Here is a 72089-nt window from a genome sequence, read left to right as displayed (position 1 = left end):
AATCTCAAGGATTGAGTAATATCAGGCTTAAAAGCTGATTTTTGATCTTTAAGGAGATTATCCTTTCTGGGGGTCTGATTCATTAGTCTTATCAAGCTAATTTGCACGGCGCCCTCCCCATTTTACGAGATAGATCCTCTCATGGTTAGGATAAGTCTGACCACTTGGTGACCCTGTTTGATGCTGAGGTCCGTGAATTTCCTGCTGATTTTAGAGATGATTTTTCTAGATTTTTCGTCAACCTACAGCTGGTCTGGACGACAACTTCCTGACCTAAATCAAGAAGCGCGTGTCTTTTTCGGAAGATTTTACTTCCTTTTAATGATGGAATTGATTCATCGTGTAGATCCATCTTTCTTTCAAATATATATTACAGTAAATTAGGTAAAACTGATTAAAATCATCCAAAACAAAAGTACCTGCAATAATCTATACCAAATATATGTGATATGTGTTTTAAAGAACTTGGTAAATTCTTCCCACACTTAGCTTTTATTTATTTATTTTTCTTTGCCTTTTTATTCTCCTCTATTCCATTTTAAATGAATTCTAACATTTTGGATTGTTTCTCCATTTATGTTCTCTCCGAGGTAACAATAATTTAGGTATTATCACCTAGTTTTATCGTTCATAAATATGTATAAACATGATTTTAAATTCATTTAGTTGAAAAATTTTCAACTTTTCACAAAATTTGGCAATTATACTAAGTGTAAACCCGAGAGAATTTATAACCCTTCCCCATATTTGAGATCATGCAATGCCCTCATTTTCATGAAATCATACTATAATTATAAATTCATGAGGGTGATTAGTGTAGAAAAGTGATTAAAAATACCCAGTTTGAAATTTCTAAGCTCGTCGAATGATAGATGGCACGCCTCATCGTTCATTCCTTTTGTTGTAATTTCACATATGTTTTGCGTCTTATCATCAAAATTAGTAGCTTTTGCTGAACTTAATGTCAGTCTTTGAAAGTGCACCGTTTTACCCTGTTTTGTATATAAGATAAACTACAAACATATATATAATATATATATAAATATATATATATATATTTTTTTATAAAACCTTTATTTATTAAAACAATTTAAATGAATAATTTTTAAAATTTTGTTTCCTTTTACTTTAGGTAGTTTCGGTATGTTTACCTAGTCCGTCCCTCGACAAAATTTAAAATTTGTCGTTTTAAAGCGATTGTTTTAAAAGCAAAGATTTTTGGGATTTTTTAATTTTTTTGGTATACTTTAGATCAATAATATTAAAAATAATGATAACAAAATTTGTCGCCCCGCCCTCGGGTAAAGCAATTTCGGTTCCATGACCTAGTTTTCAACTTACGATGAATTTTAGAAATCATTTTTTAAACTTAATGAAATAAAGTAATTTTTGTTTTTAAATTCACACAAAACTTAAATTTAAAAATGCATATTAATTTCATACAAAACCTACAAAACAAAAATTCAGAATGGGGGGAGAAAACTAGTTCTTTAGTGTCTGCTAGCGGAAAAGACCAATCAGATTCCATTCTCGGAACTATACGAGAACAGAACAACTAACTCTAGACAGCGTTTTCTTTTTAGAACATTTGAATCTCTCCACACTTAGGTAGATGTGGTGTCGAAATTGTGATTAACTTCATCGTCAATTTCTTTTGGACCATAATCAACTTGCATATCTGTGACCTTTGCTTTAAGCCATTGGTCGGATTCCTGTGTAATATCCACAAATTCAACTAGTTTCACCTTTTCTTTAGGCGATAGATTAGATACTAACCGGTTACATAACTTAAAGTTCCCCTTAATTCTAGCATCGCGAATCCGTTTAATAAGTTTCTTCATTGAACTATTAATAACGGGGTCATTTAATTTCGTATCAATAACGGGGTTCTTTGTTATCAGGTCATCATTAGGTGTTACTTCATTTTCCCCACACTTAGGCGTTTTATTATTGTTAAGCACTACCGTTGGAGTTGGTAAAACAACATGGTTCTTACCAATTGGTTCAACGGTTTTGGTTGGTGGAGATTTAGACTTTCGACTCACAAAGGTGATCGATTTTTCATCATCACTAAGTGTCATTCTACCCTCTCTTACATTAAATAACAGCTCGGTGGACGCTAAGAATGGTCGACCTAAAATTAGAGGAATGTTTGAGTCCTCTTCTATGTCAATGACAATAAATTCGACTAGAAAGGTTAAATTACCTACTTGAACGGCTAGATTGTCAGCAATTCTAACTGGGTGCCTAATGGTTTGATCAAAGAATCGGACACTCATCTCTGTTGGACTTAACTCACCTACTCCTAATCTCTTATATAATGAAAGAGGCATAACACTCACACTCGCACCTAAATTTGCTAGTACATCATACATGACACAATCACTAAGTAGACAAGGAACAATGAATTCACCCGGATCACCCACCCTGGGTGGAGGTTTTGGTGGAACTGTCTTCACCAGGTTTACTTTTACGATTTTTGTTTCTTGCACTTTCTTATTCTTCTTCTTCTTTCCAGAGGTATCACAAACTTTATTTGTAACATCCCGCATTTTTCCGTTAAATTATTTTTTAACGCCGTCTTTTTCTTTTTAGATAATATTCCTCGTATCTAGATTCGTAACCTCCGTTAGCTAACATTCTAAATATTCTCGTTATCGGATTTTAATACGCGTTTTAAAATATTCCATTTAGGTATTTTCCGCACCCGCTTCTAAACTCGAGGGACTAAAATTGACACGGGGCAAACTAGTTGACTAGGTCAACTAGTCCACCCCAATCACCACCATTCAATCACCTCCATCTCTCTCTCTTTCTCTCTAGCAAGAACACACACACAAACACCCAATTCAATCATTCATCATCTAAATTCGATCTAGGAGGCTTACAACAAAACAAATTACATATTTGGAATCCTCTCTTCATCCTCTACAATTTGATACCAACTTCATCTCGTTTGGGTAACATTTCTAAAACTCTAGATTTCTCTAAATTCGTGTTTTTGATTTGAAATGGTGCTAGTTAGTGTCTATGGCTCGTGTCTAGCATGAATATATGATTTACTTGCTCGATTTGTTGTTTTGAGTAACTAGTTTGAACATTTGAAATGGGTTTGCTTAATCTTGCATTTTGGAAGATTAAATGTTGTTTGATTGTTAAAGTTCATGTTTTAATTGTGTTACTAGTATCACTAGCTTCGTTTTGATGCGTAGGTTGATTAAGAAAACTTCAAAAACCCGATTATTGATTTTTGTGAATTTTGGTTAGGGTTTGTTAGACTTTGAAATGAACTTTTGATGCGTTGAATGCTTGTTAATGTTGTTAGTAAGTGTTTAGATGCAATGTATGCTTAATTACCTTCGAAACGGCATATCGTATGTGTAAATTGGATTCCCGAATCATAAAATACGTTTTACGAACTTGAAACTTTGAAAATAAACCTTTCTTGATCAATTGACGAGATTTCGGCTATTGTAAATGATGTTATTGTTGGACCATAAGTGCTTAGTTGTATTCCTCGTCAAAATACCTTTCCAACGATATATGATAGGCATTATAAGTGTTTGCGGGTCAAGAGTTGGGTTGGAAAAGGTTTTGGTTCGTGCATACTTTGAAAAACTGACCAGAATTCTCTGCCCAGATGGTGGCGCGGCGCGCCCCATCCCCGCGCGGCGCGCGGATTGGCCTGGTCAGATTCTGACCACTTTGTCCCATTTCACGTGAAATGTTTGACTAGCTACCGACCTCCGATTCACATGAAACTTGTTCTAATATACTTGTATATGAATAATTAGCATAGAAAAATAGTCCGGGACCCGACCCGAACATGTTGACTTTTTCGTTGACTTTGACCCGACCAAGTTTGACTTTTTGTCAAACTTAACCAATTAATTATGCAATCTTCCTAACATGCTTTTATACTTGTATCTTGCATGAAACTTGACAATTTGCTTCACATGCTATATTAATCGAGTCGTATTGAGCCATAGGACTAATTGAACATCTTTGACCGTTTTGTGTTTACCGTTATTGATATAACCTATATGTTTAGGTCAAGACTAGCTTTGTCTTTGCACGCGTTTACTTGTCGAAGTACTTTATTAACTCTTGCACTCAAGGTGAGATCATAGTCCCACTTTTTCAATCACTTTTATTCTTTACATCGTGGGCTGAGAAACACATACATTTCATACTTATTTACTTTTCATGCTTTTACATTGTGAACAAATACGAATACAAAGATGCATACGAGTTTGAACAAAAGTCCTCAATCTAATTATCATTAGTTCCACTTGCAGGGTGTAAGTGTAAGCGTGTAATTATGTTGTGTGGCCATACGGGTTTAACAAACCCTCATTCAGACGGTTCGCTACCGTTAGTGAATGAAATATAATTTCAACAATGTATAGTGTAAGTTCTAACACTAAATTCAAAATTCAGAGGGAAGATTCGGTTAAGCCTTGATAATTGGGTGCTCGTGATACAAATACTATTTTGGAATGTGAATGATTCTGGTTGAGCAATTCTTAAAGAACCTTGTGGTTCAATACAATTTACTTACTAAACCTATGATTTCACCAACGTTTTTCGTTGACAGATTTCTATGTTTTTCTCAGGTCTTGCACGATATGTGATACATGCTTCCGCTCATTATTTGATACTTGCTTTGGATGTCGAGTATACATGCTTTTCATGGAGCGTCTTTTGACTTTACTTTAAACCGTGTCGCCTAGATTTCAATCGTACTTATAACGTTGTAACTTAACTTTTGGTTGAACAATTCTTGTAAACTTTGAAACAATCTTTATTTTGAAATGAAGGCGACATATTTTGGTCAAACGTTATCTTAAAGACTTATAATCAGGTAATGGGACCCACGTAGCCGACGCCGTCACTTGACGATTTGTCGGGGTCGCTACAAGTGGTATCAGAGCCTTGGTTGTAGGGATTTAGAGTTCATTTGTGTCCACCCCGAGTCATAAGGTACATAGGTGAATCTAGACTACAACCGGCATATAGACTGAAGTAGGAATTACTTGACTATTTGTGCATTTATACTCGAACTCTTCTATCATATCTAACTCGTATTCGATCTTGATCTTACGTTGATAAATTTTGTTGATGCGCCACCTTGACTTTATGAAGTAATGTTAAATGCACATGAGAATCAGGGTAATATAATTTCCGGGATTATATTACGGTGATTCACATGGACGTTCCGACATTATGACATAAAGAATTTAGGGCGAGTCAAGGAAAATTTTCTCTCTATCCTTAATCCATACTCCGGTTAGTATTGTTGAAAATACTAACCAACGATATTCTCGTGTCATGAAGGAACAATGGCTCGTCGACGCGCTCCTCCCGAAACTCCCGAACAAGCCCTCCAACGTATGATAGCCACTGCCGTGGATGCGGCCATGGCCGGTCACTCCTCCAACAACAACAATAACAACAATCATCATAACAACAACAATGGAGCCAGAAATTCCAACGAAGGATGCTCCTATAAGAATTTCATAGGGTGCAAACCTCACACTTTCGATGGAACCGGGGGACCGGTTGTGCTCACCCGATGGTTTGAGCAAACGGAAGCCGTCTTTAGCATAAGCGGTTGTCGAGACCAAGACAAGGTTAGATATTCCACTCACACCTTCTCCGGTATCGCTCTCACATGGTGGAATTCGTATGTACAATCGGTGGGTATCCACGAAGCCCACGCTCTCTCTTGGGCCGACTTAAGAGGAAAGATGATCACCGAATATTTTCCTCGCGAAGAAACCCGAAGGCTCGAACAAGAACTAAGAGCTCTGAAAGCGGTCGGGAACGACCTTAAGGCCTATAATCAACGATTCTCCGAACTTGCTTTGATGTGCCCAAATCTTGTGAACCCCGAATCTTTAAGGGTTGAACTTTACATGGATGGTCTCCCCAAGAGCATCAAACAAGGAGTAATGTCATCCAAACCCGCTAACCACCAAGAGGCTTTGAATATGGCCCGCCAATTGATTGAAACAGTGGACGAGATTGAAGTGCCGGCACGTAAAGCCGAGGATAAGTCGGGTGACAACAAAAGAAAATGGGAAGCCCCCCAATCAAGCAATTACAACAACCCCGCCAAGAAGCCCTTCATCCCCAACGGCAAGAAAGGTTATACCGGACACCTACCGTATTGTAACGAGTGCTACAAACATCATTTAGGTGAATGTGGCAAACCATTTTGCTTGAAGTGTCAAAGAAGTGGCCATGTAGCCTACGATTGTAGGAATACCGCTCCCGTCGCCCAAAAGGAGCACAATGCACCCAAGACGGGTGTTTGTTTTGAATGTGGCCAACCGGGTCATTTTAGGAGTGCGTGCCCAAACAAGAAAATCAACCCCAACGCACGCCGTTGAACTTTCAACATTGACACCTAGGATGCCCGAGACGACGATGGACTAGTCACGGGTACGTTTCTTCACAACAAACAGTATATTTCATACTTATTCGATTCGATTACCGCAAGATGTTTATTAACCAAGTCTTTGACTCGTGCTCTTTACATTCCACTTTTTTTCCCCTAGATATTACTTAGACGATTTAAGTGACCAACGGAAAATATTGTGTGCCTATAAATTTTATTGGAGGATATACGTTAAGACTTTTGACTTGACACCTATAGAACTAGGGAGCTCGAAACCTATTCGTTAAAAAAAAAAAAAAAAAAAAAATGTTTCCCCATCATCTTGTATAGATTGTTGTGAACTGAGTAATTTTCGGTTGGAAACCGATACCCTCTCCCTCGTATCCATTACCTCATGATTATTTGCACGAATCCCGTAGTTTCCAAATCGACCTCCGTTCCGGTTATCATCAATTGGGGGTTAAGGGAGACGATGTCTCCTGAGTCTTTTCCGAACTCGCAACGTTAGTTGTAAATCTCTCTTAGTACCATTCGATTTATCCAAGGCTCGTCCGTATCCATAAACCTCCTAAACCACGTATGCAAACTTATCTAGACAAATCTGTTATCGTATTTATAGATGACGTCTTAACTTATTTAAGTAAAGAAGGAAAACGAACAACATCACCATCTTACGCTCGAACTTTTGAGAAAAGAGCAACTTTATACCAAATTCTCCGAGTGAGAATTTCTGTTGAACGAAGTCCAATTTTCTAGACCATGATGTTAATGGTCGAGGCATTACAATCAATCTCCAAATCAAGCCACATGTAATCAGGAAACTCTCATGACTCAGACTTACCGCAGATTCATTTTCGACTTTTTCTCGTGATGCTCGTTCTTTACCCTCGATAACTCATTAAGGTAGAAATCTAAACCTCTACGTGCCCAAATCTTGAACGTGATTATTCACACCAACCTTACTAGCTTAATTCGTATAGCACCAGGTGGGACTCAAATATGGAAATATTTCTACTTGGACGCCGAAAGGCATACTCTCTCGACTCAAAAATCAACATAACTAAAATTCGTTATTTTACACGAAGAATTCGAATACTAAATTGTGGATCCGATCAATCTTCTCGTCATCACGTACCACACTACATACCTCTGTTATTTCACCGTCACCGTCTGATATTACTGGAATTTAAGATAGCACACAATCCAACGATACTTCACTCTTCTTTGACTTAACGCCCTTGCGTTGCTGATAATCGTCCAACCATTATTCAACCCCGAACTATACAATTACGTGTACTATCTCGTTTCTCTTTCAGGCTTCATTTTTTTTTTACAACTAGAGGCACGTTATGGCAACCTCGAGATGTAAGTTCATCCTATTCAAAGTCCTCATTTCACTCCTATCCTCATCGCTCGCATTTCCGTTAAGGAAACTCCTTGTAACATTTCTCCATGGATAGAGAAACTCCTCATATTACATTAGTATTCGCCACGAGGGTGAATAGTCCTAACGAACATTTTTCGAACCCTAACTGACTTGTTCAAACATATCTTAAGAAATTCTATTCCAACACGGTGTATCTTCGTCATTTATCCTGTATTGAAATACTCGTTTCACCTCTAGCGTTGCAAGAGACCTTGGGAACCCGCTTAGACATATGTACCGCGTATCTCCCACAACCGACGAACCGAGCAAACGTACGATTCAATCTTGGAAAGACATGTTACAGACTGGTATTGTCACCTTTAGTAGTTCCCCTTACTACGACAGCTATCACTCGTATATTAACGCAGCACTTCCGAAACCCTATATGACCGCAAATGTCATACCCCTGTTCATTTAACCAAAGCATGCGGCAAGCAAATCGCCAAATCTGAACTCCATCAAGAAACAACAATTGAGATCGTTCGAGTCCGAGGCGGGCTAGAGACAACCCATGGTCGCCAGAAGAGTTATACCAAACTTAGATGAAAACCTCACAAATCCCAGTGTGTAATCGCGTAATATTGAGAACCCGCACCTTGGAAAGGTGTAATCCATTTTGGGAAATCGAGGAAGGTTATAACCGCAATATTGAACCTTTTGAAACCTTGGGGCGTATTAGAACCGCTTCCTACCGTTTAGAACTTCCGACTCAATTAAGTTTCCATTTATCCTACATTTCGTGTAACAAACTTAGAAACGTGTCATGCGGAACAGGAATGTGCAATCCTTTTAGATGCACCAACTATTGATGACAAACTCCTCTTCATGGGAAAACTGGTTGAAATCATGGATCGTGAAATCGAACCTCAATACAACGTAACACCCCGACTATCCGGATTCGTGGAATGTCCAAGAAAGTACCTTCACTCATTCGTAGAGTTACTACTCTAAGTCTCGAGGAAGAGATATCGACTACTACTTCCAACTAAATTTCGGGACGAAATTTCTTTTGAGGTGTGGATAATGTAACATCCCGCATTTTTCCGTTAAATTATTTTTTAACACCGTCTTTTTCTTTTTAGATAATATTCCTCGTATCTAGATTCGTAACCTCCGTTAGCTAACATTCTAAATATTCTCGTTATCGGATTTTAATACGCGTTTTAAAATATTCCGTTTAGGTATTTTCCGCACCCGCTTCTAAACTCGAGGGACTAAAATTGACACGGGACAAACTAGTTGACTAGGTCAACTAGTCCACCCCAATCACCACCATTCAATCACCTCCATCTCTCTCTCTTTCTCTCTAGCAAGAACACACACACAAACACCCAATTCAATCATTCATCATCTAAATTCGATCTAGGAGGCTTACAACAAAACAAATTACATATTTGGAATCCTCTCTTCATCCTCTACAATTTGATACCAACTTCATCTCGTTTGGGTAACATTTCTAAAACTCTAGATTTCTCTAAATTCGTGTTTTTGATTTGAAATGGTGCTAGTTAGTGTCTATGGCTCGTGTCTAGCATGAATATATGATTTACTTGCTCGATTTGTTGTTTTGAGTAACTAGTTTGAACATTTGAAATGGGTTTGCTTAATCTTGCATTTTGGAAGATTAAATGTTGTTTGATTGTTAAAGTTCATGTTTTAATTGTGTTACTAGTATCACTAGCTTCGTTTTGATGCGTAGGTTGATTAAGAAAACTTCAAAAACCCGATTATTGATTTTTGTGAATTTTGGTTAGGGTTTGTTAGACTTTGAAATGAACTTTTGATGCGTTGAATGCTTGTTAATGTTGTTAGTAAGTGTTTAGATGCAATGTATGCTTAATTACCTTCGAAACGGCATATCGTATGTGTAAATTGGATTCCCGAATCATAAAATACGTTTTACGAACTTGAAACTTTGAAAATAAACCTTTCTTGATCAATTGACGAGATTTCGGCTATTGTAAATGATGTTATTGTTGGACCATAAGTGCTTAGTTGTATTCCTCGTCAAAATACCTTTCCAACGATATATGATAGGCATTATAAGTGTTTGCGGGTCAAGAGTTGGGTTGGAAAAGGTTTTGGTTCGTGCATACTTTGAAAAACTGACCAGAATTCTCTGCCCAGATGGTGGCGCGGCGCGCCCCATCCCCGCGCGGCGCGCGGATTGGCCTGGTCAGATTCTGACCACTTTGTCCCATTTCACGTGAAATGTTTGACTAGCTACCGACCTCCGATTCACATGAAACTTGTTCTAATATACTTGTATATGAATAATTAGCATAGAAAAATAGTCCGGGACCCGACCCGAACATGTTGACTTTTTCGTTGACTTTGACCCGACCAAGTTTGACTTTTTGTCAAACTTAACCAATTAATTATGCAATCTTCCTAACATGCTTTTATACTTGTATCTTGCATGAAACTTGACAATTTGCTTCACATGCTATATTAATCGAGTCGTATTGAGCCATAGGACTAATTGAACATCTTTGACCGTTTTGTGTTTACCGTTATTGATATAACCTATATGTTTAGGTCAAGACTAGCTTTGTCTTTGCACGCGTTTACTTGTCGAAGTACTTTATTAACTCTTGCACTCAAGGTGAGATCATAGTCCCACTTTTTCAATCACTTTTATTCTTTACATCGTGGGCTGAGAAACACATACATTTCATACTTATTTACTTTTCATGCTTTTACATTGTGAACAAATACGAATACAAAGATGCATACGAGTTTGAACAAAAGTCCTCAATCCAATTATCATTAGTTCCACTTGCAGGGTGTAAGTGTAAGCGTGTAATTATGTTGTGTGGCCATACGGGTTTAACAAACCCTCATTCAGACGGTTCGCTACCGTTAGTGAATGAAATACAATTTCAACAATGTATAGTGTAAGTTCTAACACTAAATTCAAAATTCAGAGGGAAGATTCGGTTAAGCCTTGATAATTGGGTGCTCGTGATACAAATACTATTTTGGAATGTGAATGATTCTGGTTGAGCAATTCTTAAAGAACCTTGTGGTTCAATACAATTTACTTACTAAACCTATGATTTCACCAACGTTTTTCGTTGACAGATTTCTATGTTTTTCTCAGGTCTTGCACGATATGTGATACATGCTTCCGCTCATTATTTGATACTTGCTTTGGATGTCGAGTATACATGCTTTTCATGGAGCGTCTTTTGACTTTACTTTAAACCGTGTCGCCTAGATTTCAATCGTACTTATAACGTTGTAACTTAACTTTTGGTTGAACAATTCTTGTAAACTTTGAAACAATCTTTATTTTGAAATGAAGGCGACATATTTTGGTCAAACATTATCTTAAAGACTTATAATCAGGTAATGGGACCCACGTAGCTGACGCCGTCACTTGACGATTTGTCGGGGTCGCTACATTATTACCTATCACTTGCTCATACTCAACTCTTTTTCTTGGAAACGGGATGGGTGGTCTGTATGGTGCCACCACTGGCTTTACATACTCGGGTGGTGGTGGTGGTGTAACTTCTTCATTGTTACTCACATCGAAAACCTTCCCATCTTCTAGAGATGGTTTTTCAGAATTTGTTGAAACCATATTAACATTCTCATTCCGAGGATTTACTTCAGTATTACTAGATAGCTTTCCTTATTCCTTCTCACTCATCATGCTAGCAAGAGTACCTACGTGTTTTTATAGATTCAAAATGGAAGCTTGTTGAGTTCTTAATGACTGATCAAACCTCTCATTTATTTGGGTTTGAGATGTAATAAATCGTGTTTGAGATTCCATTAGGTTTGCCATCATTTCTTCCAAATTTGACTTTTTCTCTTCGGTTTGTTGTGGTGGTTTATATAAGCCAGGTCTTTGTTGATTGAAAGTGTTGTTTTGAGTTGGTTGGTTATTCGGACCTTGTTGGTTATACGAGTTATTGTTTGGTCCATTTGGATTGTAAAGAATGTTTTGATTTCGATTAAAGTTTGGCCTTGGCGGTTAATAATTATTTTGATAATTATTTCCCGGCCTTTGGTTCATATAGGAAACATTCTCATGTTGTTCCATCGTTTGCTCAATGTGACAATCTTTCATTAAGTGTGGTCCACCACATTGCTCACAACTGATTCGTTTTGCGTGAATATCTTTATTCATCTTTTCCATTCGTCTTTCGAAAGCATCTATTTTTGGGGAAATGGAATCAAAGTCATGGTTAGAATCGGCTTTAGCCGCTTTAGATGATCGAAAGATATCTTTTTCCTGGTGCCACTCATGTGAGTAGGATGCTGTGTTATCAATAATTTTGTAAGCTTCAGTTGTGGTTTTCTTCATAATGGAACCACCAGCTGTTATGTCGATGTCTTTTCGTGTAGCAACGTCGTATCCTTGGTAGAATATTTGTACTATTTGATAAGTGTCTAAACCATGTTGCGGACATCCTCTCAACAACTTTCAAAATCTTGTCCACGCCTCATATAATGTTTCATTTGGCTTTTGCGTGAACGTAACAATTTCTCCTTGAAGTCTCACTGCTTTAGATGCCGGAAAGAATTGTTTAAGAAAATTTTCAACTAAAACATCCCATGTATCAATCGCCCCTTTAGGTAATGATTCTAACCAATCTTTGGCTTCTCCCTTTAAAGTCCAGGGAAATAACATGAGATAGATCTGTTCATCCTCCACTTCTCGGATTTTAAATAGAGTACAGATCCTATTAAAGGTTCGAAGATGTTCGTTTGGATCTTCTTTTGGCGTACCACTATATTGGCATTGATTAGTTACCATGTGTAGGATTTGTCCCTTGATTTCATAATCTGGCACATTAATGTCTGGCTTAATAATGGCGTGACCTTGGTGTAGTGACCCGAACTTTTCCATGTTTATATATATTAATTGAGATTGATATTTACATGATTAAATGTTTCCAACATGTTAAGCAATCAAACTTGTTAAGACTTGATTAATTGAAATATGTTTCATATAGACAATTGACCACCCAAGTTGACCGGTGATTCACGAACGTTAAAACTTGTAAAAACTATATGATGACATATATATATGGATATATATAGTTAACATGATACTATGATAAGTAAACATATCATTAAGTATATTAACAATGAACTACATATGTAAAAACAAGACTACTAACTTAATGATTTTTAAACGAGACATATATGTAACGATTATCGTTGTAAAGACATTTAATGTATATATATCATATTAAGAGATATTCATACATGATAATATCATGATAATATAATAATTTAAAATCTCATTTGATGTTATAAACATTGGGTTAACAACATTTAACAAGATCGTTAACTTAAAGGTTTCAAAACAACACTTACATGTAACGACTAACGATGACTTAACGACTCAGTTAAAATGTATATACATGTAGTGTTTTAATATGTATTTATACACTTTTGAAAGACTTCAATACACTTATCAAAATACTTCTACTTAACAAAAATGCTTACAATTACATCCTCGTTCAGTTTCATCAACAATTCTACTCGTATGCACCCGTATTCGTACTCGTACAATACACAGCTTTTAGATGTATGTACTATTGGTATATACACTCCAATGATCAGCTCTTAGCAGCCTATGTGAGTCACCTAACACATGTGGGAACCATCATTTGGCAACTAGCATGAAATATCTCATAAAATTACAAAAATATGAGTAATCATTCATGACTTATTTACATGAAAACAAAATTACATATCCTTTATATCTAATCCATACACCAACGACCAAAAACACCTACAAACACTTTCATTCTTCAATTTTCTTCATCTAATTGATCCCTCTCAAGTTCTATCTTCAAGTTCTAAGTGTTCTTCATATATTCTACAAGTTCTAGTTACATAAAATCAAGAATACTTTCAAGTTTGCTAGCTCACTTCCAATCTTGTAAGGTGATCATCCAACCTCAAGAAATCTTTGTTTCTTACAGTAGGTTATCATTCTAATACAAGGTAATAATCATATTCAAACTTTGGTTCAATTTCTATAACTATAACAATCTTATTTCAAGTGATGATCTTACTTGAACTTGTTTTCGTGTCATGATTCTGCTTCAAGAACTTCGAGCCATCCAAGGATCCGTTTGTAGTGACCCGAACTTTTCCATGTTTATATATATTAATTGAGATTGATATTTACATGATTAAATGTTTCCAACATGTTAAGCAATCAAACTTGTTAAGACTTGATTAATTGAAATATGTTTCATATAGACAATTGACCACCCAAGTTGACCGGTGATTCACGAACGTTAAAACTTGTAAAAACTATATGATGACATATATATAGATATATATATAGTTAACATGATACTATGATAAGTAAACATATCATTAAGTATATTAACAATGAACTATATATGTAAAAACAAGACTACTAACTTAATGATTTTTAAACGAGACATATATGTAACGATTATCGTTGTAAAGACATTTAATGTATATATATCATATTAAGAGATATTCATACATGATAATATCATGATAATATAATAATTTAAAATCTCATTTGATTTTATAAACATTGGGTTAACAACATTTAACAAGATCGTTAACCTAAAGGTTTCAAAACAACCCTTACATGTAACGACTAACGATGACTTAACGACTCAGTTAAAATGTATATACATGTAGTGTTTTAATATGTATTTATACACTTTTGAAAGACTTCAATACACTTATCAAAATACTTCTACTTAACAAAAATGCTTACAATTACATCCTCGTTCAGTTTCATCAACAATTCTACTCGTATGCACCCGTATTCGTACTCGTACAATACACATCTTTTAGATGTATGTACTATTGGTATATACACTCCAATGATCAGCTCTTAGCAGCCCATGTGAGTCACCTAACACATGTGGGAACCATCATTTGGCAACTAGCATGAAATATCTCATAAAATTACAAAAATATGAGTAATCATTCATGACTTATTTACATGAAAACAAAATTACATATCCTTTATATCTAATCCATACACCAACGACCAAAAACACCTACAAACACTTTCATTCTTCAATTTTCTTCATCTAATTGATCTCTCTCAAGTTCTATCTTCAAGTTCTAAGTGTTCTTCATATATTCTACAAGTTCTAGTTACATAAAATCAAGAATACTTTCAAGTTTGCTAGCTCACTTCCAATCTTGTAAGGTGATCATCCAACCTCAAGAAATCTTTGTTTCTTACAGTAGGTTATCATTCTAATACAAGGTAATAATCATATTCAAACTTTGGTTCAATTTCTATAACTATAACAATCTTATTTCAAGTGATGATCTTACTTGAACTTGTTTTCGTGTCATGATTCTGCTTCAAGAACTTCGAGCCATCCAAGGATCCGTTGAAGCTAGATCCATTTTTCTATTTTCCAGTAGGTTTATCTAAGGAACTTAAGGTAGTAATGATGTTCATAACATCATTCGATTCATACATATAAAGCTATCTTATTCGAAGGTTTAAACTTGTAATCACTAGAACATAGTTTAGTTAATTCTAAACTTGTTCACAAACAAAAGTTAATCCTTCTAACTTGACTTTTAAAATCAACTAAACACATGTTCTATATCTATATGATATGCTAACTTAATGATTTAAAACCTGGAGACACGAAAAACACCGTAAAACCGGATTTACGCCGTCGTAGTAACACCGCGGGCTGTTTTGGGTTAGTTAATTAAAAACTATGATAAACTTTGATTTAAAAGTTTTTATTCTGAGAAAATGATTTTTATTATGAACATGAAACTATATCCAAAAATTATGGTTAAACTCAAAGTGGAAGTATGTTTTCTAAAATGGTCATCTAGACGTCGTTCTTTCGACTGAAATGACTACCTTTACAAAAACGACTTGTAACTTATTTTTCCAACTATAAACCTATAATTTTTCTGTTTAGATTCATAAAATAGAGTTCAATATGAAACCATAGCAATTTGATTCACTCAAAACGGATTTAAAATGAAGAAGTTATGGGTAAAACAAGATTGGATAATTTTTCTCATTTTAGCTACGTGAAAATTGGTAACAAATCTATTCCAACCATAACTTAATCAACTTGTATTTTATATTATGTAATCTTGAGATACCATAGACACGTATACAATGTTTCGACCTATCATGTCGACACATCTATATATATTTCGGAACATCCATAGACACTCTATATGTGAATGTTGGAGTTAGCTATACAGGGTTGAGGTTGATTCCAAAATATATATAGTTTGAGTTGTGATCAATACTGAGATACGTATACACTGGGTCGTGGATTGATTCAAGATAATATCTATCGATTTATTTCTGTACATCTAACTGTGGACAACTAGTTGTAGGTTACTAACGAGGACAGCTGACTTAATAAACTTAAAACATCAAAATATAGTAAAAGTGTTGTAAATATATTTTGAACATACTTTGATATATATGTATATATTGTTATAGGTTCGTGAATCAACCAGTGGCCAAGTCTTACTTCCCGACGAAGTAAAAATCTGTGAAAGTGAGTTATAGTCCCACTTTTAAAATCTAATATTTTTAGGATGAGAATACATGCAGGTTTTATAAATGATTTACAAAATAGACACAAGTACGTGAAACTACATTCTATGGTTGAATTATCAAAATCGAATATGCCCCTTTTTATTAAGTCTGGTAATCTAAGAATTAGGGATCAGACACCCTAATTGACGCGAATCCTAAAGATAGATCTATTGGGCCTAACAAACCCCATCCAAAGTACCGGATGCTTTAGTACTTCGAAATTTATATCATATCCGAAGGGTGTCCCGGAATGATGGGGATATTCTTATATATGCATCTTGTTAATGTCGGTTACCAGGTGTTCACCATATGAATGACTTTTATCTCTATGTATGGGATGTGTATTGAAATATGAAATCTTGTGGTCTATTATTATGATTTGATATATATAGGTTAAACCTATAACTCACCAACATTTTTGTTGACGTTTTAAGCATGTTTATTCTCAGGTGATTATTAAGAGCTTCCGCTGTCGCATACTTAAATAAGGACGAGATTTGGAGTCCATGCTTGTATGATATTGTGTAAAAACTGAATTCAAGAAACTTATTTTGTTGTAACATATTTGTATTGTAAACCATTATGTAATGGTCGTGTGTAAACAGGATATTTTAGATTATCATTATTTGATAATCTACGTAAAGCTTTTTAAGCCTTTATTGATGAAATAAAGGTTAAGGTTTGTTTTAAAATGAATGCAGTCTTTGAAAAACGTCTCATATAGAGGTCAAAACCTCGCAACGAAATCAATTAATATGGAACGTTTTTAATCAATAAGAACGGGACATTTCAGTTGGTATCAGAGCGTTGGTCTTAGAGAACCAGAATTATGCATTAGTGTGTCTTATCGAGTTTGTTAGGATGCATTAGTGAGTCTGGACTTCGACCGTGTTTACTTGAAAAATGATTGCTTAACAAATTTTGTTGGAAACTATATATTTTTAACATGTGAATATTATGTGATATATTAATCTCTTAACGCGTTTGATATTATGTGATAGATGTCTACCTCTAGAACAAGTCCCATTGACTCGCCTAATAATAATGAAGAGTCAAATGTAAATTGGAATGATTCGTGGACTGATTCACAAGTTTCCGAAGAGGAACCGGAAGAAGAGTCGGAACCGGAAGAAGAATCGGAACCGGAAGAAGAATCGGAACCGGATGAAGAAATAGAACCGGTGGGGGAAATAATAAAACGGTTAAGTAAAAGAAAATCCTCAACCAACCGACCAAGGTTAATTATGGTCAATGGTGTTTCCGCCAAGGAAGCAAAATATTGGGAGGATTACCAATTCTCCGATGAATCGGATTCCGACGAGAATTCCGATGATATTATAGAAATTACCCCAACTGAATTTAAAAAGGCAAAAGAAAATAATAAAGGAAAGGGCATAAAAATAGAGAAATCTAATTCCAACCCCGATGAACTTTATATGTATAGTCAACCCCCGAAGTCCTTAAGTTGTAACAATGACCCGGGAACCTCTAAACCACCAGGTTTTTCTAAACCAATGTGGATAACGACGGCTCGTATTAGGGGAACATCATATATCCCTAGAAACTTGGCAAAACGAACCAAAACCGAAGAAGAAGAAACAAGCGAGTCGGAATAAGATAGTTGTATTCGTGTGGTGTAATATAAGTAATATAGTGTGCTTATGTTTTATGATATATGTAAAAATTGCTTGTATTAATAAGTATTTTTTTTTGAATCTAACTCTTCTCTATTTTACAGTATAAAAACACAAAATGGATAGACAACCCAATATTTTAAGAGACCTACCTGGAGACATGATTGATGAAATCTTGTCTAGAGTCGGTCAGAATTCTTCGGCACAACTATTTAAGGCGAGATCAGTTTGTAAGACATTCGAAGAACGTTCCAAGAATGCCTTGGTTTATAAAAGGTTTTCGTTCGAAAGATGGGGGATATCACATTTGGAAATCCATAAGTTACGATGTGTTTACTTTGAAACATATATTGCGGGGAACCCAAATGCTATTTTACGCAATGGGTTAAGAAATTATTTTGACTCAATATATCCGAATATTGGACTTCGTGATTTAGAAAAAGCGGCTAACATGCAACATAAAGAAGCATGTTATGCTTACGGATTAGTAATGTTCGCTTCTCACCAAAGTGAGAACAAGAACATCGGGCTACAACTATCAAACAAAACGTTCCCACAAGTGACGGAGTCGGTAATTGGGGTAAGAAATGAGGTTTTTAGATTGTTACGGGACTGTTGGACATTACGTAACCCTCGTCCCTTTGACGACGTTACAACACGCTGTCTTATCAACGGCCATAAAGGTTATGTTCCACAAGACCAAGGATGGGAAGTAGTCCTAGTAAAACCAGAATGCATGACTTGTTTCTGGACGTATGAATTACGTGTCTTTATTGCCTTTGCTGAACGACTTGTGTACTAGCTAGAATTATCTTCACAACTATCTTGTATCAAAGTTATTGGGTGCTATATTTCATGCTTTATGTAAAATAAGCGGTATTGTAAGTTTGTAAAATATTGTATAAAAGTTTGAACGCGAAATATTATTATAATCAGTTTTTCATATAGAATTGTAGTAGTTGAATTGTATATTAGCTACTAAGTATGAACTTAACGGGTAGGTACTACCCGAATTTAAACTTATAAAACGCTAATATGAAGAAAAAGCTTTTATAAATGAGTTCATATTATGCTACGAAATACTATTAACTACTCTTAATATTCTGTATGATTAACTTGTTCCATTTGATAATTTTGAAGGAAATGGCACCGACTACTCGACACACCGTGAATATGAATGAAGAGGAATTCCGTACTTTTCTAGCTTCAAACATAGCCGCAGTACAGGCTGCGCTACATACCAACAATAACCTTGGATCTAGCAGTACAGGAAATCGTGTAGGATGCACCTACAAAGAATTCACTGCCTGCAAACCTTTGGAATTTGATGGAACCGAAGGACCGATCGGATTGAAACGGTGGACCGAGAAGGTCGAATCGTTGTTTGCCATAAGTAAGTGTACTGAAGAGGACAAAGTAAAGTACGCTACGCATACCTTCACAGGTTCTGCGTTAACATGGTGGAATACCTATCTAGAGCAAGTGGGACAAGACGATGCGTACGCACTACCGTGGTCAGCATTCAAGCACTTGATGAACGAGAAGTACCGTCCCAGAACCGAGGTCAATAAGCTCAAGACAGAACTTAGAGGGTTACGAACCCAAGGATTTGATATTACCACGTACGAAAGACGATTCACAGAATTGTGCCTATTGTGTCCGGGAGCATTCGAAAATGAGGAAGAGAAGATCGACGCGTTTGTGAAAGGATTACCGGAAAGAATCCAAGAAGATATAAGTTCACACGAGCCCGCCTCCATACAACAGGCATGTAGAATGGCTCACAAACTAGTGAACCAGATTGAAGAAAGAATTAAAGAACAGACTGCTGAAGAGGCCAATGTGAAGCAAGTCAAAAGAAAGTGGGAGGAAAACGGTGATAAGAATCACCAATACAACAACAACAGCAATTACAACAATAATCGCAACAATTATCCCAACAATCGCAACATCAATCGCAACTACAACAAACGGCCCAACAACAACAACAACAACAGCAACTACAACAATCATCCCAACAACAATAATAACCGCAACAACAACTACAACAATCAGAAGCAGCTATGCCAAAGGTGTGAAAAGTATCACTCGGGGTTCTGCACCAAATTTTGCAACAAGTGTAAAAGAAATGGTCATAGCGCGGCGAAGTGTGAGGTCTACGGACCAGGGGTTAATAGAACGAAAGGAACAAATGGTGTCGGAACGAGTAATGGCGGAGCAAGTAGTGTCGGAGCAAGTTATGCTAATGTAGTTTGTTATAAATGTGGAAAATCGGGCCACATTATTAGAAATTGCCCGAACCAGGAGAACACGAATGGACAAGGCCGCGGAAGAGTTTTCAATATTAATGCGGCAGAGGCACATGAAGACTCGGAGCTTGTTACGGGTACGTTTCTTATTGACAATAAATCTGCTTACGTTTTATTTGATTCGGGTGCGGATAGAAGCTATATGAGTAGAGATTTTTGTGCAAAATTAAGTTGTCCATTGACGCCTTTGGATAGTAAATTTTTACTCGAATTAGTAAATGGTAAATTAATTTCAGCAGATAATATATGTCGGAATCGAGAAATTAAACTGGTTAGCGAAACATTTAAGATTGACTTGATACCAGTAGAGTTAGGGAGTTTTGATGTGATAATCGGTATGGACTGGTTGAAAGAAGTGAAAGCAGAGATCGTTTGTTACAAAAATGCAATTCGCATTATACGAGAAAAAGGAAAACCCTTAATGGTGTACGGAGAAAAGGGCAACACGAAGCTACATCTTATTAGTAATTTGAAGGCACAAAAACTAATAAGAAAAGGTTGCTATGCTGTTCTAGCACACCTCGAGAAAGTTCAAACTGAAGAAAAGAGCAACAATGATGTTCCCGTCGCAAAAGAATTTCCCGATGTATTTCCGAAAGAATTACCGGGATTACCCCCACATCGATCCGTTGAATTTCAAATAGATCTTGTACCAGGAGCTGCACCAATAGCTCGTGCTCCTTATAGACTCGCACCCAGCGAGATGAAAGAACTGCAAAGCCAATTACAAGAACTTTTAGAGCGTGGTTTCATTCGACCAAGCACATCACAGTGGGGAGCTCCTGTTTTGTTTGTCAAGAAGAAAGATGGTACATTCAGGTTATGTATCGACTACCGAGAGTTGAACAAACTTACCATCAAGAACCGCTACCCATTACCGAGAATCGACGACTTATTTGATCAACTACAAGGCTCGTCTATTTATTCAAAGATTGACTTACGTTCCGGGTATCATCAAATGCGGGTGAAAGAAGATGATATTCCAAAGACTGCTTTCAGAACACGTTACGGTCATTACGAGTTTATGGTCATGCCATTTGGTTTAACTAATGCACCAGCTGTGTTCATGGACCTTATGAACCGAGTGTGTGGACCATACCTTGACAAGTTTGTCATTGTTTTCATTGATGACATACTTATTTACTCAAAGAATGACCAAGAACACGGTGAACATTTGAGAAAGGTGTTAGAAGTATTGAGAAAGGAAGAATTGTACGCTAAGTTTTCAAAGTGTGCATTTTGGTTGGAAGAAGTTCAATTCCTCGGTCACATAGTGAACAAAGAAGGTATTAAGGTGGATCCGGCAAAGATAGAAACTGTTGAAAAGTGGGAAACCCCGAAAACTCCGAAACACATACGCCAGTTTTTAGGACTAGCTGGTTACTACAGAAGGTTCATCCAAGACTTTTCCAGAATAGTAAAACCCTTGACTGCATTAACGCATAAAGGGAAGAAATTTGAATGGAATGATGAACAAGAGAAAGCGTTTCAGTTATTAAAGAAAAAGCTAACTACGGCACCTATATTGTCATTGCCTGAAGGGAATGATGATTTTGTGATTTATTGTGACGCATCAAAGCAAGGTCTCGGTTGTGTATTAATGCAACGAACGAAGGTGATTGCTTATGCGTCTAGACAATTGAAGATTCACGAACAAAATTATACGACGCATAATTTGGAATTAGGCGCGGTTGTTTTTGCATTAAAGACTTGGAGGCACTACTTATATGGGGTCAAAAGTATTATATATACCGACCACAAAAGTCTTCAACACATATTTAATCAGAAACAACTGAATATGAGGCAGCGTAGGTGGATTGAATTATTGAATGATTACGACTTTGAGATTCGTTACCACCCGGGGAAGGCAAATGTGGTAGCCGATGCCTTGAGCAGGAAGGACAGAGAACCCATTCGAGTAAAATCTATGAATATAATGATTCATAATAACCTTACTACTCAAATAAAGGAGGCGCAACAAGGAGTTTTAAAAGAGGGAAATTTAAAGGATGAAATACCCAAAGGATCGGAGAAGCATCTTAATATTCGAGAAGACGGAACCCGGTATAGGGCTGAAAGGATTTGGGTACCAAAATTTGGAGATATGAGAGAAATGGTACTTAGAGAAGCTCATAAAACCAGATACTCAATACATCCTGGAACGGGGAAGATGTACAAGGATCTCAAGGAACATTTTTGGTGGCCGGGTATGAAAGCCGATGTTGCTAAATACGTAGGAGAATGTTTGACGTGTACTAAGGTCAAAGCTGAGCATCAGAAACCATCAGGTCTACTTCAACAACCCGAAATCCCGGAATGGAAATGGGAAAACATTACCATGGATTTCATCACTAAATTGCCAAGGACTGCAAGTGGTTTTGATACTATTTGGGTAATAGTTGATCGTCTCACCAAATCAGCACACTTCCTACCAATAAGAGAAGATGACAAGATGGATAAGTTAGCACGACTGTATTTGAAGGAAGTCGTCTCCAGACATGGAATACCAATCTCTATTATCTCTGATAGGGATGGCAGATTTATTTCAAGATTTTGGCAGACATTACAGCAAGCATTAGGAACTCGTCTAGACATGAGTACTGCCTATCATCCACAAACTGATGGGCAGAGCAAAAGGACGATACAAACGCTTGAAGACATGCTACGAGCATGCGTTATTGATTTCGGAAACAGTTGGGATCGACATCTACCGTTAGCAGAATTTTCCTACAACAACAGCTACCATTCAAGCATTGAGATGGCACCGTTTGAAGCACTTTATGGTAGAAAGTGCAGGTCTTCGATTTGTTGGAGTGAAGTGTGGGATAGACAGATTACGGGTCAGGAGATTATACAAGAAACTACCGAGAAGATCATCCAAATTCAACAACGGTTGAAAACCGCCCAAAGTCGACAAAAGAGCTACGCTGACATTAAAAGAAAAGATATAGAATTTGAAATTGGAGAGATGGTCATGCTTAAAGTTGCACCTTGGAAAGGCGTTGTTCGATTTGGTAAACAAGGGAAATTAAATCCAAGGTATATTGGACCATTCAAGATTATTGATTGTGTCGGACCAGTAGCTTACCGACTTGAGTTACCTCAACAACTCGCGGCTGTACATAACACTTTCCACGTCTCGAATTTGAAGATATGTTTTGCTAAAGAAGATCTCACTATTCCGTTAGATGAAATCCAAATCAACAAAAAATCTTCAATTCATCGAAGAACCCGTCGAAATAATGGATCGTGAGGTTAAAAGACTTAAGCAAAACAAGATACCAATTGTTAAGGTTCGATGGAATGCTCGTAGAGGACCCGAGTTCACCTGGGAGTGTGAAGATCAGATGAAGAAGAAATACCCGCATCTATTTCCAGAAGATTCGTCAACACCTTCAACAGCTTAAAAATTTCGGGACGAAATTTATTTAACGGGTAGGTACTGTAGTGACCCGAACTTTTCCATGTTTATATATATTAATTGAGATTGATATTTACATGATTAAATGTTTCCAACATGTTAAGCAATCAAACTTGTTAAGACTTGATTAATTGAAATATGTTTCATATAGACAATTGACCACCCAAGTTGACCGGTGATTCACGAACGTTAAAACTTGTAAAAACTATATGATGACATATATATATGGATATATATAGTTAACATGATACTATGATAAGTAAACATATCATTAAGTATATTAACAATGAACTACATATGTAAAAACAAGACAACTAACTTAATGATTTTTAAACGACATATATGTAACGATTATCGTTGTAAAGACATTTAATGTATATATATCATATTAAGAGATATTCATACAAGATAATATCATGATAATATAATAATTTAAAATCTCATTTGATGTTATAAACATTGGGTTAACAACATTTAACAAGATCGTTAACTTAAAGGTTTCAAAACAACACTTACATGTAACGACTAACGATGACTTAACGACTCAGTTAAAATGTATATACATGTAGTGTTTTAATATGTATTTATACACTTTTGAAAGACTTCAATACAATTATCAAAATACTTCTACTTAACAAAAATGCTTACAATTACATCCTCGTTCAGTTTCATCAACAATTCTACTCGTATGCACCCGTATTCGTACTCGTACAATACACAGCTTTTAGATGTATGTACTATTGGTATATACACTCCAATGATCAGCTCTTAGCATCCCATGTGAGTCACCTAACACATGTGGGAACCATCATTTGGCAACTAGCATGAAATATCTCATAAAATTACAAAAATATGAGTAATCATTCATGACTTATTTACATGAAAACAAAATTACATATCCTTTATATCTAATCCATACACCAACGACCAAAAACACCTACAAACACTTTCATTCTTCAATTTTCTTCATCTAATTGATCCCTCTCAAGTTCTATCTTCAAGTTCTAAGTGTTCTTCATATATTCTACAAGTTCTAGTTACATAAAATCAAGAATACTTTCAAGTTTGCTAGCTCACTTCCAATCTTGTAAGGTGATCATCCAACCTCAATAAATCTTTGTTTCTTACAGTAGGTTATCATTCTAATACAAGGTAATAATCATATTCAAACTTTGGTTCAATTTCTATAACTATAACAATCTTATTTCAAGTGATGATCTTACTTGAACTTGTTTTCGTGTCATGATTCTGCTTCAAGAACTTCGAGCCATCCAAGGATCCGTTTGTAGTGAACCGAACTTTTCCATGTTTATATATATTAATTGAGATTGATATTTACATGATTAAATGTTTCCAACATGTTAAGCAATCAAACTTGTTAAGACTTGATTAATTGAAATATGTTTCATATAGATAATTGACCACCCAAGTTGACCGGTGATTCACGAACGTTAAAACTTGTAAAAACTATATGATGACATATATATGGATATATATATAGTTAACATGATACTATGATAAGTAAACATATCATTAAGTATATTAACAATGAACTATATATGTAAAAACAAGACTACTAACTTAATGATTTTTAAACGAGACATATATGTAACGATTATCGTTGTAAAGACATTTAATGTATATATATCATATTAAGAGATATTCATACATGATAATATCATGATAATATAATAATTTAAAATCTCATTTGATTTTATAAACATTGGGTTAACAACATTTAACAAGATCGTTAACCTAAAGGTTTCAAAACAACACTTACATGTAACGACTAACGATGACTTAACGACTCAGTTAAAATGTATATACATGTAGTGTTTTAATATGTATTTATACACTTTTGAAAGACTTCAATACACTTATCAAAATACTTCTACTTAACAAAAATGCTTACAATTACATCCTCGTTCAGTTTCATCAACAATTCTACTCGTATGCACCCGTATTCGTACTCGTACAATACACATCTTTTAGATGTATGTACTATTGGTATATACACTCCAATGATCAGCTCTTAGCAGCCCATGTGAGTCACCTAACACATGTGGGAACCATCATTTGGCAACTAGCATGAAATATCTCATAAAATTACAAAAATATGAGTAATCATTCATGACTTATTTACATGAAAACAAAATTACATATCCTTTATATCTAATCCATACACCAACGACCAAAAACACCTACAAACACTTTCATTCTTCAATTTTCTTCATCTAATTGATCTCTCTCAAGTTCTATCTTCAAGTTCTAAGTGTTCTTCATATATTCTACAAGTTCTAGTTACATAAAATCAAGAATACTTTCAAGTTTGCTAGCTCACTTCCAATCTTGTAAGGTGATCATCCAACCTCAAGAAATCTTTGTTTCTTACAGTAGGTTATCATTCTAATACAAGGTAATAATCATATTCAAACTTTGGTTCAATTTCTATAACTATAACAATCTTATTTCAAGTGATGATCTTACTTGAACTTGTTTTCGTGTCATGATTCTGCTTCAAGAACTTCGAGCCATCCAAGGATCCGTTGAAGCTAGATCCATTTTTCACTTTTCCAGTAGGTTTATCCAAGGAACTTAAGGTAGTAATGATGTTCATAACATCATTCAATTCATATATATAAAACTATCTTATTCGAAGGTTTAAACTCGTAATCACTAGAACATAGTTTAGTTAATTCTAAACTTGTTCGCAAACAAAAGTTAATCCTTCTAACTTGACTTTTAAAATTAACTACACACATGTTCTATATCTATATGATATGCTAACTTAATGATTTAAAACCTGGAAACACGAAAAACATCGTAAAACCGGATTTACGCCGTCGTAGTAACACCGCGGGCTGTTTTGGGTTAGTTAATTAAAAACTATGATAAACTTTGATTTAAAAGTTGTTATTCTGAGAAAATGATTTTTACTATGAACATGAAACTATATCCAAAAATTATGGTTAAACTCAAAGTGGAAGTATGTTTACTAAAATGGTCATCTAGACGTCGTTCTTTCGACTGAAATGACTACCTTTACAAAAATGACTTGTAACTTATTTTTCGGACTATAAACCTATACTTTTTCTGTTTAGATTCATAAAATAGAGTTCAATATGAAACCACAGCAATTTGATTCACTCAAAACGGATTTAAAATGAAGAAGTTATAGGTAAAACAAGATTGGATAATTTTTCTCATTTTAGCTACGTGAAAATTGGTAACAAATCTATTCCAACGATAACTTAATCAACTTGTATTGTATATTATGTAATCTTGAGATACCATAGACACGTATACAATGTTTCGACCTATCATGTCGACACATCTATATATATTTCGAAACAACCATAGACACTCTATATGTGAATGTTAGAGTTAGCTATACAGGGTTGAGGTTGATTCCAAAATATATATAGTTTGAGTTGTGATCAATACTGAGATACGTATACACTGGGTCGTGGATTGATTCAAGATAATATTTATCGATTTATTTCTGTACATCTAACTGTGGACAACTAGTTGTAGGTTACTAACGAGGACAGCTGACTTAATAAACTTAAAACATCAAAATATATTAAAAATATTGTAAATATATTTTGAACATATTTTGATATATATGTATATATTGTTATAGGTTCGTGAATCAACCAGTGGCCAAGTCTTACTTCCCGACGAAGTAAAAATCTGTGAAAGTGAGTTATAGTCCCACTTTTAAAATCTAATATTTTTGGGATGAGAATACATGCAGGTTTTATAAATGATTTACAAAATAGACACAAGTACGTGAAACTACATTCTATGGTTGAATTATCGAAATCGAATATGCCCCTTTTTATTAAGTCTGGTAATCTAAGAATTAGGGAACAGACACCCTAATTGACGCGAATCCTAAAGATAGATCTATTGGGCCTAACATACCCCATCCAAAGTACCGGATGCTTTAGTACTTCGAAATTTATATCATATCCGAAGGGTGTCCCGGAATGATGGGGATATTCTTATATATATGCATCTTGTTAATGTCGGTTACCAGGTGTTCACCATATGAATGATTTTTATCTCTATGTATGGGATGTGTGTTGAAATATGAAATCTTGTGGTCTATTGTTACGATTTGATATATATAGGTTAAACCTATAACTCACCAACATTTTTGTTGACGTTTTAAGCATGTTTATTCTCAGGTGATTATTAAGAGAGCTTCCGCTGTTGCATACTAAAATAAGGACAAGATTTGGAGTCCATGCTTGTATGATATTGTGTAAAAATTGCATTCAAGAAACTTATTTTGTTGTAACATATTTGTATCGTAAACCATTATGTAATGGTCGTGTGTAAACAGGATATTTTAGATTATCATTATTTGATAATCTATGTAAAGCTTTTTAAACCTTTATTGATGAAATAAAGGTTATGGTTTGTTTTAAAATGAATGCAGTCTTTGAAAAACGTCTCATATAGAGGTCAAAACCTCGCAACGAAATCAATTAATATGGAACGTTTTTAATCAATAAGAACGGGACATTTCAGTTGGTATCCGAGTGTTGGTCTTAGAGAACCAGAATTTTGCATTAGTGTGTCTTATCGAGTTTGTTAGGATGCATTAGTGAGTCTGGACTTCGACCGTGTTTACTTGAAAAAAATGATTGCTTAACAAATTTTGTTGGAAACTATATATTTTTAACATGTGAATATTATGTGATATATTAATCTCTTAACGCGTTTGATATTATGTGATAGATGTCTACCTCTAGAACAAGTCCCATTGACTCACCTAATAATAATGAAGAGTCAAATGTAAATTGGAATGATTCATGGACTGATTCACAAGTTCCCGAAGAGGAACCGGAAGAAGAGTCGGAACCAGAAGAAGAATCGGAACTGGAAGAAGAATCGGAACCGGATGAAGAAATAGAACCGGTGGGGGAAATAATAAAACGGTTAAGTAAAAGAAAATCCTCAACCAACCGACCAAGGCTAATTATGGTCAATGGTGTTTCCGCCAAGGAAGCAAAATATTGGGAGGATTATCAATTCTCCGATGAATCAGATTCCGACGAGAATTCCGATGATGTTATAGAAATTACCCCAACTAAATTTAAAAAGGCAAAAGAAAATAATAAGGGAAAGGGCATAAAAATAGAGAAATCTAATTCCAACCCCGATGAACTTTATATGTATCGTCAACCCCCGAAGTCCTTAAGTTGTAACAATGACCCGGGAACCTCTAAACCACCAGGTTTTTCTAAACCAATGTGGAAAATAACGGCTCGTATTAGGGGAACATCATATATCCCTAGAAACTTGGCAAAACGAACCAAAACCGAAGAAGAAGAAACAAGCGATTCGGAATAAGATAGTTGTATTCGTGTGGTGTAATATATGTAATATAGTGTGCTTATGCTTTATTATATATGTAAAAATTGCTTGTATTAATAAGTATTTTTTTTTTATGAATCTAACTCTTGTCTATTTTACAGTATAAAAACACAAAAAGGATAGACAACCCAATATTTTAAGAGACCTACCCGGAGACATGATTGATGAAATCTTGTCTAGAGTCGGTCAGAATTCTTCGACTCAACTATTTAAGGCGAGATCAGTTTGTAAGACATTCGAAGAACGTTCCAAGAATGCCTTGGTTTATAAAAGGCTTTCGTTCGAAAGATGGGGGATATCACATTGGGAAATCCATAAGTTACGATGTGTTTACTTTGACGCATATATTGCGGGGAACCCAAATGCTATTTTACGCAATGGGTTAAGAAATTATTTTGACTCAATATATCCGAATATTGGACTTCGTGATTTAGAAAAAGCGGCTAACATGCAACATAAAGAAGCATGTTATGCTTACGGATTAGTAATGTTCGCTTCTCACCAAAGTGAGAACAAGAACATCGGGCTACAACTATTAAACAAAACGTTCCCACAAGTGACAGAGTCGGTAATTGGGGTAAGAAATGAGGTTTTTAGATTGTTACGGGACTGTTGGACATTACGTAACCCTCGTCCCTTTGACGACGTTACAACACGCTGTCTTATCAACGGCCATAAAGGTTATGTTCCACAAGACCAAGGATGGGAAGTAGTCCTAGTAAAACCAGAATGCATGACTTGTTTCTGGACGTATGAATTACGTGTCTTTATTGCCTTTGCTGAACGACTTGTGTACTAGCTAGAATTATCTTCACAACTATCTTGTATCAAAGTTATTGGGTGCTATATTTCATGCTTTATGTAAAATAAGCGGTATTGTAAGTTTGTAAAATATTGTATAAAAGTTTGAACGCGAAATATTATTATAATCAGTTTTTCATATAGAATTGTAGTAGTTGAATTGTATATTAGCTACTAAGTATGAACTTAACGGGTAGGTACTACCCGAATTTAAACTTATAAAACGCTAATATGAAGAAAAAGCTTTTATAAATGAGTTCATATTATGCTACGAAATACTATTAACTACTCTTAATATTCTGTATGATTAACTTGTTCCATTTGATAATTTTGAAGGAAATGGCACCGACTACTCGACACACCGTGAATATGAATGAAGAGGAATTCCGTACTTTTCTAGCTTCAAACATAGCTGCAGTACAGGCTGCGCTACATACCAACAATAACCTTGGATCTAGCAGTACAGGAAATCGTGTAGGATGCACCTACAAAGAATTCACTGCCTGCAAACCTTTGGAATTTGATGGAACCGAAGGACCGATCGGATTGAAACGTTGGACCGAGAAGGTCGAATCGGTGTTTGCCATAAGTAAGTGTACTGAAGAGGACAAAGTGAAGTACGCTACGCATACCTTCACAGGTTCTGCGTTAACATGGTGGAATACCTATCTAGAGCAAGTGGGACAAGACGATGCGTACGCACTACCGTGGTCAGCATTCAAGCACTTGATGAACGAGAGGTACCGTCCCAGAACCGAGGTCAATAAGCTCAAGACAGAACTTAGAGGGTTACGAACCCAAGGATTTGATATTACCACGTACGAAAGACGATTCACAGAATTGTGCCTATTGTGTCCGGGAGCATTCGAAGATGAGGAAGAGAAGATCGACGCGTTTGTGAAAGGATTACCGGAAAGAATCCAAGAAGATATAAGTTCACACGAGCCCGCCTCCATACAACAGGCATGTAGAATGGCTCACAAACTAGTGAACCAGATTGAAGAAAGAATTAAAGAACAGACTGCTGAAGAGGCCAATGTGAAGCAAGTCAAAAGAAAGTGGGAGGAAAACGGTGATAAGAATCACCAATACAACAACAACAGCAATTACAACAATAATCGCAACAATTATCCCAACAATCGCAACATCAATCGCAACTACAACAAACGGCCCAACAACAACAACAACAACAACAACAACAACAGCAACTACAACAATCATCCCAACAACAATAATAACCGCAACAACAACAACAATCAGAAGCAGCTATGCCAAAGGTGTGAAAAGTATCACTCGGGGTTCTGCACCAAATTTTGCAACAAGTGTAAAAGAAATGGTCATAGCGCGGTGAAGTGTGAGGTCTACGGACCAGGGGTTAATAGAACGAAAGGAACAAATGGTGTCGGAACGAGTAATGGCGGAGGAAGTAGTGTCGGAGCAAGTTATGCCAATGTAGTTTGTTATAAATGTGGAAAACCGGGCCACATTATTAGAAATTGCCCGAACCAGGAGAACACGAATGGACAAGGCCGAGGAAGAGTTTTCAATATTAATGCGGCAGAGGCACAGGAAGACCCGGAGCTTGTTACGGGTACGTTTCTTATTGACAATAAATCTGCTTACGTTTTATTTGATTCGGGTGCGGATAGAAGCTATATGAGTATAGATTTTTGTGCTAAATTAAGTTGTCCATTGACGCCTTTGGATAGTAAATTTTTACTCGAATTAGCAAATGGTAAATTAATTTCAGCAGATAATATATGTCGGAATCGAGAAATTAAACTGGTTAGCGAAACATTTAAGATTGATTTGATACCAGTAGAGTTAGGGAGTTTTGATGTGATAATCGGTATGGACTGGTTGAAAGAAGTAAAAGCAGAGATCGTTTGTTACAAAAATGCAATTCGCATTATACGAGAAAAAGGAAAACCCTTAATGGTGTACGGAGAAAAGGGCAACACGAAGCTACATCTTATTAGTAATTTGAAGGCACAAAAACTAATAAGAAAAGGTTGCTATGCTGTTCTAGCACACGTCGAGAAAGTACAAACTGAAGAAAAGAGCATCAATGATGTTCCCATTGCAAAAGAATTTCCCGATGTATTTCCGAAAGAATTACCGGGATTACCCCCACATCGATCAGTTGAATTTCAAATAGATCTTGTACCAGGAGCTGCACCAATAGCTCGTGCTCCTTACAGACTCGCACCCAGCGAGATGAAAGAATTGCAAAGCCAATTACAAGAACTTTTAGAGCGTGGTTTCATTCGACCAAGCACATCACCGTGGGGAGCTCCTGTTTTGTTTGTCAAGAAGAAAGATGGTACATTCAGGTTGTGTATCGACTACCGAGAGTTGAACAAACTTACCATCAAGAATCGCTACCCACTGCCAAGAATCGACGACTTATTTGATCAACTACAAGGCTCGTCTGTTTATTCAAAGATTGACTTACGTTCCGGGTATCATCAAATGCGGGTGAAAGAAGATGATATTCCAAAGACTGCTTTCAGAACACGTTACGGTCATTACGAGTTTATGGTCATGCCGTTTGGTTTAACTAATGCACCAGCTGTGTTCATGGACCTTATGAACCGAGTGTGTGGACCATACCTTGACAAGTTTGTCATTGTTTTCATTGATGACATACTTATTTACTCAAAGAATGACCAAGAACACGGTGAACATTTGAGAAAGGTGTTAGAAGTATTAAGGAAGGAAGAATTGTACGCTAAGTTTTCAAAGTGTGCATTTTGGTTGGAAGAAGTTCAATTCCTCGGTCACATAGTGAACAAAGAAGGTATTAAGGTGGATCCGGCAAAGATAGAAACTGTTGAAAAGTGGGAAACCCCGAAAACTCCGAAACACATACGCCAGTTTTTAGGACTAGCTGGTTACTACAGAAGGTTCATCCAAGACTTTTCCAGAATAGCAAAACCCTTGACTGCATTAACGCATAAAGGGAAGAAATTTGAATGGAATGATGAACAAGAGAAAGCATTTCAGTTATTGAAGAAAAAGCTAACTACGGCACCTATATTGTCATTACCTAAAGGGAATGATGATTTTGTGATTTATTGTGACGCATCAAAGCAAGGTCTCGGTTGTGTATTAATGCAACGAACGAAGGTGATTGCTTATGCGTCTAGACAATTGAAGATTCACGAACAAAATTATACGACGCATGATTTTGAATTAGGAGCGGTTGTTTTTGCATTAAAGACTTGGAGGCACTACTTATATGGGGTCAAAAGTATTATATATACCGACCACAAAAGTCTTCAACACATATTTAATCAGAAACAACTGAATATGAGGCAGCGTAGGTGGATTGAATTATTGAATGATTACGACTTTGAGATTCGTTACCACCCGGGGAAGGCAAATGTGGTAGCCGATGCCTTGAGTAGGAAGGACAGAGAACCCATTCGAGTAAAATCTATGAATATAATGATTCATAATAACCTTACTACTCAAATAAAGGAGGCGCAACAAGGAGTTTTAAAAGAGGGAAATGTAAAGGATGAAATACCCAAGGGATCGGAGAAGCATCTTAATATTCGGGAAGACGGAACTCGGTATAGGGCTGAAAGGATTTGGGTACCAAAATTTGGAGATATGAGAGAAATGGTACTTAGAGAAGCTCATAAAACCAGATACTCAATACATCCTGGAACGGGGAAGATGTACAAGGATCTCAAGAAACCTTTTTGGTGGCCGGGTATGAAAGCCGATGTTGCTAAATACGTAGGAGAATGTTTGACGTGTTCTAAGGTCAAAGCTGAGCATCAGAAACCATCAGGTCTACTTCAACAACCCGAAATCCCAGAATGGAAATGGGAAAACATTACCATGGATTTCATCACTAAATTGCCAAGGACTGCAAGTGGTTTTGATACTATTTGGGTAATAGTTGATCGTCTCACCAAATCAGCACACTTCTTGCCAATAAGAGAAGATGACAAGATGGAGAAGTTAGCACGACTGTATTTGAAGGAAGTCGTCTCTAGACATGGAATACCAATCTCTATTATCTCTGATAGGGATGGCAGATTTATTTCAAGATTCTGGCAGACATTACAGCAAGCATTAGGAACTCGTCTAGACATGAGTACTGCCTATCATCCACAAACTGATGGGCAGAGTGAAAGGACGATACAAACGCTTGAAGACATGCTACGAGCATGTGTTATTGATTTCGGAAACAGTTGGGATCGACATCTACCGTTAGCAGAATTTTCCTACAACAACAGCTACCATTCAAGCATTGAGATGGCGCCGTTTGAAGCACTTTATGGTAGAAAGTGCAGGTCTCCGATTTGTTAGAGTGAAGTGGGGGATAGACAAATTACGGGTCCGGAGATTATACAAGAAACTACCGAGAAGATCATCCAAATTCAACAACGGTTGAAAACCGCCCAAAGTCGACAAAAGAGCTACGCTGACATTAAAAGAAAAGATATAGAATTTGAAATTGGAGAGATGGTCATACTTAAAGTTGCACCTTGGAAAGGCGTTGTTCGATTTGGTAAACGAGGGAAATTAAATCCAAGGTATATTGGACCATTCAAGATTATTGATCGTGTCAGACCAGTAGCTTACCGACTTGAGTTACCTCAACAACTCGCAGCTGTACATAACACTTTCCACGTCTCGAATTTGAAGAAATGTTTTGCTAAAGAAGATCTCACTATTCCATTAGATGAAATCCAAATCAACGAAAAACTTCAATTCATCGAAGAACCCGTCGAAATAATGGATCGTGAGGTTAAAAGACTTAAGCAAAACAAGATACCAATTGTTAAGGTTCGATGGAATGCTCGTAGAGGACCCGAGTTCACCTGGGAGCGTGAAGATCAGATGAAGAAGAAATACCCGCATCTATTTCCAGAAGATTCGTCAACACCTTCAACAGCTTAAAATTTCGGGACGAAATTTATTTAACGGGTAGGTACTGTAGTGACCCGAACTTTTCCATGTTTATATATATTAATTGAGATTGATATTTACATGATTAAATGTTTCCAACATGTTAAGCAATCAAACTTGTTAAGACTTGATTAATTGAAATATGTTTCATATAGACAATTGACCACCCAAGTTGACCGGTGATTCACGAACGTTAAAACTTGTAAAAACTATATGATGACATATATATGGATATATATATATAGTTAACATGATACTATGATAAGTAAACATATCATTAAGTATATTAACAATGAACTATATATGTAAAAACAAGACTACTAACTTAATGATTTTTAAACGAGACATATATGTAACGATTATCGTTGTAAAGACATTTAATGTATATATATCATATTAAGAGATATTCATACATGATAATATCATGATAATATAATAATTTAAAATCTCATTTGATTTTATAAACATTGGGTTAACAACATTTAACAAGATCGTTAACCTAAAGGTTTCAAAACAACACTTACATGTAACGACTAACGATGACTTAACGACTCAGTTAAAATGTATATACATGTAGTGTTTTAATATGTATTTATACACTTTTGAAAGACTTCAATACACTTATCAAAATACTTCTACTTAACAAAAATGCTTACAATTACATCCTCGTTCAGTTTCATCAACAATTCTACTCGTATGCACCCGTATTCGTACTCGTACAATACACAGCTTTTAGATGTATGTACTATTGGTATATATACTCCAATGATCAGCTCTTAGCAGCCCATGTGAGTCACCTAACACATGTGGGAACCATCATTTGGCAACTAGCATGAAATATCTCATAAAATTACAAAAATATGAGTAATCATTCATGACTTATTTACATGAAAACAAAATTACATATCCTTTATATCTAATCCATACACCAACGACCAAAAACACCTACAAACACTTTCATTCTTCAATTTTCTTCATCTAATTGATCTCTCTCAAGTTCTATCTTCAAGTTCTAAGTGTTCTTCATATATTCTACAAGTTCTAGTTACATAAAATCAAGAATACTTTCAAGTTTGCTAGCTCACTTCCAATCTTGTAAGGTGATCATCCAACCTCAAGAAATCTTTGTTTCTTATAGTAGGTTATCATTCTAATACAAGGTAATAATCATATTCAAAGTTTGGTTCAATTTCTATAACTATAACAATCTTATTTCAAGTGATGATCTTACTTGAACTTGTTTTCGTGTCATGATTCTGTTTCAAGAACTTCGAGCCATCCAAGGATCCGTTGAAGCTAGATCCATTTTTCACTTTTCCAGTAGGTTTATCCAAGGAACTTAAGGTAGTAATGATGTTCATAACATCATTCAATTCGTATATATAAAACTATCTTATTCGAAGGTTTAAACTCATAATCACTAGAACATAGTTTAGTTAATTCTAAACTTGTTCGCAAACAAAAGTTAATCCTTCTAACTTGACTTTTAAAATTAACTACACACATGTTCTATATCTATATGATATGCTAACTTAATGATTTAAAACCTGGAAACACGAAAAACACCGTAAAACCGGATTTACGCCGTCGTAGTAACACCGCGGGCTGTTTTGGGTTAGTTAATTAAAAACTATGATAAACTTTGATTTAAAAGTTGTTATTCTGAGAAAATGATTTTTATTATGAACATGAAACTATATCCAAAAATTATGGTTAAACTCAAAGTGGAAGTATGTTTACTAAAATGGTCATCTAGACGTCGTTCTTTCGACTGAAATGACTACCTTTACAAAAATGACTTGTAACTTATTTTTCGGACTATAAACCTATACTTTTTCTGTTTAGATTCATAAAATAGAGTTCAATATGAAACCACAGCAATTTGATTCACTCAAAACGGATTTAAAATGAAGAAGTTATGGGTAAAACAAGATTGGATAATTTTTCTCATTTTAGCTACGTGAAAATTGGTAACAAATCTATTCCAACGATAACTTAATCAACTTGTATTGTATATTATGTAATCTTGAGATACCATAGACACGTATACAATGTTTCGACCTGTCATGTCGACACATCTATATATATTTCGAAACAACCATAGACACTCTATATGTGAATGTTGGAGTTAGCTATACAGGGTTGAGGTTGATTCCAAAATATATATAGTTTGAGTTGTGATCAATACTGAGATACGTATACACTGGGTCGTGGATTGATTCAAGATAATATTTATCGATTTATTTCTGTACATCTAACTGTGGACAACTAGTTGTAGGTTACTAACGAGGACAGCTGACTTAATAAACTTAAAACATCAAAATATATTAAAAATATTGCAAATATATTTTGAACATATTTTGATATATATGTATATATTGTTATAGGTTCGTGAATCAACCAGTGGCCAAGTCTTACTTCCCGACGAAGTAAAAATCTGTGAAAGTGAGTTATAGTCCCACTTTTAAAATCTAATATTTTTGGGATGAGAATACATGCAGGTTTTATAAATGATTTACAAAATAGACACAAGTACGTGAAACTACATTCTATGGTTGAATTATCGAAATCGAATATGCCCCTTTTTATTAAGTCTGGTAATCTAAGAATTAGGGAACAGACACCCTAATTGACGCGAATCCTAAAGATAGATCTATTGGGCCTAACAAACCCCATCCAAAGTACCGGATGCTTTAGTACTTCGAAATTTATATCATATCCGAAGGGTGTCCCGGAATGATGGGGATATTCTTATATATATGCATCTTGTTAATGTCGGTTACCAGGTGTTCACCATATGAATGATTTTTATCTCTATGTATGGGATGTGTATTGAAATATGAAATCTTGTGGTCTATTGTTACGATTTGATATATATAGGTTAAACCTATAACTCACCAACATTTTTGTTGACGTTTTAAGCATGTTTATTCTCAGGTGATTATTAAGAGCTTCCGCTGTTGCATACTAAAATAAGGACAAGATTTGGAGTCCATGCTTGTATGATATTGTGTAAAAATTGCATTCAAGAAACTTATTTTGTTGTAACATATTTGTATTGTAAACCATTATGTAATGGTCGTGTGTAAACAGGATATTTTAGATTATCATTATTTGATAATCTACGTAAAGCTTTTTAAACCTTTATTGATGAAATAAAGGTTATGGTTTGTTTTAAAATGAATGCAGTCTTTGAAAAACGTCTCATATAGAGGTCAAAACCTCGCAACGAAATCAATTAATATGGAACGTTTTTAATCAATAAGAACGGGACATTTCACCGTTGAAGCTAGATCCATTTTTCTATTTTCCAGTAGGTTTATCCAAGGAACTTAAGGTAGTAATGATGTTCATAACATCATTTGATTCATACATATAAAGCTATCTTATTCGAAGGTTTAAACTTGTAATCACTAGAACATAGTTTAGTTAATTCTAAACTTGTTCGCAAACAAAAGTTAATCCTTCTAACTTGACTTTTAAAATCAACTAAACACATGTTCTATATCTATATGATATGCTAACTTAATGATTTAAAACCTGGAGACACGAAAAACACCGTAAAACCGGATTTACGCCGTCGTAGTAACACCGCGGGCTGTTTTGGGTTAGTTAATTAAAAACTATGATAAACTTTGATTTAAAAGTTGTTATTCTGAGAAAATGATTTTTATTATGAACATGAAACTATATCCAAAAATTATGGTTAAACTCAAAGTGGAAGTATGTTTTCTAAAATGGTCATCTAGACGTCGTTCTTTCGACTGAAATGACTACCTTTACAAAAATGACTTGTAACTTATTTTTCCGACTATAAACTTATACTTTTTCTGTTTAGATTCATAAAATAGAGTTCAATATGAAACCATAGCAATTTGATTCACTCAAAACGGATTTAAAATGAAGAAGTTATGGGTAAAACAAGATTGGATAATTTTTCTCATTTTAGCTACGTGAAAATTGGTAACAAATCTATTCCAACCATAACTTAATCAACTTGTATTGTATATTATGTAATCTTGAGATACCATAGACACGTATACAATGTTTCGACCTATCATGTCGACACATCTATATATATTTCGGAACAACCATAGACACTCTATATGTGAATGTTGGAGTTAGCTATACAGGGTTGAGGTTGATTCCAAAATATATATAGTTTGAGTTGTGATCAATACTGAGATACATATACACTGGGTCGTGGATTGATTCAAGATAATATCTATCGATTTATTTCTGTACATCTAACTGTGGACAACTAGTTGTAGGTTACTAACGAGGACAGCTGACTTAATAAACTTAAAACATCAAAATATATTAAAAGTGTTGTAAATATATTTTGAACATACTTTGATATATATTTATATATTGTTATAGGTTCGTGAATCAACCAGTGGCCAAGTCTTACTTCCCGACGAAGTAAAAATCTGTGAAAGTGAGTTATAGTCCCACTTTTAAAATCTAATATTTTTGGGATGAGAATACATGCAGGTTTTATAAATGATTTACAAAATAGACACAAGTACGTGAAACTACATTCTATGGTTGAATTATCAAAATCGAATATGCCCCTTTTTATTAAGTCTGGTAATCTAAGAATTAGGGAACAGACACCCTAATTGACGCGAATCCTAAAGATAGATCTATTGGGCCTAACAAACCCCATCCAAAGTACCGGATGCTTTAGTACTTCGAAATTTATATCATATCCGAAGGGTGTCCCGGAATGATGGGGATATTCTTATATATGCATCTTGTTAATGTCGGTTACCAGGTGTTCACCATATGAATGACTTTTATCTCTATGTATGGGATGTGTATTGAAATATGAAATCTTGTGGTCTATTATTATGATTTGATATATATAGGTTAAACCTATAACTCACCAACATTTTTGTTGACGTTTTAAGCATGTTTATTCTCAGATGATTATTAAGAGCTTCCGCTGTCGCATACTTAAATAAGGACGAGATTTGGAGTCCATGCTTGTATGATATTGTGTAAAAACTGCATTCAAGAAACTTATTTTGTTGTAACATATTTGTATTGTAAACCATTATGTAATGGTCGTGTGTAAACAGGATATTTTAGATTATCATTATTTGATAATCTACGTAAAGCTTTTTAAGCCTTTATTGATGAAATAAAGGTTAAGGTTTGTTTTAAAATGAATGCAGTCTTTGAAAAACGTCTCATATAGAGGTCAAAACCTCGCAACGAAATCAATTAATATGGAACGTTTTTAATCAATAAGAACGGGACATTTCACTTGGCCCGTGCGTGTGGCTCTCATTCGGTCTTCCATACTTAGAGGTTCCGTTACTTCCATAATTGAATTTGTTGAATCTGAATCACTAGAGGATTCTGATTTAACGGTTTGTGGTTCAGGAGGAATGATTAGTGATTCAGGATCTTGGAATTGTCCTTGAATATCCTTCGGGTTTTCAATTTTGAATTCGGGTTCAAAAAATGGATTATCAGGATTTTGAGTTGGAGTACTTGGATTACTAGATGATGTTTCTAGAGAAAAATCAACAGCGACAATGTTGGCTAGATGTCTTGATCGAGTTAAAGGTGGTGAACGTATGAAAGGTTGTGAACGTTTTGCTCGGTGCATTCACAGAATATCCTATTAGTTATAAAAGATAAAAATTAATTAAGTTATCAAATTAATAGACTTTTCTGATTTTGTCCACGTTTCGAATAGCCAATAGATGCAGCAGGTAGCCAGGACCCTTTAAATCGGAAGTCCACAACTCGCCACTAACAAATACAACTATTACTACGAACCAGAAAATTTTGGATGTCTATCAATTTAACCGCTTAAAATAATTTTTCGTTTTGAAATTTTAGAGAAGAAATAGAAAATTCTATGTCCTAAAAACTAGAGCGTAGAAATGAGAAAGAAAAAGAGTGCGTCGAAAAATAAAAATTGAAAAACAAATGTCGAAAAACAAACAGTCGAAAAATAAAAATAAGAAAATAAAGAGTCGAAACTTAGAAGTCTAAAAACTAAATATTAAAAGTTGTGTCTAAAGGTATTAAAGCTTAAAAGGAAATCTATATCTAAAACGGCAATAACTTAAAAGGCACTAAAATATATTTAAAATTAGAGCGATAAGTGACGTCGTAGAATTCTAAAGTGCCTAGATCTTAATCTAAAGAAAAAGCACTTAAGGACTTTTACGGCAAAGCCTAAAAATCTAGAAATATAAATTAACTACGGTAAATACTAAGTTTAAAACTAATTACGAACGATAAATATACAATTACGCTTTAACTAAAAAATACAAAATATAAAATAAGTTTAAAGTTATAAAAATACAATTTTATAAAAATATTATTTTTATATTATTTATTTTATAAAAGTATCAATTTATAATTAATAACACTAATTTAAACTAAATATTACAAATTAAATATTATAGCTAGAATTAAAAATTAATTAAATAAGTAAAACCCTAATTAATAATTAATTAATAATAATAATTAATAAAACCTAACCCTAATCCGTACGGCTAAGGTATTCAGAGTTGTCTTTTCACCTCATGCGACCGCATGAGGTTTCTTTGGTCTGACCATGCGACCGCATGGACTCGAATACCAGGCCGAAGGTTTTGGGCTGCAACAGTGATCGGCCCGTTTCAGTTTTAAATTTATTACGTTTTACTTTTCTTTTTTTTCTTTTTTTAATTTTTGTAAAATATTTATATAAAACTTATAAATAAGAAAAATTTACTTATTAGTTTTTATAACTTTTCACAATAAAAAGAAATATAAACTTTTCAAATTTAACTAAACTTAAAAATACAATATATATATATATATATATATATATATATATATATATATATATATATATATATATATGTATACTGATATATACAGATTCATTATATGAATCAGTAGTCTTATTGTATTAATAATATAATTATTAATTTAGATTAATTAAATATGGAATTATATAAACACAGAATCAAAATCAGATTCACGATACAATCATACTGTGTTTAATTTGTTCTTCCTGTCTCAAATTCGTACAAATCAAAGATTCAATCTTAAGAACAAAACAAATTCAGTTGCACATCACAATCTGCTTTTATTCTTTTTCTTCTTCTTCTTCTTTTCTCTATTCTTGTTCTTCTCCTCCTCATGATTCTCCCTGTCTGCAATTGATACCAGACAAATTCACAAATACAACAAAATCAGTTGAGTGTCCAAATCAAATTCTCAATGCAAATAAAATGATCAAATCACTTTTAATAACTTTAATTATTCGATTACCAGCTAGCTATATATGATGCTATTCCTTACTGCAATTCGAATGGAGGATGAGAAAAATCAAACAGACAGATACAAAATTTGTTAGCTGTCAATAACAGTTAAAGCGTACGAATCTGTTTCAAGTCCCTATCTATTTCTATTATCTTATTTTCTTTTTCCTGCTCGAATATCTTGTCGACCATAGCTGCACTACAAACCAAATCCATCGTACATTTGAGTTCTATTACAATCATTCAAATGCACAATATATATATCCGCTATTGGAATTGTAAATATAAAGGAGAGATATTAAGATACATATAAATATATTACTTACACTCAAGCATTTGCAGAGAGATAGTTAGGATTCATAATCAAACATAAACCACAACCCTAAGCGAATCACCACCACCTCTCTCTCTTAATTGAAACCTTGAAACCAACATCTTCTACAACCCCTTTTCCACGGGTGCCTTCTTTATATTTTTTTTTTCTATTATTCAAAACAAATCAACAAACAACCATCTTCTTTCACCTCCTATTTCGCAGTCTAAACCATCATCACTTTCGACTTCCTGTAAATTACTAATCGAAGCTATGAACAACTAAAGAACACCACCTAATCACCATCACCTTGCTCAACTTTTAACCGATCACCAACATCAAACCTAATTTATCACCATGCATCGATCACCATTAAAACCACCACAAGAACCATCTTCAACACCACACCTACTGTTTTGCTTCGGCTGCTACTTGCCTTCTGTTGCAACTCAAATGTCACTCTAACCCACAACAAACCACCACCATAACCATTCTTATTACTGCTACTATTTCGGTTTTTAACCCACAACCAAATCAAACCATTTACCTTCACCACCATCATCTATCTCCATCTATACTTACAAGAACATCCAACATAACCCACCATTTCAAAAATTGCTCGCACAACAGCCTTGCTACTGCTACACCTGCTTGTTTCGTTGCTTCTGTTTTGTCGAGAATAACAGTAAGAATTGCTGCTATAACTGGTTTGTTTCGAAAATAAAATCATTAAGATGACTTTGAATAATAAACATGAAAGATGATATGTGTATAATAGTCGAGGATTTCTTTGTTTTAAATTGCTCGTGGCCTCCCCTTTTCCTTGTGGCCGACAAGTGATCAATAGACAACCCACTTGATATATTTAATTCGCATGCTTTACCTCTGTTGCAATTCCAGCCACATGATATATGATGAGTATGATTATGATGTTAAACTACTGCTGCTAATGCGATTTTTTTTACTGCCGACAGTCACTAGGGTGCATGATGGCTTTATATTGAAACAAATTAATAGGATGATAATGACATAGTGGGGACTGAAAGTGGAAACGAATCCTAGATGATTTGTTGAGGAACCGAAATTGTTTAGTGTTTTATATATATTTTTTTTAACGACCAACAATCACCCATCAGTAATTGTGTGATTTAACTTGGGCTGAGATTTGTTTGTGTGGTGGGATGAATTCTTTTTCTAGTTAGGCCATAACTTACAAAGTGGGCTAGTGTACATATGGGTTTCTTTAAAATGTTTGTTGGGCCGATACCTCTAAGTGGGCTGCTACTTCACTTCACTCGATGTTAATGTTGCTGTGACTCGTTTTGTGTTTGAGTATGTGATAAAGACGATAAACGTACGATGATGGTATGATATATATTGATGATAGTACGTAGTGATGCTCACGAAAATGAAGATGAAACTGTGATTTTATGTTAGGAAATAGATGGTGATAGCTAGGATGATTTGATGATGTTAGGTGATTAGATAAAGATGGTAAAGACGATGATAGTGAAGCTGATATTGCTCAAATTAGACATATCTTTAGTCACAATATCAAGCTCTATCGTTGTTTATTTCGTGTATAAACATAGTATTTTCGTTTGTATTCCATTTTATTGTAAAATTGTTAGAATCATTGTGTAATTGAAGAAATATGGAAGATTTTGGATGATACTACTCAGAGATCAAAAATAAGTCAAAAAGTTGATGAATAGTAAAGTGCGCTCAAAGAGTGCGCTCAGCTCACTCGTCCAAAATTTGATCAGAGAATTCCGGAGTTGTAGAAAAAGTGTGCGCTGCTACAGTGCGCTCGGCGCACTCCTTGGCGCACTCCAGATGTAAAGCAGATTTGAACGCATATTGTCGAGCTGTAAAGTTTAATCCGGGTAGGTGAATAGTGCGCTCAGCGCACCCCTAAATGTGCGCTCGGCGCACTCTACTTTCAGTGCAGTTTTTCTCCTTTATAAACCCATGTCTAGCCTCATTCTCAATATACAAGTTTACAGTCATTTTTAGAGGAAAAGGTTACGATTCAAGGTGATCCTTGGAGTAATCCAGGATCACCTAATCCATCATTTCAATCCGGAATCAAGAATCATCAGGATCATCATCCAAGATTGCTTCAAAAGGTCGATTCTTGTTAGTTCAATGAATTCTATCTTTATTTCCAGTTTGTTATTGTCTTTAAATATGATTGTTAGCTAAGTTCTTGTTATGTTCATCTAGATAAATAACCGAGATGTTGAATGTTTACTTTTGATTGATTGTTCTTATGCATGATAGTTTGATGTTTGAATAAAAGAACCATTCTTGTTAAGTTTAATCTTTTCGATTTAATTAGTTAGTGTACTTGTTCAACTAAGAAACATCATCTTGTTGATTTAGTATATTGATTTGCACCTAGTGACAAGTGTTTGCCCGTCTTTTACCAAAAGGGGTAAGTTGCGTTCAAACGATTAATCTATATAGGAATGTAAGAACGACTCTTGTAGATACTTTCGAATAGCTTAATTGATATGTGTAGTTGTCTAGGAGAACGATCAATTCCCTAGAATATGTTATACATATTTTTACTACTCAATTCCATATAGCTAATAGGTGTTAGAAATTTGCCTTATCTAGTGACGTTTATAGGGATCCTATTACTACACTTAACTGATTACTTGGGTTGGGTGAATTGAGCATTTAACCGGACCAAGGGGATGAACTAAGCTAAACCATTAGTTAACATAGGAGTGGATCATGATCAACACATCATTGGCATGATCATCATTCAAGTCTTTAGATTAGTTGAATTAGTTGATTACAAATAGGAAGTCTTTAATGACAAGAACATCACTTACATCGTGTAATCCCGTTTGAGTGTTTGCGCAAGACTACTCTTGGTAAACCGATTAATTAGTTCTCGTGCATAGTCAATCAATCCGGTCTTAATCCATAATAATATTCAATATTGAGGGTAAAAAGTCTAGATGATCATATTCCTTTAATTTGATATAAAAACTATATTTTCATTTTTATAAATCTAAAATACCAAAAATATTGTCTTTTAAACTTATTCCTTTATTGATTTGCCCATCGTTAAAGGGCAACCCAATATCTTGTATTTGTTTGATTTCATTTTATCTAGTTAAATCCCAATTTAGTTTATACAATCTTAACTTACACATATAACTGTCCTTGGAATGATACAAGGATTTTACCATTATCTATACTACTACACGATCGGGTACACTGCCCGTTAGTGTGTGTAATCTTTAAAACCGGTATTTTCCATACAGCAATTCATATACCACGTTTTGCACATCAAGTTTTTGGCACCGCTGCCGGGACAGTTGTGTCAAGATAAGAATTGTTTACTAAGTTGTGATTTTTTATTTTTATTTTAGATTTTTTTTATCACTGTTTAGTGTCGGTGCTTTTATTCTTTTCTAGTTTTTTTCAGTTGCAGGGAAATGGTTGACCACAGGAATATGACAATGGGTGAGAGAATGAGAGTAGAACGGAGGAAACTAATCGAATTATATTTATCTCCTAGTGTTACCAACGAGGGGTACCAAGAGAAAGAAGAAGATGAAGTTGTGGTTAACACTAAAAACATGTCTATGAAAGAGAGGATGATAGTCGAAGGTTTCTGCCCGTGTTTTTATGGGTCTTGGCAATGTTGCATGAATCCGGACGTAGAACATTCGAGTCCCCTACCCACTATGCAACTTGCTACCGATCGTTATTCACCATTGATTCTGTTTCCGGAACATTCAAATGTGACAGAGTTCAGTCTAGCTTCACAACTTATAACTTCACAATCTATTTTGTAAGATGAACTGGTTATTGAAAAATGTACTCGTTTAGATCCACTTTCTGAGCTTTTGAAGGATTTTCCAGAGTTACATTCTTACTCTTCTAGTTATATAGATGAGATTGTGGTAAAGGAGGAAGACGGTTTGCTACTCGTTCTCATGGCTAATGGTTATGAACCTACAACTGAAGAATTAAAGGAATTGAAGCTGGAAATTGAGCTCCGCTCAATAGTTGAGATTCACAACGGGTCCACGCTTATTCCAGAGGATGTCAATTTGGGGAAGACATTCTATAAAGACCCATTTGACCAAGATCTACCAATAAGAATAAAAGTTTTACTGAAAACCGTACTTGAAGGGGAGTCATGTGTTAACCCTTGGGTTAGGTTATCCTTTTTCGGGAAACTAAAAAAGGATTTATCACATATAATATACACCACCCAAGGTGTAAATGATTAGCTCACTATTCTGATTCGTGGAACTTTTTCCACCGACTTCACGTCTTGTCCGATAAAGTGTGGGGGAGTTTAACCCCACTAGGCATTAAATTTGGGGTCGAGTCGAGTGCATGACGCGTTAATAAAAGTGCACGATGTGTTTCAAGGTTTTAGTGATGCTGGCATTAAGGTACAATCAAATTAGAATTTGTGTGATGAACATCAAGGAATGAAGGATGCGCCATCGCTCACCTATATTCCACGATCTCTGGCTTTATGCCAAGGTTTTTCGAACTCTTTTTTTCTCACTATTGCCCTCTCGAATTTAAATTTTACTGATTTTAAGTAATGACGGCATTACTTAATCTTAAGTATGGGGGATTATGGTATAAATTCTCGTGGGTATTCAAACGGTATGTATGCAACTTGGATTATTTTCGCATTTTATGAAAAATTTTAAATTTTTGAACTAAAAGTCTTAACGAAAAAGCCAAGTGTGGGGGATTTTACTAATCTTTTCGAATTACTTTCACAAAATTTTGAAAAGTTAAAACGATTAAAGTACTTTTGGCTTGAAAATAAAAGAAATAAAAGTCACTAAATGGAAAGGATGCATCTAGTCCATCCTTGAAGGGAGTAAAGTCTTCTAAATTTTTGCCTTACTTGATATAGTAAACTTCCTAAACTATATCATTTCATACCAATATCATATCATGATATAAAGGTAGAGTGGGAAGGGAAAGTCTTGAACTTTCAAACTCGAAAATAAACTTGGTAGGGTAAATCCAAGTCGCTATCCAGTACAAGACCAATTACAGTGCATAAGCTGGAGCAGGATCTGTCCCACGCGATAGCTTAGTCTTCGCAGTTTTAACCCTTGATTTAAATGTACAAATTGTCATGAAAGACTGATATTTATATCGCGTCAGGGGGCACCCGGTTAAGAGTTCCATGATACTACAATCATGGGGGCGGATAGCTTGCTAATCGCCGTCTGAGACTTTGGTTTTCAGTTACCCTCAACCGGAATTCGAGGTTAAAACCGGAAAACGTGTCTAGTGTAAAAACTAGCATGACATTTTCAAAATCATAAAACGTTTTCACAAGGTCCAATTTTCCCTAAGGATCCAAATTTTTTGGAACTTACAACAAAGTTCATTTCTCCTGAGCAACCCAAATGTGTGCATGTGTTTCATATATTGTGTGTGTACCTCAACGAGTGTGTATTCCCAATTGTGTAACATGTGTTTCATATAGCGTGAGTTTATGTTCCAAAAGAACGTGTGTGTTTCGTGTACTTCGTGTGACTAGTGTAAACTTGTGTATTATATCATGTGAGTGTGATTCCTATTATTGTGTTCTCCAATAAATGTGTGTGTTTTATATTTGTGTTTTGTATTCGAGTGTTTGAAATAAGACTTGCTTGAGGACAAGCAAGAGTTAAGTGTGGGGGATTTGATATTGCTCAAATTAGACATATCTTTAGTCACAATATCAAGCTCTATCGTTGTTTATTTCGTGTATAAACATAGTATTTTCGTTTGTATTCCATTTTATTGTAAAATAGTTAGAATCATTGTGTAATTGAAGAAATATGGAAGATTTTGGATGATACTACTCAGAGATCGAAAATAAGTCAAAAATTTGATGAATATTAAAGTGCGCTCAAGAGTGCGCTTAAGTGTGCGCTCAGCTCACTCGTCCAAAATTTGATCAGAGAATTCCGGAGTTGTTGAAAAAGTACGCGCTGCTACAGTGCGCTCGGCGCACTCCTTGGCGCACTCCAGATGTAAAGCAGATTTGAACGCGTTTTTTCGAGCTGTAAAGTTTAATCCGGGTAGGTGAATAGTGCGCTCAGCGCACCCCTAAATGTACGCTCGGCGCACTCTACTTTCAGTGCAGTTTTTCTCCTTTATAAACCCATGTCTAGCCTCATTCTCAATATACAAGTTTACAGTCATTTTTAGAGGAAAAGGTTACGATTCAAGGTGATCCTTGGAGTAATCCAGGATCACCTAATCCATCATTTCAATCCGGAATCAAGAATCATCAGGATCATCATCCAAGATTGCTTCAAAAGGTCGATTCTTGTTAGTTCAATGAATTCTATCTTTATTTCCAGTTTGTTATTGTCTTTAAATATGATTGTTAGCTAAGTTCTTGTTATGTTCATCTAGATAAATAACCGAGATGTTGAATGTTTACTTTTGATTGATTGTTCTTATGCATGATAGTTTGATGTTTGAATAAAAGAACCATTCTTGTTAAGTTTAATCTTTTCGATTTAATTAGTTAGTGTACTTGTTCAACTAAGAAACATCATCTTGTTGATTTAGTATATTGATTTGCACCTAGTGACAAGTGTTTGCCCGTCTTTTACCAAAAGGGGTAAGTTGCGTTCAAATGATTAATCTATATAGGAATGTAAGAACGACTCTTGTAGATACTTTCGAATAGCTTAATTGATATGTGTAGTTGTCTAGGAGAACGATCAATTCCCTAGAATATGTTATACATATTTTTACTACTCAATTCCATATAGCTAATAGGTGTTAGAAATTTGCCTTATCTAGTGACGTTTATAGGGATCCTATTACTACACTTAACTGATTACTTGGGTTGGGTGAATTGAGCATTTAACCGGACCAAGGGGATGAACTAAGCTAAACCATTAGTTGACATAGGAGTGGATCATGATCAACACATCATTGGCATGATCATCATTCAAGTCTTTAGATTAGTTGAATTAGTTGATTACAAATAGGAAGTCTTTAATGACAAGAACATCACTTACATCGTGTAATCCCGTTTGAGTGTTTGCGCAAGACTACTCTTGGTAAACCGATTAATTAGTTCTCGTGCATAGTCAATCAATCCGGTCTTAATCCATAATAATATTCAATATTGAGGGTAAAAAGTCTAGATGATCATATTCCTTTAATTTGATATAAAAACTATATTTTCATTTTTATAAATCTAAAATACCAAAAATATTGTTTTTTAAACTTATTCCTTTATTGATTTGCCCATCGTTAAAGGGCAACCCAATATCTTGTATTTGTTTGATTTCATTTTATCTAGTTAAATCCCAATTTAGTTTATACAATCTTAACTTACACATATAACTGTCCTTGGAATGATACAAGGATTTTACCATTATCTATACTACTACACGATCGGGTACACTGCCCGTTAGTGTGTGTAATCTTTAAAACCGGTATTTTCCATACAACAATTCATATACCACGTTTTGCACATCAAGTTTTTGGCACCGCTGCCGGGACAGTTGTGTCAAGATAAGAATTGTTTACTAAGTTGTGATTTTTTATTTTTATTTTAGATTTTTTTTATCACTGTTTAGTGTCGGTGCTTTTATTCTTTTCTAGTTTTTGTCAGTTGCAGGGAAATGGTTGACCACAGGAATATGACAATGGGTGAGAGAATGAGAGTAGAACGGAGGAAACTAATCGAATTATATTTATCTCCTAGTGTTACCAACGAGGGGTACCAAGAGAAAGAAGAAGATGAAGTTGTGGTTAACACTAAAAACATGTCTATGAAAGAGAGGATGATAGTCGAAGGTTTCTGCCCGTGTTTTTATGGGTCTTGGCAATGTTGCATGAATCCGGACGTAGAACATTCGAGTCCCCTACCCACTATGCAACTTGCTACCGATCGTTATTCACCATTGATTCTGTTTCCGGAACATTCAAATGTGACAGAGTTCAGTCTAGCTTCACAACTTATAACTTCACAATCTATTTTGTAAGATGAACTGGTTATTGAAAAATGTACTCGTTTAGATCCACTTTCTGAGCTTTTGAAGGATTTTCCAGAGTTACATTCTTACTCTTCTAGTTATATAGATGAGATTGTGGTAAAGGAGGAAGACGGTTTGCTACTCGTTCTCATGGCTAATGGTTATGAACCTACAACTGAAGAATTAAAGGAATTGAAGCTGGAAATTGAGCTCCGCTCAATAGTTGAGATTCACAACGGGTCCACGTTTATTCCAGAGGATGTCAATTTGGGGAAGACATTCTATAAAGACCCATTTGACCAAGATCTACCAATAAGAATAAAAGTTTTACTGAAAACCGTATTTGAAGGGGAGTCATGTGTTAACCCTTGGGTTAGGTTATCCTTTTTCGGGAAACTAAAAAAGGATTTATCACATATAATATACACCACCCAAGGTGTAAATGATTAGCTCACTATTCTGATTCGTGGAACTTTTTCCACCGACTTCACATCTTGTCCGATAAAGTGTGGGGGAGTTTAACCCCACTAGGCATTAAATTTGGGGTCGAGTCGAGTGCATGACGCGTTAATAAAAGTGCACGATGTGTTTCAAGGTTTTAGTGATGCTGGCATTAAGGTACAATCAAATTAGAATTTGTGTGATGAACATCAAGGAATGAAGGATGCGCCATCGCTCACCTATATTCCACGATCTCTGGCTTTATGCCAAGGTTTTTCGAACTCTTTTTTTCTCACTATTGCCCTCTCGAATTTAAATTTTACTGATTTTAAGTAATGACGGCATTACTTAATCTTAAGTATGGGGGATTATGGTATAAATTCTCGTGGGTATTCAAACGGTATGTATGCAACTTGGATTATTTTCGCATTTTATGAAAAATTTTAAATTTTTGAACTAAAAGTCTTAACGAAAAAGCCAAGTGTGGGGGATTTTACTAATCTTTTCGAATTACTTTCACAAAATTTTGAAAAGTTAAAACGATTAAAGTACTTTTGGCTTGAAAATAAAAGAAATAAAAGTCACTAAATGGAAAGGATGCATCTAGTCCATCCTTGAAGGGAGTAAAGTCTTCTAAATTTTTGCCTTACTTGATATAGTAAACTTCCTAAACTATATCATTTCATACCAATATCATATCATGATATAAAGGTAGAGTGGGAAGGGAAAGTCTTGAACTTTCAAACTCGAAAATAAACTTGGTAGGGAAAATCCAAGTCGCTATCCAGTACAAGACCAATTACAGTGCATAAGCTGGAGCAGGATCTGTCCCACGCGATAGCTTAGTCTTCGCAGTTTTAACCCTTGATTTAAATGTACAAATTGTCATGAAAGACTGATATTTATATCGCGTCAGGGGGCACCCGGTTAAGAGTTCCATGATACTACAATCATGGGGGCGGATAGCTTGCTAATCGCCGTCTGAGACTTTGGTTTTCAGTTACCCTCAACCGGAATTCGAGGTTAAAACCGGAAAACGTGTCTAGTGTAAAAACTAGCATGACATTTTCAAAATCATAAAACGTTTTCACAAGGTCCAATTTTCCCTAAGGATCCAAATTTTTTGGAACTTACAACAAAGTTCATTTCTCCTGAGCAACCCAAATGTGTGCATGTGTTTCATATATTGTGTGTGTACCTCAACGAGTGTGTATTCCCAATTGTGTAACATGTGTTTCATATAGCATGAGTTTATGTTCCAAAAGAACGTGTGTGTTTCGTGTACTTCGTGTGACTAGTGTAAACTTGTGTATTATATCATGTGAGTGTGATTCCTATTATTGTGTTCTCCAATAAATGTGTGTGTTTTATATTTGTGTTTTGTATTCGAGTGTTTGAAATAAGACTTGCTTGAGGACAAGCAAGAGTTAAGTGTGGGGGATTTGATATTGCTCAAATTAGACATATCTTTAGTCACAATATCAAGCTCTATCGTTGTTTATTTCGTGTATAAACATAGTATTTTCGTTTGTATTCCATTTTATTGTAAAATAGTTAGAATCATTGTGTAATTGAAGAAATATGGAAGATTTTGGATGATACTACTCAGAGATCGAAAATAAGTCAAAAATTTGATGAATATTAAAGTGCGCTCAAGAGTGCGCTTAAGTGTGCGCTCAGCTCACTCGTCCAAAATTTGATCAGAGAATTCCGGAGTTGTTGAAAAAGTACGCGCTGCTACAGTGCGCTCGGCGCACTCCTTGGCGCACTCCAGATGTAAAGCAGATTTGAACGCGTTTTTTCGAGCTGTAAAGTTTAATCCGGGTAGGTGAATAGTGCGCTCAGCGCACCCCTAAATGTGCGCTCGGCGCACTCTACTTTCAGTGCAGTTTTTCTCCTTTATAAACCCATGTCTAGCCTCATTCTCAATATACAAGTTTACAGTCATTTTTAGAGGAAAAGGTTACGATTCAAGGTGATCCTTGGAGTAATCCAGGATCACCTAATCCATCATTTCAATCTGGAATCAAGAATCATCAGGATCATCATCCAAGATTGCTTCAAAAGGTCGATTCTCGTTAGTTCAATGAATTCTATCTTTATTTCCAGTATGTTATTGTCTTTAAATATGATTGTTAGCTAAGTTCTTGCTATGTTCATCTAGATAAATAACCGAGATGTTGAATGTTTACTTTTGATTAATTGTTCTTATGCATGATAGTTTGATGTTTGAATAAAAGAACCATTCTTGTTAAGTTTAATCTTTTCGATTCAATTAGTTAGTATACTTGTTCAACTAAGAAACATCATCTTGTTGATTTAGTATATTGATTTGCACCTAGTGACAAGTGTTTGCCCATCTTTTACCAAAAGGGGTAAGTTGCGTTCAAACGATTAATCTATATAGGAATGTAAGAACGACTCTTGTAGATACTTTCGGATAGCTTAATTGATATGTGTAGTTGTCTAGGAGAACGATCAATTCCCTAGAATATGTAATACATATTTTCACTACTCAATTCCATATAGCTAATAGGTGTTAGAAATTTGCCTTATCTAGTGATGTTTATAGGGATCCTATTACTACACTTAATTGATTACTTGGGTTGGGTGAATTGAGCATTTAACCAGACCAAGGGGATGAACTAAGCTAAACCATTAGTTGACATAGGAGTGTATCATGATCAACACATCATTAGCATGATCATCATTCAAGTCTTTAGACTAGTTGAATTAGTTGATTACAAATAGGAGGTCTTAGATGACAAGAACATCACTTACATCGTGTAATCCCGTTTGAGTGTTTGTGCAAGACTACTCTTGGTAAACCGATCAATTAGTTCTCGTGCATAGTCAATCAATCCGGTCTTAAACTATAATAACATTCAATATCGATGGTAAAAAGTCTAGATGAGCATATTCCTTTAATTTGATATAAAAACTATTTTTTCATTTTTATAAATCTAAAATACCAAAAATATTGTCTTTTAAACTTATTCCTTTATTGATTTTCCCATCGTTAAAGGGCAACCCAATATCTTGTATTTGTTTGATTTCATTTTTTCTAGTTAAATCCCAATTTAGTTTATACAATCTTAACTTGCACATATAACTGTCCTTGGAACGATACACGGATTTTACCATTATCTATACTACTACATGATCGGGTACACTGCCCATTAGTGTCTGTAATCTTTAAAACCGGTATTTTCCATACAACAATTCATATACCACGTTTTGCACATCAGAAGCAATCATGATCGTGACCATGACAAAATAACGTTGATAATGGGTATGTTTATGACTCGATAATAAAATGATGATGATTAGGCCTTGATGATGGTTATGATAAGGATGATGTTATGATTAGATTATGATGATGATAATGTTGGAAATTAAAATAATGATGACGATGGGGATTGTGGTGTTGAGAAGACAACAAGGAGATACGGGTTAGATAGATATAGACTACGAGTTATATCAGAAAGTATCGGGTAGAGGAACGGTTTGGGTATGTTATAGGGTTAGCGGGACGTCGCGGGTTCAAACTCGGACTTGGGCATTTTTTAAGGGCTACTCCTTTAAGGTAGTTATTACTAATACTCTTATTATTTTTATTTCATTATTAATTTTATCATAAAAAGATACAAATTTTTATTTACTATTATTGATATTATTTTACCAAATAGCTATATAAGAATATATTTAAAACATATCGCATAACAACATTAATATTTTCATAATAAATACTAGTTATTTATCTAAAGTATATAAAATAAATATAGTTAATATAGTTACCAATGAAACATACAAGTTACTGAAATAACAATTAATACTAATATCTAAACTTGTCGATTACGATTATATGTGTTAATATATATATATATATATATATATATATATATATATATATATATATATATATATATATAAATGATATAGGTTCGTGAATCTGAGGCCAACCTTGCATTGTTCAGTTCCGTCGTATGCATATTTTTACTACAAAAATATCGTATTGTGAGTTCATTTGATTCCCTTTTACTCTTTACATTTTTGGGCTGAGAATACATGCGCTGCTTTATAACTGATTTACAACTGTTTTATTAAATGCTTTTGCAAACTATATTTTTGGACTGAGATTACATGATATGCTTTTATAAATGTTTGACGAGATAGACACAAGCAAAACATTCCTCGAATGAATTATTATGCAGACTGAAGTTATGTGGATTATTATTGAATTAGTTGGACGTTATAATTGCCACTAATTGTTGTGAATATTTCCCCTGATTATTATTGCTTGGTAACCTAAGAATTAGAAAACGGGTATGGCCCTAATTCACGCGAATCCTAAAGGTAGCTAACGGGTTTAACACCCCCACCCAGAATGTTCACTAGACGGAAGAGCTAGTGGGCGTGGTGTTTAGTACTTCGAAGTTTATATATCATACAGACGAGATGTTCTATTTTGGGGATATTGTTGATGCGCATTATATGTTAAGGTCGGTTACCAAGCCAAGCAATGAAAGCAAAGTGAATGTTATGTATCGAGAGAATGATTTTATACACAGGTTATGTGTATGTTATTTTTGTGCACGAGATATATGTACGGTTATTAAAAATTGCGAGGCAACCTACGGGGGAGAAAAGGTGACGAAGCTACTCTGCCAAGCATTATGAAAAATGATTTCGTACACGAGATAGGTGTACTGTATTTAAATCTTGTGGTCTATCAAAATTATGAATTTTTTTGTTTATGATAAACCTATGAACTCACCAACCTTTTGGTTGACACTTTTAAGCATGTTTATTCTCAGGTATGAAAGAAATCTTCCGTCGTGCATTAGCTCATTTTAAAGATATTACATGGAGTCGTTCATGGCATATAGAGGTCTGTACCTCGCAATGGGACCAGCTGTTGAAGGCTTCGTCCAGGTGGATTAGGACGGGTCACTACATTGTTTCCTTTGAGTATCCCACAAAGTAACATTTGATACCTTGGGTTCTAACTTGTTTGAAGTGTCACGTTTCACGTACACTTCACAACCCCAAACTTTCAAATAAGACAACTTAGGACTCTTTCCATGCCATAATTCATATGGTGTCTTTTCTACCTTCTTGGTTGGAACCATATTGAGTATGCGTGCAGCAAACTCTAATGCATAACCCCAAAAAGACATCGGCAGAGTAGTTAGACTCATCATACATCGAACCATATCAAGTAAAGTTCGATTCCTCCGCTCTGACACATCATTGTGTTGTGGTGTGTAAGGTGGAGTGAACTGTGAGACAATCCCACGATTCTTCAGGTGGTCCAAAAACTCTTAACTCATATATTACCCTCCCCGATCAGAGCGAAGGGCTTTAATGGTCTTTCCAAGTTGATTATCTACTTCATTTTGGAAGATTTTAAATGTTTCAAAAACTTCATGTTTATATTTCAGCAAGTAAACATAATCATATCTACTATAATGTGATGACCCGAAAATTTCTGATCAAATTTAAACTTAATCTTTGTATGATTAATATTTCTGACACGATAAGCAAAGTGTATGAAGTTGAATCTCAAAATTTTGAACTATTCAATTACCCTTCGATTGTTCTCAACGATTCGCGAACAATTATATGTAAATTGTCACGACCCGGAAAATTTCGACTAATTTTTAAACCAAACTCTCGATAATATATTATATTTTTGACAAGATGAGCAAAGTTTGTTAGATTGAGTCTCAAAGATTTTGAACTATTTTATGAATGCAATTACCTTTCGACTGTTTTCAACGATTCACGAACAACTATTTGTAAATAGATACATATATATATGTGTGTGTGTGTGTGTGTGTGTGTATATATGAATGTGTATATAAATACTACTTGGAAATATATAAAATAATATTAAATCTATTTATTTAAAAATATATAATATATATTTATGTGATAAAACTTGTTATTTAAAACTAATTATATATAAAGAGAGAGTAAATGGAAAATGAATGATTTCGAGCTTAATTGGCAAACGTCAGTAACACTCAATTGATGTTTTGTTAGTTTTAATATAGAGATAATACAAGTTCATGAATGATTAAAATAAAAGTTGAACTGTAAATTGATTACGAAGATTTTAGTTTTGACAAAAATATTTTTACCTTTTTAATTTAAATATTAGTACTCCGTACATATAAATTGGAACAGAAAATAAATAATTTTTGAACCTTTTTGATCAGGTTTCAAACGGTTAATGAGTGAAATAATTAAATACAGTTAATCTAAAAATTTGAGATTTTTAGGAACACTTTTATATGTTAACTGTTTAGCAATGGACACGATAAGCACTTCGTGGGAAAAACTGTCGGCACATAAGTTAAACTTTAGGCTGATAATTATTTGATTTACTGTTCCTAATTGATTTATGAGTTTACTGTTTTTGTTCTTTACATACCCAATAGCTTAATTTATATCTATATATATATATACAATTACGTTACATAAACAGAAGATATAGATATATCATTTATCACTTCTCATTTTATCTAACACCCATCAACCTACAAAGAACTATGCTACTTCTTCTTTTGTTCCTACGTTAACAACCAAATATCTTCATCACTAAATTTGTTGTGTCTTGGGTTTGATCAATGAAACCATGACCATAACCATAATAATAAACTATCAATTACTAAACTTCATCGAACCACTATGCACTCGGTTCTCTTGTTCCTTTATTTGACCGGACCACCAAGACCCATTCAAACACACCACCACTTACATCGGCCATCACAACCACCGTACCACCACCACCGTTAACCGTGTCTCTCTCTCTCTAATATTGTTCGAGAACCACCACCTACACCATAATAACCCCCACCCTACACCACCACGACCCACCATCATGAAACCACATCTACATCAACCCGATAACCACCTTAAACCCAACAAACAATCACGTACCATACAACCTCCATCACCCTCAAAACGTCATCACTTAATCACCATAAACCCACCACCATGAAAATCATCGAAAACTCATTGAACCCATCGTGAAATGCATACGGTTGCTGCTATTGTTTTCTGTTTTGAAACACACACCATGCACCACCGCAACCACCTCACCATCGTTACATCATGATCAAACCACCTTTACCGTTGGTTGGTGTCTAAAACCAAAACCTATTCATCACTATAAACCAAATTCTTATTGTTGCCATCGAAACCCAGATCATCATCCTTCGATCACCACTAAATCACTATAAGTTACGAAGGTTCACTGTTGGTACTACTTCGAACACCTTTGCACCATCATTACGAGTTGTTGCTGCTTTTGCCCGACACCCAAACACAAACACAATATCTTCTTTGCTCCATTTATTTAAAAATCTTTGTTGCAACAATTGTTCGATGAGATGAAGACGTGAAGGATGACGATGACGATCTTATGATGATATAATAGGGTGAGCATGATAATGATTTATATTGATTGATGAAACGATGATGATTTGTTCGAAGAAGAGATGGGAACCGAAAACCCTTTTTTCTATTTTTCTTTGTCGAATTTTTTTTTTTATTAAACTGGACGCCAAATCGATATTTGCACATTGGGCTGTTAGCTAATTGATGTTGGGCCGAGAACTTGTCATTATCTGTTGGGCTGTAGTTTATTTTTGAGATTGGGCCGAGAGTTAAAAAAAAAAGATGATGTTTGGACTTGATCGAACTATTTGAAAGAGATGATTTAATCAGTTTGATATACGAGTTAAGTATAACATATTTGGGTTTAAATCAGAAAAAGAAGGGATAGAGGAGTGGTAAAGAGGTTGTGTCGGGTTTCAAGAGGTTGCGGGATCGAGTCCCGGCCTGGGCAGTTTATTAACTTTTTGACTTTTTAAGGTAGTTTTATTATTATTATTATTATTATTATTATTATTATTATTATTATTATTATTATTATTATTATTATTATTATTATTATTATTATTATTATTATTATTATCATTTATTATTAAATATAACATTTTTATTAAAATTTTCATTACTAATAAAGTTATCATTTTCATTAAAAACTATCATTATTTATCATTATTAGTATTATTATTGTTTTATCATTAATATTATTTTTATTATTACTATTATTATTTTTAGTATTATTATAATTATTATTTTTAGCAAACAAATATTATCTATATAAAAATATATTACAAAACAACTAATACTACATACTAATATGTTTTTAACTAATATATTACCAATTATATTAATAAAACTTTAATTAAATTATATATCATTATAAGTATAATTATATCTAAAGATACTAATGGTAATAAATTATGAAACATAAGTAAACTTAGTTGATTAAATGGAATATGTGTTAACATATATGCAACAAATATAGGTTTGTGAATCCGAGACCAACCCTACACTTGTTAAATGACGTCATATGTATTTTTACTACAAAATACATTAGGTGAGTTTCATTTGATCCCTTTTTAATTGCTTTTGCAATATATATTTTTGGGCTGAGAATACATGCGCTGCTTTTATAAATGTTTACGAAATAGACACAAGTACTTAAAAATATATTCTACGTTGAGTTGTACCACTGAAATACTTCCCTGTAGCTTGGTAACTACTATTTACGTGTGGTATTGTAAACGCGAATCCTGTTGATAGATCTATCGGGCCTGACAACCCCAACCGGACTGGACGACCAGTATTCAACGGTTGCACAGTACTTCGTTTCGGTGACTACACTTGGTACGGTGTAGTGAGATTTCATAATAAAGGGAATATGCGACGTGATTAAATGTTAAGTATGGTTACCAAGTGCTCAACCACTTAGAATGCTTTACATACACTTGCGAGTGTATTATGTTTATGATTATGAAATCTTGTGGTCTATTAAAATATTGAAATGATTGTTATGATAAACCTATGAACTCACCAACCTTTTTGGTTGACACTTTTAAGCATGTTTATTCTCAGGTATGAAAGAAGTCTTCCGCCGTGCATTTGCTCATATTACTTGGAGTCATTCCTGCATATTTAGGACAGTACCTCGCAATGGGACCAAATGTTGATGACTTCGTCCAGGTGGATTAGGACGGGTCGTTTCATAAATAGATACATATGCTATAACTTGAAAACGTAACAAAGTGTTATGAAAATGATACTGTGCATTAACCTTATTGGTTTGATTATCTGTTTGATATTTAGATAAGTTAACTAAAACGTTTAAGATGAACCAGTAAAACACTAATTTGCTACAGTATTTTCGAATTGCTACAGTACCCGAAAAGCTACAGTGTTTTCGAAAATCACTATTTGCTACAGTAAAAAACTTTGCTACAGTAAAACACTATTTTAAAATGTATTTTAACAAATAGCGAGACGTTGATTTATAGAAGTAAATAACCAAAACACTCAAATGTATAAATTATATTTCGAGTGATATAGTTTAGGGATAATTTAAGGCTATATTTTGACAAAGGTACGTATCCCAAAACGTAAAATGCAAGTTTTCTCAGTATACGAAAGGACGTTCGAAAAACCAGAACCGGGACAGAAGTCGAGTGATAACGTACGACTTATCGGGACGAAAATTACAAGTCAACTATGCACATGAATTTAATATAATATATAATTAATTATATAAATTATTTATTATATTTATATTATAATATTATGTCGACGAGGAAGAAATCAAAACAATGTGAGCTGGAAAAGGGATCCATGCGATCGCATGGAATTCCCTCACATTCCCCATGCGATCGCATGGGGTCTGATATCAGGCCACATTATAAAGCTCGATCGTTTCTGCCATTTTTTTACTCAATCTATCTCTCGACCTCTTCTCTCATATATATATATATATATATATATATATATATATATATATATATATATATATATATATATATATATATATATATATATATATATATATATATATATATATATATTATATAAATTATTATTATTATTATTATTATTATTATTATTATTATTATTATTAAGATTAATATTATTATTAATCTTATTATTATTAATATTATTAATTAGTATTATACATAAAATACTACGACGAGGTTATGAGCGTGTCACTTTCAAAATGGTTTTCGAGCGGGATAGAGCTAAGGAAATTATGGGTTATTGCCAAGGAGGTTATGGGTAATGTTCGGGGGTATATTTATGAATCAAACCTAGTGTTTATCATCTCCGTTACGTCTACGTACTTTCCTACAATATTGAATCTCAATATTGATACGTAAGCACTCATATTTTATCTTTTATATATTAATTGTGTATCCATGTCTAGTGCTCGAGTATATATATTTATACATGATTGTATGCTAAATTTCGTCGTTAAAAAATTTATGATGAATCACGAATTAAATACATATGTTACTGGTAAAAGGTATATGATATGTATGGTTTTGGAAAGCTGGTGAAAAATCAATGACTTTTCATTTAGCTATCGAATAGTTTCGATGAACGGATTAAGAGATATGATCAATTGAATTATGATTGACGTTAATTGAAATTGCTTTTGAATCTGCAATTAAGATTTAAACAACTTGTTTACGAGATTGATAAAATAGATTTTTGAATATTACCAACCGACTAAATGACTCTTTATATAAGGTATGTCTCGTTTTGTTGAACTATTGTCAAAATTGACTTTTTGAAACGACTTTGGTTAACTTTTGTATTTCGATCTCGAGCATTAGGATTGTGATACACTATGACCAGACTTAGCTTGATAGACATTTATTGACCAACATATGTTCTCTAGGTTGAGATCTACGGTTATTTGGTATTCCAAGTTTCGGTCACATTTCGGTGAACGACTTTATGTGCTGCTAAGGTGAATTTATAGTCTCCCTTTTTAAATACTTTAAATATTTTTGGGCTGAGAATACATGCAATTTATTTTAAACGCAATAAGATACAAGTACATACTAAATTCTACACTGAGTTTGAACCAAAAATCCCTTAGCTTTAGTAACTAGTAACTGCCAGTTATAAGAACTGGTGGGCGCGAGTAGTAGTATATGGATCCATAGGGCTTGACATCCCTGTCTGTTCCAGGTATAGAAACCCTAGCCTGAACTATAAAACAGATGTATGCTATTTGAGTTTAGTACACGTTGGTTTGCGTGTATTGTACATGTTGGTTGCATGTATGTTAAAACAGGGGTACTTATTATAACGTTAAAGTTTAGTTACCAGGGTGCTCAATCTTGTAGAATATTTTGATAAACGTTTCTGGACGAAACAACTGAAATCTTGTGATCCACCTTTATATACAGATTATATGAAACTATAAAACTATAAACTCACCAACCTTTGTGTTGACACTTGTTAGCATGTTTATTCTCAGGTTTCCTAGAAGTCTTCCGCTGTTTGCTTATGTGTTAGACAAGCTATGTGCATGGAGTCTTACATGACATATTTTTTAAGGAAACGTTGCATTCACCAAATCATCACCATGTATCTTATTTTGATTGCATTGTCAATGGAAGTATTATTGTAAACTATTATTTACGGTGATTGTCTATATGTAGAAATCATCAGATGTCGAAAACCTTTGATTTAAATATTCATTTATGGTGTGCCTTTTTAAAAGAATGCAATATTTACAAAACGTATCATATAGAGGTCAAATACCTCGCAATGAAATCGATGAATGACGTGTTCGTTCATATGGATTTGGAGCGATCGTCACATATAATCATCAGTAATTGTAATGAAGTATGATTCATCATTTCTAAACATAGTTCTAAAAGGGCCACATACATCAGTATGTATTAGTCCTAAAAGATCTTCAGCTCTCTCACCTAAACCGGAGAAAGGAGCCTTTGTCATCTTTCCACATAAACATGACTCACATAAATCAAATGACTCAGAGCCAGTTGATTCCAAAATCCCATCCGATTGGAGTTTTGAAATGCGTTGTTTATTTATATGACCAAGACAACAATCCCATAGGTAGGTCTTGTTCAAGTCTTGCTTGAATCGTTTGGAATTACAGGTATATATATAATTATTATTTGAAATAACACCATGCATATCAATTTCAAAAATACCATCACGTGGAATAGCATTAAAATAAAATATATTATTCTTAGAAACTGAAATACCAGGGTGTGTAAAAGTAAGTTCAAAACCAACATCTTTCAAAAGAGAAACTGAAATTACATTGCTCGTAATACTAGGAGCATAATGACATTGTTCCAACAAAACAATAAGACCAGTAGGTAGAGTAAGCTCATAGGTGCCAATAGCTTCGACAGCAGCTCGAGCCCCATTGCCCACTCTTAAGTCTAGTGTATTGTTCTTCAGTCTCTTACTTCTTCTCATTCCCTGCATATTGTTACGGATGTGAGTACCACAACCAGTATCAAAAATCCAGGAATCACTAGAAAAAGTATATAACTGTATATGAAATATACTTGATTTGCTAGTCTGGCCAGCTTTGCCTTTTCTCAACTCAGATAGGTAGGAAGGACAGTTCTGAGACACCCCCAAATAGGGCCTGGGGTATTTGTGTGTAATTATATCAAATCACAGTTGTATAAACGAGAACGACTCTACATGAGACATTTTGTTGAGTTTTGCAGCGGAAGATAAATATGTCTTTAATTGATATGATATGTAATGAAGACTCCAAGCATAGCAAGCAATCATCATCAAAGCAGTAGATATACAACGGAAGCAATATTTAAGTACCTGAGAATAAACATGCTTAAAAAGTCAACACGAGGTTGAGTGAGTTCATAGGTTTGTCATAAATAATGATTTCAGTAATAGTGTTAGACCACAAGATTTAGTTTGTAAAGTAGATCTCGCAAGATCCAAAAGTTGATCTCCCGCAGGATCAAAAAGTTATGCCAGTGCATGATATTTAGACTAAACGTTGTTTGCCCCGTGACAAGTTGTTCTGTCCTTGTCGTTTAATTTCATTATCAAGTAATACAAAGACTTAGTCAAATGTATCGGGGGTGTTACTCCCGATAGGCCTATCCCCAATAATTAAGAATGCCGCAGCAATTAAAAATATCACTGTAGGGACTTAGTCGGACATAGCCGGGTATAGCATAGTTTTAACAGTTGGTACTGATATTTAGACTAGACTTTCAAGTTTGCCCCGTAACAAGTTATTGTTTATACTTGTCGGTTGGGGACTTGCTGGTCATAGCCCAACATATCACAGTTTAATAGTTGGTACTTGTATTTAGACTAGACTTTCAAGTTTGCCCCGTAACAAGTTATCGTTTATACTTGTCGGTTGGGGACTTGCTGGTCATAGCCCAACATATCACAGTTTAATAGTTGATACGTGTAAAACAGTTATAAAATTTGCGCATGTATTCTCAGCCCAAAAATGTAAAGAGTAAAAGGGATCATATGAAACTCACATTAAATAGCAGTTGAAGTATTCCACGCAAGAAGGAAAGTAAAGCAAGTAAGTGATCTGGATATCAACCTTGATGTATAACGTTTGAATAGTTAATGTCTAACTTGACATAAAGTATGTTTATTAATATAGCAACTATATTGACAGTGACGGTTTTCGAGAAAAGTTTCTATTTCTCAAAAGTTTCTATTTTTGGAAACCTACTATTTATGAAAAACTTCCACTTATAGTAAGCTTCTAGTTTAAGAATGTTCGGGTTATAATTCTTAACAAAGATGTTGTACAATCTCGCCCAAACTTCGTCGCTAACGTGCAAGTCACTCGAATGATCTATTGTTACCGAGCGGCCCAGGATCTCTTGACCAGAATCTAAGTCTTGGCATTCGAGATCCACAAGCGTCCCATAATGGTAACAAGGATCACCCTAGGCCACAAGTAGCGGTGATGTTTGTAGTCTTTGTACGCTATCTTTAATTATAACCTTGACGTTAGGTGCGTATATACATATATATTCATTAATTCGATTTTAATTATAACTCCTATATATTAATTCATAAAAATACTTTTATAATTTTTAGTAACATATATTACTAATTATAACATGTTATTTATTTTAATTTTAATTGCATATAATTTATAACATTATTTACATGTTTCGGTAAAAAAATAATAAACCGAAGTAAATAGTAAAAAGTAAAAAGTAAAAAAGTAAAAAGTAAAAAGTAAGAAAAGAATACTTACTAGTAGTAAATCTTCAAAGAGAGAATAAGAGAAATTTTGGTGTGAGTTTGAATGAGAAATGAGGGGTATTTATACTTGAAAAAATTAGGTAAAAAGAATAAAATAATTAAAAGAAAAAGAAATATTTTAATTTTTAATGGGATTTTAAAATTCAAAAGTATTAAATGTTAGGTAATGGGATAATGCACAAAATAAAATAATAAAAGTAGTTTTCCATTATAATTTTTAATTAAAAAGTATTTTATTTATTTATTTATTTATTTTATTAAAAATAATCATTTATTTTAAGGATTTTTTTTATATATTTTTTTTAAAATAAGGAAATTGATTTACTACTTTTTCAAGAATATTTGTCAATATTGTTTTTTATTCATAATAACAATACAGATAATAAAGATATTAATTATTGATATATTGTTTAAAAAGGATATTAATAATAATAATAATAATATTAATATATCAAATTAATGCGTAATTATTTACAAATAATTATTCGTGAATCGTCGGAATTAGTCGAGGTTAAATGAAATCATATAAAGATTTTTGTTTAAACTTTGCCGAAAATTTACGGGTTGTCACAGTATCCCCCTGTTAATAGAAATTTCGTCCCGAAATTTAGTTGTTGCCATCAGTCGGCGTTGTTTGTAAACAGGTGAGGATATTTTCATTTTATTTGATCTTCACGTTCCCAGGTATGCTCGGGGCCTTTCGTAAATTCCAACTAATAGGATATTGTTTTGTTTCGAGCGTTTAAATCTTATGATCCATAAATTCTACGAAGTGCATTTTATTATTAATGCGGAGGTTATCTAAAGGATTTAACAAGAGTGTCATTGATTAGGTTTTCCTCAGAAAGAGATGATGACGTTATACAAGCATTTTAATATACATGAAATGTGCGATGAATAATAGTGAGCTTATTTAAACCTTGAGCGTTTATGCCACAATATTAGGGTAGACAAAACAGAGAAGAGTTCATGAAAATCATAGTCATGAAATTTGATAGAGATCGTCATTATTTACAACAAGAATGATGAATATGAGTTGAAAATTAGAGTTTTATCGACATTTAATAATATGGATAAAGTAATTCGATTATAGAAAGAGTATAAACGAAGCTATCGTAAAAGATTGAAATGAGGAAATTAAATGTTCGTCTTAACTTTTGACATAGCTAAAGTTGATTTTCGGAATTTAAGGGTTTTAAAGAAATCTTTATAATCTTTATAAGATTTGATTCTCCGGTAATTAAGGAAATTAGGATTTTCTTTAATTAAATGCGGTGAATTGCCTCGATTGTTGTGTCTGGAATTTCGCTATAAATTAGCTTCTTCCGTTTCATTATCTTCACCACTTCTATACTTTCTTCCTCAATCCATACTTCCAAAAGATTTGTTAATATGCTCAATCCAGTTCTTGTTCTTGACCTTATATTGATTATCACCACAATCTTCCTTCTTTTCCAACTCCCACCAGAGGAGTCTGTTTACTTCTATTATGCTCTAGGATTTATTGTGTTTTTAGTTCTCCCGTGTCTTTATATTGCTATACGCATTGATATACATGGTTTATAATTTCGGTGTTGTTATCGGGCTTTATATTTTCCCTTATATGTCGGAACTCTTTGCCTTTTTATTCTCCTCTCGACTCTAAGTAAAGCGAGTAATGGTCCAGAATTTGTAGGTATGAAGTTTCGAATGTTCATAATATACAAAGCAAAAGGAAAGGTAATAGCACGATTTGATTTGTCAAATTACCAGAATATTCGAAAAAGACCGAATCATCAAGAAAAATATTTTCTTGATATGTTTAGAGTTTAAATAGAATGTAAGAGTCATGTAACATGGCAAATGATGATTATAAAGTCTATGAATCATCATCTTCCATTAAAAATTTAGCATGGCTTACTGTAATATAATCACGTTGGCCTGACGTCATTATATTATACTAACTCATGCTTCAATTCCCAACACTTCTTCAAAACATTTATAATTTAAACTTGAATATAGAAACTAAAACAGTTTCCTTTATGATGTGATAAAGTTATCGCAAAGAGATAATTAATTGCGGACAAGAATCGTTATAAAGATATTTTCAGAAATATAGAGGATATTTATAACGAAAGATACGGTGATATCTTAGAATTTCTAAGATCGAAGGATGATAAAGAAGATTTGTCCGTAAAGGTAGAGAGTCAGAGGCAAGGTATTCGTTGATGACTTCAGCAGATACTGAATCGTTTGGATTCTTTGAAGGCAGATTTAATCTTTGTGATTTGTCCACAGCCTCCATCATAGTTTGCTCAATCCGTTTTCCAGTTCCAAATCTGAGCTTATACCATTCTTTATCATCAAACTTTTGGCCCTTAAGACCTTCTACAATTTTGCTGTTTCCTCTGCATTTAATGCAGTCATATTTGAATCTTCGGTTATCAATGGTTTCAAGAAATTTTATTTTTAGATAATTAAACGCTGATTGTAATCGTCAACGGATCTAATGGTTAACGAATAGGGCTTATTGATTTTAAAAGTAATGAATGATAATTTCAGTGGTTTGATATGATAATTCATCATAGAATATGAATGAATACAATTCATGAGAATCAGAATTGAAAAATGTACAATGTAATATATTAATGTGAGATATAAATATTTCTAGGGTATGACCTACCCGTTAAAATATTTTCACAATTAACAGTTTGTACAAAAGAGTTTTAATTACAGTCTTTATGAAAATATACATACATATATATTTTCCTTCAGATGTAATCATGGATTTAATATAATATTAAACTCATTTGATTTACGGTTGAAACGAGAATGAATAATCTCCAAAACCTTTAGAGATTTCATAATTGTCGGGAAATATTTCGCTAATGAAGTTATGAATTAATACATTCATCGTTACACTTGATTTATTATGAAATGGAGTTTATTGTGTTGAAGCAGTGATTAACAATTGTTAAGTCATTAACGAAGAGTGTACATTATAGCATATTAGTGATATGAATTAACCAAGTAGTACATACTAGTTGAGATTCACACGTAATTGCTTAGTACAACAAGATTTATTATTGTTCCAAATCATATATATATATAAGGTATACATATATAATTCTTCACGAAGAATGAGTCAATACATATTAACTCATTATTACTAATATTCCTTGGTATCTATGGGCATATGATGTTGATGTTTGAGGTACTGAGTGTGATGTTGAGGCGTGGGATGCGGATGTTGTTGTTGATGAAGCTGATGCTGTTGGTGGTGATGTTGATGGTATTGGTGGTACTGGTTATGCTGCTGGTGCTGCTGCTGGTGTTCGTAGGTTTCGCACCATATTCTCCAAAGCCACTACTCGAGCGCGAAGCTCGTTGACTTCTTTTACTATTCCGGGATGATTGGCGGTTGGAACAAGGGGGTGAATAAGATCTAGAATCTTCGATATTATATATTCATGACGGGATACCCTGGAAAGAAGAGAGAAAATAGTGTTTCGGACTGGTTCGCCGGTAAGTGCTTCAGGTTCTTCGCCAAGAGGTGAATTTGGTTGGTGGAAGGGATCACCTTCTTCTTGCCTCCATTGATTGAGTCGGCTACGAACTCATCCCCAATTCATCCAGAATAGATGATGGCTGATTGGTTCGTTTGTTCCGGTTACGCTGTCGTTGGAGCTCGAGGAGTTCGAGAAATTCATATTATGTGTTTGGAATAGGGTTTGATATGAAATGGGTATTGGATACTGAATGATATATTCGTCTCCTTGAATACGTATATATAGCAAAAAGATTTCAGTAATTTACGGAGGAAATTTAGGAAAAGTGTTAGACAAAGTCTATTGGGATAGATATGATAAGATATGATTTGTCTATACTCCAATAATGGCAGTATGATGTGTCGAGATTATAAAATGATAAGTATGTAATCTAATAATCTTTCGATTAAAGACTTTCAATTCGTATACTGTGATAACCCAATGACATTTTTCAGTTCGCAAACCGATGCATAAAGGTATAAGGCATATAGGTACGTGATATAACAGGGAGTTATATACGTTTGAGTATGAATAGTAACAATTATAGGAGTTTCAAAAATCATGGATAATATTTCATGTAATACATATGTAATACACAAAACCATGATAGATGACATAGGAATGTCAAGAATTTCAGAAATCATGGTGTCGTATTTAAATGCAGTGGCGTAATTGGATAATACTTAGGAAAGTGAGCAGAGTTCTTAGGTTGGCTCGGCATTCTAAGATAAGTAAATTTTCTAAAGTATAGTGTAGCATTTAACAGTTAAAGGCAATAAGTAAAGGTACTATGGTCAAGGAAAGTTGTAGTCCTACATTGCTAAGGTACCTAATTGTATAAGGCACACATAAAATGCAATCCTGGTTCTCTACAACAACCTGCTCTGATACCAATCTGAGACACCCCCAAATAGGGCCTGGGGTATTTGTGTATAATTATATCAAATCACAGTTGTATAAACGAGAACGACTCTACATGAGACGTTTTGTTGAGTTTTGCAGCGGAAGATAAATATGTCTTTAATTGATATGATATGTAATGAAGACTCCAAGCATAGCAAGCAATCATCATCAAAGCAGTAGATATACAGCGGAAGCAATATTTAAGTACCTGAGAATAAACATGCTTAAAAAGTCAACACGAGGTTGAGTGAGTTCATAGGTTTGTCATAAATAATGATTTCAGTAATAGTGTTAGACCACAAGATTTAGTTTGTAAAGTAGATCTCACAAGATCCAAAAGTTGATCTCCCGCAGGATCAAAAAGTTATGCCAGTGCGTGATATTTAGACTAAACGTTGTTTGCCCCGTGACAAGTTGTTCTGTCCTTGTCGTTTAATTTCATTATCAAGTAATACAAAGACTTAGTCAAATGTATCGGGGACGTTACTCCCGATAGGCCTATCCCCAATAATTAAGAATGACGCAGCAATTAAAAATATCACTGTAGGGACTTAGTCGGACATAGCCGGGTATAGCATAGTTTTAACAGTTGGTACTGATATTTAGACTAGACTTTCAAGTTTGCCCCGTAACAAGTTATTGTTTATACTTGTCGGTTGGGGACTTGCGGGTCATAGCCCAACATATCACAGTTTAATAGTTGGTACTTGTATTTAGACTAGACTTTCAAGTTTGCCCCGTAACAAGTTATCGTTTATACTTGTCGGTTGGGGACTTGCTGGTCATAGCCCAACATATCACAGTTTAATAGTTGATACGTGTAAAACAGTTATAAAATTTGCGCATGTATTCTCAGCCCAAAAATGTAAAGAGTAAAAGGGATCATATGAAACTCACATTAAATAGCAGTTGAAGTATTCCACGCAAGAAGGAAAGTAAAGCAAGTAAGTGATCTGGATATCAACCTTGAGGTATAACGTTTGAATAGTTAATGTCTAACTTGACATAAAGTATGTTTATTAATATAGCAACTATATTGACAGTGACGGTTTTCGAGAAAAGTTTCTATTTCTCAAAAGTTTCTATTTTTGGAAACCTACTATTTATGAAAAACTTCCACTTATAGTAAGCTTCTAGTTTAAGAATGTTCGGGTTATAATTCTTAACAAAGATGTTGTACAATCTCGCCCAAACTTCGTCGCTAACATGCAAGTCACTCGAATGATCTATTGTTACCGAGCGGCCCAGGATCTCTTGACCAGAATCTAAGTCTTGGCATTCGAGATCCACAAGCGTCCCATAATGGTAACAAGGATCACCCTAGGCCACAAGTAGCGGTGATGTTTGTAGTCTTTGTATGCTATCTTTAATTATAACCTTGACGTTAGGTGCGTATATACATATATATTCATTAATTCGATTTTAATTATAACTCCTATATATTAATTCATAAAAATACTTTTATAATTTTTAGTAACATATATTACTAATTATAACATGTTATTTATTTTAATTTTAATTGCATATAATTTATAACATTATTTACATGTTTCGGTAAAAAAAATAATAAACCGAAGTAAAAAGTAAAAAGTAAAAAAATAAAAAGTAAAAAGTAAAAAGAAAAAGTAAGAAAAGAATACTTACTAGTAGTAATTCTTCAAAGAGAGAATAAGAGAAATTTTGGTGTGAGTTTGAATGAGAAATGAGGGGTATTTATACTTGAAAAAATTAGGTAAAAAGAATAAAATAATTAAAAGAAAAAAGAAATATTTTAATTTTTAATGGGATTTTAAAATTCAAAAGTATTAAATGTTAGGTCATGGGATAATGCACAAAATAAAATAATAAAAGTAGTTTTCCATTATAATTTTTAATTAAAAAGTATTTTATTTATTTATTTATTTATTTTATTAAAAATAATCATTTATTTTAAGGATTTTTTTTATATATTTTTTTTAAAATAAGCAAATTGATTTACTACTTTTTCAAGAATATTTGTCAATATTTTTTTTATTCATAATAACAATACAGATAATAAAGATATTAATTATTGATATCTTCTTTAAAAAGGATATTAATAATAATAATATTAATATATCAAATTAATGCGTAATTATTTACAAATAATTGTTCGTGAATCGTCAGAATTAGTCGAGGTTAAATGAAATCATATAAAGATTTTTATTTAAACTTTGCCGAAAATTTACGGGTTGTCACAAGTTCCTCCTCCAGTGGCTAACTTTTCCATAGTGGAAACATTCGGCATCTTTTGCTGGATTTTCTTTCTTGGGAGGTGGTAGAATTTTCTTCTTAGCAATTGACTTGCCTTTTCCTTTTTCCCAAGTTTTCGGCTTATTCTTTTTCACCTTACCATCCCTAATCATCAGGACACTTGGATTGGAAACCTTATATGGAATATTCTGTTCAGCAGTTTTGAGCATCAAGTGCACCTCTGCCAAAGATTTCTCCCAACCTTGCATATTGTAATTCATCACAAATTGGTGATACGATTTTAGTAGTGAAACCAAAACCGTGTTCACAGCTAAGTTAGGCGGCAAGGTAGTTCTAAGTTTTTCCAATCGGTCAATGTAGCTTTT

This window comes from Rutidosis leptorrhynchoides, chromosome 3 (genome assembly GCF_046630445.1).
Source record: "Rutidosis leptorrhynchoides isolate AG116_Rl617_1_P2 chromosome 3, CSIRO_AGI_Rlap_v1, whole genome shotgun sequence".
NCBI classification, from domain to species: domain Eukaryota; kingdom Viridiplantae; phylum Streptophyta; class Magnoliopsida; order Asterales; family Asteraceae; genus Rutidosis; species Rutidosis leptorrhynchoides.
This window is presented reverse-complemented; position numbering follows the sequence as displayed.